The 71,692-nt window shown below is 49.1% G+C and overlaps 1 protein-coding gene across 1 annotated transcript; it reads right to left on the reverse strand.

The window, feature by feature from the left end:
- Positions 1-16,459: 16,459 nt before the first annotated feature.
- CHRDL2 (chordin like 2) lies at positions 16,460-60,107 on the reverse strand. The gene is made up of 10 exons (XM_084841583.1): positions 59,788-60,107; positions 35,898-36,010; positions 33,504-33,597; positions 32,772-32,917; positions 31,736-31,819; positions 29,916-30,081; positions 28,424-28,618; positions 25,360-25,536; positions 20,587-20,679; positions 16,460-16,620 (listed from the first exon to the last, which is right to left on the reverse strand). Exons 1-10 carry the CDS (start codon positions 59,861-59,863, stop codon positions 16,541-16,543), a joined length of 1,224 nt encoding a protein of 407 aa, XP_084697709.1. The 5' UTR covers positions 59,864-60,107; the 3' UTR covers positions 16,460-16,540.
- Positions 60,108-71,692: the final 11,585 nt, after the last annotated feature.

Below are 71,692 nucleotides of genomic sequence, written 5' to 3' on the forward strand. Positions count from 1 at the left end.
TGTTTAATGCACTGGCCATTGGTCTGTAGCGACATTCAGGATTCCTTATTGTCCCCCGTGCTCTTTAACACATACATGAAACCACTGAGGGAAATCATCCAGGGCTTTGAAGCTCAGTGTCACCAATATGCAGATAACACCCAACTTTATAGCCCCATGCAGGCATTCAGCCAGCACACATGAGGGTTAAAAGTGTGATGGGGGGTGATGAGGGAGATGCAAGCTCTGCCTCCAACTGCCCCATGCACCCAGCACTTCCGTAGTAGATGTTTCCACGCTGAGCATGAAAGTTGTAAGCACGTTTGACTGAAAACGCTCCTCTTAAAGACCCTGGTTGGCCATTTGGCTGGACTCCTGGACACCGCTTCTCACTGGCCCCTCCTCATCTCAATGTCCAGGTCACCTCAGAAGTGGTGGGAAACTGCAAAACACTCGGGGCTTCTTTCCTCCAGGACCCAACAACAGTGATCAGTGTGAAGCTGCTGCCCTGCATCTCTGGCAAGGAGATGGGAGAAGCTGTACCAGCTGAATTTCTGCGCACCATCAAACTGCTCAAGCAACAGGAGCCCTGACAGAAAAAGATGACTGTCAGTCCAGCGCAGATGTCATTGGACAGGTGTCAGAGCAGAACCATCAGGAGAGGGCCAGCAAAGACCCAGGCTGACAAAGGAGACTCCCTAGCCTTTTCCGTTGAGGACAGCCATGACATGCCCAGGGGGGTGAAGGCCCCTCAGTACCTGGGAACTCCCTCAAGCAGCCTTCCCAGAGATTTGCTGGACTGCAACTCCCATCATTCCCAGCCAGCATGGCGAAAGGCTGGAACAATGGGAGCTGCACTAGTGCAACACGTCTGGAGACAGTTTCGGGAAAGCTGCCTGGATGCATAGATGCTCTGACCCAGCCTTACCCAGCCGGGTGTGTTGGACTACAACTCCCAGAAATCCCCAGCCAGCACAGAGCCAATGGTAATGTTTTTCTTTTTCTTTTTAAAGTATCATTTCTATTCAGGGAGTTCAGAGCTCAAAGAGGGGAGCCCAGAACTAAAGGCTCTGTGGGCCGGGCTCAGCCTGTGCCCCACGTCCGTGATGGGAAGAGTGCTGTGTCAAATAAGGCCAGGCCAGGCCCATAGCTAACGGGGCGCTCAGTCTCCGTGGTAACATTTATAGGAAGGGAACTACTGAGGGGGACACGCAAAGATGAATTCCTGGAAGCTCACAAAGGTCAAAAAGATCTCTTATAGTGAAAGCAAAACTGGGAGGTGTGGAAAAGCAAAGAGACTCTTGGCGCGATGGCTGTCCCATAAATTAAACTCTAGAATAGGGATAAAGGAGCGGGAGGGTTCATTCATAATTGAGACTAAGAAGATCTGTGATGCTTTTGCAAATTATTATTCTAAACTGTGTATTTCCGAGAAACACAGTACTGGGAGTATATACAACTTCTAAAAATCCCTTATCTGTCCAAATCCCCGTCGGAAGAGCATGCGTGCAATCTTGATATGAAGGGGAGGGGAGGGAAGTTCTAGGTGTAATTACATTTAGAAAGGGGTGACTTTTCTGCTGAGTTTTACAACAGGTTTCAGGATATTCTGGCACAACCACTAACCAACTTAGTGATGGTTCGAAACATATTGTGTTACACTTTCAACAGAAGGACATCAAAAGAGCCCTGCTGGATCAGACCAAGGGTCCACCCCATTTAGCATTCCATTCACACAGTGGCCAAGCAGATGCCCACAGGAAAACCACAAGCAGGACATGAGTGCAACGGCACCCTCCCACCCATATTCCCCAGCAACTGACGTGCATGGACATACTGCCTCCGATGCTGGAGGTAGCGTATAACCACCTGTCGTAATACTCTCTGGTAACTTTGAAAAGAGAGCATGTCTGTGAAAATCGGTGCTCATGTTCGAAATGCGTGGTTCATGAAACGTCCGTTAAAATATCACTCTTTTGTAATGGGAAGACCTTTAAATCAGTGGCGGCTGGAGGCTTTGATGCCAGTGGGGCAGTGAATCCGCTCCAGGTTTCAGTCGGAACCAGTCAGAACTCTAACGGAGCGTCACACCTTGGATAGCTCCTTTAGAGTTCTGACTGAAACACAGGGCGAATCCGCTGACGTCGGAGCCACCAGCCTCTACTGCCTCAGATAAAGGCCACTTAACAAGATCAGCCTCGGATGGCCTTCTCTCTCTCCCATCAGCCAGGATAGCTAGACTGGTGGGGACGAGGGAGAGGGCCTTCTCTGTGGTGGCCCCCACTCTGTGGAACTCCTCCCTAGGGAACTCCGCCATGCCCCCTCTTTAATGAGCTTCTGCCATGCATTAAAAGAAGTGGTTGTTCAGGCAGGCATTTGGGGTGGGTTAGGGTATTTTTAGAAATATGATGTTTTTACTGTAGAATTTTATTGTTTTAAACTGTTCTATTATACACTCTCTACATCACCCAGAGTGGCTGGGTGACCACTCATGGGAAGCAACCTCGCTCGGGGGCCATGCGTGGCGTACCTGTTCAGGCACCTTCCAGCATCTGAAGCATCGGGAACTTAAATGGCGTGAAAATCCCACAACAAGATGAGCTTGTTGACGAAGCGGATTGCGGGAGGGTGGGCCGCATTAGCTGCAGTAGCAGCAGTGCCAGGGAAGGTGCATTGCCCTGGGGAAGGTGCCTGGGGCAGGAGGCGGAAAAGCAAGACTGGCCTTTCAAAGGGCATGTGGGGAAACGGGCTCACTCCCACTCTTGTTTGCAACCTGTTGGGAAAAAATGCACGTTTCAAACAGGAAAAGTGCACGTTTCTGTGTGCGTTTTCCAAAAGCGCAAAAATCCCTCCATTGACCAAAGTGTGACAATGCAACATTTCTGGAATGCAAATGCAAGCTCGGGAATCTGTGAACCGTTTTGGAGGACATGCACTCCCGTTTGGGGTTGCAAACAGGGCGTTTTTGAGAGATTTGTGAAAAGAAATGAAATTCTCGTATGTCCGCGGCCCGCTGAGGGCACAAGGTGGCTGACTCTAGAAGCATTTACAGAGCATTGCTGTTGGTTAACAAGCAGTCAAGTGCACCAGATCCAGGAAGTTCTTCACTGAGCTCAGGACAATAGGGGGACGTTCCGCTGGCGCTTCGGCACGGTGGCGTTTCAGCGCCCCTGCAGACGTGCCACCAACCTTTCTCATCTCTTCCCATTGCCCCCCTCCAGGCTCCACCCCCTTCTTCTCCAGCCTCCGCTGCCACCCTCCTCCTCCTCCTCCTCTTCCTCTCCCCACCACCTGCCTCCCCCTCTTTGCCTCACTTCGAGGCAGTGGAGGCTGGCGAATCCAATGTCAGTGGGACGGTGAATTCACTCTGGGTTTCAGTCAGAACTCTAAAGGGGCAGTTTGGGGCCTCCTGCTGTTTCCTGTAGGCTGCTTAAAAACATTCCCATGGCCATTCCAAAGGACACCTTAATACTGAGGCCATGTGGAAGGAGGGGTCATTCTGGCAGTGCGTGCATCAAATAGGGGTACCCCTTGTGGCCACTGTGAGTGGTTTGGGGGCTCCCTCTTTCCCTGTGGGTCTGCTCGTCTCAGTCCAATGCATTTTTATGGCCATTCCGAAGGACACCTGAATATTCCAGCCATGCCGAAGTTGGTGCCCTTCTTGCGGAGCATGCATCACATCGGGAGTATTCAGATGTTTCGGGGGCACTACCTCCTCTACTCACGAGCAGTCTGGGGGCTCCCTCTGTTCCTGTGGGTCTTCTGGTGTCATTCTAATGTATTCCTATGGCCATTTGGAAATCCAGGCCAGTTGTAAAGGGAGGTTGATGGGGTGGGGTGGGGTGGGGTCATGTTTAAGCATGGAAATAATCCTAGGCAGTTTTTGGATACTGCCCCCCCCCCCAATACAAACATTTAGGCCTTTTGGAACTGGTGCTTGTAGCAAATTATGTAAGACTGCAGTCTCCTTCTATGTATTGCATTCCAATTTCTTTTTGGATTTGGGGTCATAGGAGTTGTTCCCAAAAACCACTCAATTAGTAAGTATTTTGATTCAAGAGTTGTTTTCTCTGAAAAATAAATGCTTGTCTCTTTTAGATATTTTGATTTGAAGATGGTCCCTAAAATCGGAATGAACCAATGCATTTCAATGGCAATTCAGCATCCTTCTTTTTAGTACATCCCCCCTTCTCTGCTTTTTGTGGAAGTGCAATTCGCTGTCCCAAAACTTACTGGCAAAATTGTCAGATGAAGCCTGAGATATACTTGCAGGTGCAAACAGATCAATAGGAATTTCACGGCTGATTTTTTTTTATTGCAATCTATCATGCCTCCCCCTGCCCAACAGAGAGAGAATGAATTATGACTGCAGAATTGGAAGCTGATCCAAAGGTTCAAGTGCCTTCCGTAACCCTTCCCAGAAAAATACAAGCAAGCCGTCGTCTCATCAGCAAAGCTGGCAAAGTCTACTGGCTTTAATTGTTTTAGTAGCAAAGTAGGTCATAGGAAAGATATGGAGAACATCTCTCAGTTGTTAAACCTGGCCTGGTGGATTCCCACTAAGGGAAGGCCAGTTCTATGGCCCTTGGGATAGCATCCCAGGGGCCACTGGATAGTTTCGAAATCCCCCTCCAAGGTCAGAGAAGGAATTCTGATCTCAGAGGAGGAGATCTGATCTCAGATCCCGCTCCCCTGACCCTGTGGAAAGATCTGCACCCCTCACCTCCCCGATGGCAGGGGAGACATTGGATCTGACTGGTCCACAGCCCTTCTAGTCCCCAACATATGGAAACGTTTAGACTAGCCTTGGAGCTGGTCTAAATGATTTCCCTCCCATTGCTCACAATGGATGGAAAATCATGAAAAAACCCAACATCGAGCGGAAGAGCAGCAAACACCACTCCTAGCCTCATTTCTGCCCTGTCGGCAGGAGCCCGTCAGGGATTTGCAAATGTTGGAGCACTCTGACCTTGGAACACTCTGACACAGAGATAAGTTTGTGCCTTGGGAGCAGAATCTCTTTCAACGACTTGTATCCAATGTTAATCTTAGTTAGGGTGTTAATCCTACTTAACTTTGACGGTCCCAGGTTGAATTTGCGGCACTTCCCGGTAGGGCTGGGAAAGATTCCTGGTCTACAACCCTGGACAGTTTCTGCTAGCTGATGTAGACTATAGTGAGGGTCTGAACAGCTGATATAAGTCTACTGTGCTGTGGTCACACTCCAGTGTGACCAAGAAGTGGGTGGAGCTATGCAGATGAGCAAGGCCTGGGGATCCTTCAAACCAGCTGCTGGGCCCAGAAAGCTGTTGCCACACCTCGTCCCTCTCAGGGGAAGGCAGTTCTGCCTGAAAGCTCCTGCCATGGTTAAGGGAGGAAAGCCAGCCCCCCTCCTTTAGGCAGCCCCATAGCCGAAGAGTTGGCCATGGGGAGGAGAGGGACCCCATATGTGGAGAGGGCCAGGGCCTCTGTCCCTATCCCCATTGGCGATAAAAGAAGAAGCTGAGCTCCGCAAATGTGGCACAGGGATGGGCCATAGGTAACTTGAGCAAAGCAGCAGAAGTGCCTGCCCTGCACGCAGTCTGGCCAGAGCACTAGCATGGACCTATAAGTTTGCGGAACATGATATCGTGCAATGTGAAACAGTCATGATCAAAGGCGATGGCACAAAGCAATAAATAATTATTTGTTTCCCGCTCCTTGTAGGTCACAACGCATTACAGTTACAAGCCAGAGTCGTGCCAGCTCCAACCAGCTGCGCCGCGATATGTGCCAGCCAGTGGGCGCTCTCTGAGAAGCCCTCCAGAGCAGAGTCAAGAGGCATGCCAGGGCTCCGAGTATGCTTATGCCTCGCAGGCTTCGCTCTCCACCCCAGCAAGAACATAAAAGCATGAAAGTGGAAGAACATAAAAGCGTGAAAGTGGAAATATTGATCTCGGGAGGAGGAATGTGACCGTAAATGCCATCCCCATCAGTGGACCCTGAGGGCATGGAGGCAAAAAAGCCTTGCTGCTTTTCCTGCTCCACCCAGTTTCCTCCGAAAGAAATAAAAATGAAAGGTAAACCAATAGCTCATGGTGGGGAAGAATTACCCTGACCGACTTTGCATTTCTCTCACACAGGCTCTCTGAGCCTGAAGAACAGCTGGGACCCGTCCCCCTTTTTCAAAACCTGATGCTGTTTTAATCCTTTCGGCAGGGCAGGGCCTGATCTAAGCGCATGTCAGCCTGCCAAGCGAGACGGAGCTCGGCAGCACTTTTACGAGAGTGTGCAGCAGGCAGGTCCGTGATGAATGTGCGCGCATCGGTGTGTCCCTCACCGGCCCCATCTCAGAGTCCTCTGCCAAAGGGACACCTGCCAAAGAGAAGCGGTTTTACTGTTGGCGTTAAAATGTGCAGGGTGCTCTCTACGTCCACGCTGTAAGATAGTAGCGGCTCTGACAGGAAACATGAAAAGGAGACCACGGGCACTGACTGTGTGGCACCAAAGACTCGGCAGTGGAGACACCGGAGCATCAGCAAGGACGGCTCAGTTTGGAGGTAGATAGAACAAATGGAGGGTGGTGGTAGCATAGAGATGAAGATCTGGGAGATAAGAAGAATTGTTCCCTTATATGGGAAAGACACAGTAGCCATGTCAGCGAGAAATGGGAGCTGATGGTGCTTCGGGGCTCAACATCCAACTATTTGCTGACTTGGCCCATTTGTGCAAAATTTCATTTCAAACACCTTTGTTCTGCTGTGGGACTAAGGCAGGGTGCAGAACCTCAGGAGGGCCCAAATGACAGCCACAAAGGATGATCCCATCTCCCTCAACTGCTCCAGCGAAGAGAGATCCACAACAACTTGGCCTGCACTGCAAAGAGATAACAATTTGTCACTGACCCACTTTGGGGGGCGGGGGGAGAGGTACAAATTCTGGCAAAATAAATGGTTGTTGACAGCAAGGCACATGAAAGAAAGAAAAAAACAGGAGTATACTGCTAAAAACATTAACTAGCAACAAAACTTTCTTTACAAACATCAGAAGCAGGAAATCATCCCGGGAAGCAGTTAGAGCACTGGACATTGGACAACAAGGGAGTGAAAAGATTTTTGAAGGAAGAGAGCAAGATTGCAGAGATGCTGAAAGGATTGCTTGCAGTGGTCTTCACTGCAGAAGGTGTTGGATACGTAGTCACACCAGAACCTGGGGGCGGGGGGTGGGGACGATGACAGGGCATTTAAAGAACTGAGTAAAATAAAGGTAATGAGAAATGATGTTCTAGGACTAATCAGTGAAGTAAACACGATCAAATAACCAGGTCCAGATTACCCACAGCGAAGAGTTTTTAAAATAATAATACAAAAATGTTAAGTTGCTGATCCCATGACAAAGAATGTGCAACTTGTCTCTTCATCAGAGACTGGAGCAAATGTAACATTTATTTTTTAAAAGGTAGCCAAGGGGGAATCAGGAAATTACAGGTTAGGTAACTTCTGTTCTGGGTGAATTGGAGGAAAACATTATTAAAGATGATTATGATTATCATAAACGTGGAGGCAGTGACAGACTTTGTCTTTCTAGGCGCAAAGATTACTGCAGACGCTGACTGCAGCCAGGAAATCAGAAGATCTTTACTTCTTGGGAGGACAGCAATGACAAATCTTGATAAAATAGTTAAGAGCAGAGACATCACACTGACAACAAAGGTCCGCATAGTATTCCCCGTAGTAACCTATGGCTGCGAGAGCTGGACCATAAGGAAGGCTGAGCGAAGGAAGATAGATGCTTTTGAACTGTGGTGCTGGAGGAAAATTCTGAGAGTGCCTTGGACTGCAAGAAGATCAACCCAGTCCATACTCCAGGAAATAAAGCCAGACTGCTCACTTGAGGGAAGGATATTAAAGGCAAAACTGAAGTACTTTGGCCACGTCATGAGAAGACAGGACACCCTGGAGAAGATGCTGATGCTAGGGAAAGTGGAAGGCCAAAGGAAGAGGGGCCGACCAAGGGCAAGATGGATGGATGATATTCTGGAGGTGATGGACTCAACCTTGGGGGAGCTGAGGGTGGCGACGGCCGACAGGAAGCTCTGGCGTGGGCTGGTCCATGAAGTCACGAAGAGTCGGAAGCGACTGACCGAATAAACAACAAACAACAATGATTATCATCATCATCATCATCATCATCAAAATTCACATGGAAGGACAAGCTACACTGAGGAAGAATCAGCATGGCTTCTGCAAAGGAAAGTCCTGCTTCACAAACCTTTTGGAGTTAACTGAAATTGCCAGCAAGTGTGTGAGTAGGGGTGAGCTGGTAAATATTGTATACTTGAACTTCCAAAGAACTTTTGACAAAATCCCTCCCCAAAGACTCATGTCCTGAGGGACAGGTCCACATATGATTAATAATTGGTTAAAGCACAGGAAGCAGAGAGCATGAGTAAGTGGACTGTTCTCACAATGAAGGGAAATAAATATTGGGGCCCCTTAGTGTTATGTACTGGGACTGGTACTTTTTATAAATGATACAGAGTTATAGGTGAGAAGTGAGATGGCCAAGTTTCCAAATGACATTAAAGACTTCCAGATAGTGAACTCCAAAGCAGATTGCAAAGAGCTCCAAATGGATATCTCCAATTAACTTAGTGCGCCGTGGCAGTGAAAAAGGCACATAATGCGCTAGGGATTAACAAGAAAGGGCTCGCAAATTAACCAGCCAGTGTTGTGGTGCCTTAATAGAAATAAGAACACAATTAGAGCTCTGATGATCTGGCCAAAGGCCTTATCTAGTCCACATTCAGTTCACACAGTGGTCAACAAGCTGCCTCTGAGGAGCCCACAAGCACGTCATGAGCACGATGGGACCCTGCGGCTTGTGTCCCTCAGCACCTAGCATACAGAAGTGCGCTACCTCTGAGACTGGAGGGAATATATAGTCATCAGGACTAGAATCATAGAATCATAGACTAGTAGGATTGGAAGGGGCCTATAAGACCCTCGAATTCAACCCCCTGCACAGTGCAGGAATCCAAGTCAGAGCATCCCTGACAGATGGCTGTCCAGCCTCGTCCTGAATGCCTCCAGTGTAGGAGAGCCCGCCAACTACCCAGGTAATTGGTTCCACTGTCGTATTGCTCTAACAGTCAGGAAGTTTCTCCTGATGTTCAGCCGGAATCTGGCTTCCTGTCACTTGGGCCCATTATTCCGTGTCCAGCACTCTGGGATGATGGAGAAGAGGTCCTGGCCTTCCTCTCTGTGGCAACCATTCAAGTACTTGAAGAGCGCTATCCTGTCTCCCCTCAGTCTTCTCTTCTCAAGGCTAAACATGCCCAGTCCTTTCTGGGCATGCTTAGTAGCTAGTAGCCATTGATATAGCTTTATCCTCCATGAATCTGACGAATTCCCTGACAAAGCTGTCCAAGTTGATGGTAGCCATCACTACATCTTGTGGTAGCAATTTCCATAGTTTAACTTGCTGCAGCCCCTTTATCGTTTTGGTAAAGCCTCTTTATCTTTTTCTGCACCTTCTACCTTCTACAATATCCTTTCTGAGGTGCAGCAACCAGAACTGAACACAGCATTCCAAGTGTGTTCGCACACCAGAGATTTCTGCATAGGCGTTATCATACTGGCAACTGTATTTTTTTATTCCTTCTGTAATGATAAAAAAAGGTAAAGGTGTCCCCAACCAGTCGTGTCCGACTCTAGGGTGCGGTGCTCATCCCCGTTTCTAAGCCGAAGAGCCAGCGCTGTCCGAAGACGCTTCCGTGGTCATGTGGCCGGCATGACTGAACACCGAGGTGCACGGAACGCTGCTACCTTTCCCGCCGGCGGTACCTATTTATCTACTTGCAATTTCTTGCTTTCGAACTGCTAGGTTGGCAGAAGCTGGGACCGAAGACGGGACCGCACTCCGTCACGCAGCACTCGGGTCTCGAACTGCTGACCTGCCGACCTTCCAGTCTGCAGTTCAGCGTCTTAACCACAAATTCCCTTTTTCACATCAGCCACACGCTGGGCCGATGCTTTCATTGAGCTGTTCACCACAACCCCAAGATCACTTTCCGAGTCAGTCACTGCCAGCTCAGACCCCATTAGCATATATGTGAAGTTAGGATTTTTCTGTCCTGATGTGCATAACTTTACACTTGCATACACTGAAGCACATTTGCTATTTCAGTGCCTATTCCTCAGTTTGGCATGACGCTGTAATGCAGGTGTGTGGAACCTCAGGCCTGTGGGCCAAACCCGCCTGCCCAAGATCCTAATCCCTGGGGTTCCACAGCTGGCCATGGTCCTTCCACTACCCCCCACCTCTGCCTTTCCCCTAACTGCTGACTGTTTGGTGGCTTCCCCGCATTTGCACAGGTTTCTCTCCATTCTAAAAGGCTGAAATGCCTCATCAGTGGCTGTAAGAGCTTTACGTGAAAAGATGCTGGTATTTGGGCCTCACCCCCTTTTCTCCTCCCCCCCCCAGAATGCACCCCCTGAGAGCTTCTCCGAAATTGAGTCCAGCCCCCCGACTGAAAGAGGTTCAACACCGTTGTTGTAATGCATCCAACCTCCCTGCACCTTCTTTCTGGAAAGGCCTCTGCACAAAGACCACAGCCAAACTGTGATAAGCCCCCAAATGTAGCTCCCTGCACATTCCTGGCTGACCCAGTGTAATGCTCAGAGGTGCTGGAGGTCCCACCTGAAGGATGCATGACCAGGTCCTCCCTGGCTATAGATTGGTCAATTTGAATCTCTCTCCCAGCCCCATAGAAATAACTTTGGGTCTCTGGGATTTCCCTTTGTTTCTAGCCAACTGGCAAACAATGTGGACAAGGACAAGCCAAGATCAGAGCCCAGGAGGCATGGGGGGCACATCCCTTCCCTTGCCTGAAGGTTGCTTTGAGCAACTTACTCTTAGGGTCCTGATCAGGAAGGGTTAGTGAGCTTGTCTGATGTTTTGTTTCATTTTCATGTTATTTATTTCATTTTATTTTTAAAGCAACTGTACTTCTCTCTGCTTAGTTCTTTAATAAATATATTCATAGACTCATAGAATCATAGAATAGTAGGGTTGGAAGGGGCCTACAAGACCATCAAGTCCAACCCCCTGCTCAATGCAGGTATCCAAGTCAAAGCATCCCTGGCAGATGGCTGTCCAACCTCGTCGTGAATGCCTCCAGTGTGGGAGAGCCCACCGCCTCCCTAGGGAATTGGTTCCATTGTTGTATTGCTCTAACAGTCAGGAAGTTTCTCCTGATGTTCAGCCGGAATCTGGCTTCCTGTCACTTGAGCCCATTATTCCGTGTCCTGCATTCTGGGATGATCGAGAAGAGATCCTGGCCTTCCCCTCTGTGACAACCATTCAAGTACTTGAAGAGCGCTATTGAATTGGAAACTGCCTAAAAAAAACACCCAGAGGGCACCCGAGTTAATCTATTGCAGCAAAAACAACAGAAGATTAACGCATTTACTGTGGCATAAGCTTTCGTGGATTATAGTCCACTTCATCAGAGACGTCAGAGTATTTAGGAGAGTTTCCAGTTTATATACAATACATATGGTGGTGGCAGGGCAGAGATTGGATAGAGCAACATCCTTGAGTCCCCAATGAAATGGATTGGCAGTGGACATTTCAGAGAAGCAAGTTTCGGCTAAACCTTAGCGGACACATCCTAACAGTAAGCGCTGCTTAGCAGAACAGACTCTGCCGTGGGAGGTGGTGGGCTCTCCTGCACTGGAGGGGTTGAAGCAGAGGCTGGACGGCCATCAGTTAGGGATGCTGCAGCTGCAATGCAGAGCCTGCATTGAGCAGGAGCTCCCTCCTGTTTTTGACTACAACTCCCAGCATGCCTAACCATTGGCCATGCTGGCTAGGGCTGATGGGAATGGAAGTCCAAAATATCTGGAGGGCACCAGGTCAGGCAAGCCTGGTCTAGTTGATGGGTCCCTTCCAGTGCTAGGATCCTGTGACAAAAGAAAGGTGGTGAGAGCAATTGGCTTAGACAGCTTTCCAAGGGGATTAGAAAGCCCATCGATCTATCAATGGCAATTAGCTTCCATGTTCAGAGCGAATATATCTCCAAACACATTGCTGGAGGGGAGCCAACACTGGGGGCAAGCGAACCTGTCGCACTGACACACGGCTTGTGGGCATCCCCCAAAGTTGGCTGACCACTGCTGGAATCAGGCTGATCTGATTACCTGATCCAGCGGGGCTCTCCTTATGTCCTTGTGTTGCAGTGGACAGGGTGAGATACGTGGGTCAGGGATACCTGGGTTTAAATCCCCACTTAGCCAGGAAACTCTCTCCCTCTCAGCCTGACCCATCTCCCAGGGTTGTTATGCAGGGGGAAATTGGACAGACCCATGTATGGCGCTCTGGACTGCTCCAGAGAAGAAGGGGGACATCAACATGTGATGAGTGGAGGCTGGTGGCTCTGATGTCAGTGGGGCAGTGAATCTGCTCTGGGTTTCAGTCAGAACCAGTCAGAACTCCAAAGGAGTTTTCCAAGGTCCAGAAGATTAACAATTATTTTTTTTAAAGAACTGGAGAAAGAACTTTGGTGTAAGAAACCAGTTTAATCCAATCTATCCAACAGAGATATGCATCCCCAAATAAATACATTTATCCAGAAACGCCCCCAATTTAAACAGGCATAAATACATATATCAATCTTTTAATCCCTCGAAGCTACTTTCTGGTGGGTGTGAATTGCAGACACTGTTAGCACACCCTCCATCCTCTTGTGACGACGGACAAAATGGTTCTTGGAAGATGCATCCCTCATGTGAGTATAGTACAGTAGATAATGATGTGCGATACATAGATATGCCATAACAATGCTCTAAACCACTACTGTAGTGCACAGAGAGTTTAGACTCTCAGGTCCATGCAACCCCATGAACACTGGATGCCCCATCATTGCAGGTACAGGTTGGTGAGAGATGTTTTCCAATCAAAGTGTAGGAAGGACTAACCCACCCTCATGACCTAGAGTCCCAAGAGCCTGTCACTTGTTCCCTGCACCTCCTATGCACCTCCTATGCAGCGAACCAGTCCTAGCTGCTATGTCATTTTATACTGCCCATGTGCACATATTTGCACATGGGAAGGGTAATTACCAAAGAATGTGGCCAGGACTGGGATGCTGACAAGCAACATAAGCAATGGATGAGAACATAAGGACAAAAGCTGTGTGAAACACGAGCAGTTTTTCACATGAAGGGAAATGGATGCCGATGACGTGGGGATTGCCCCACGGAGCAATGTGCCTGCAGCTTGGATAGTCTCTCCAACATGGAAGCGCTACCTGGGCTCCATGGAAGCCCTGTCACAACCGCAGCAGCCCTGGGAGGTAGAGGCTAGGAACAGGGTAAAGCAGATGTGTTTGGTGAGGTGGCTACTGAGGCACACGGGCTTACGAGCCGCACGCCACCCAAACGTGTGCACTGAAATGGGGGGGTTCATTATGACCAAGAGCCAAAGAGCCTCACCTGGCTGCCGTGGGGTGCAACGGTCTGCCGAGGGGAGTAGAAGCCCTTAAAGCCCTAGTGCAGGTGCTGAAGCCCCCTTATTGGTCTTTGGGTCCCCCCCCTGCCCCTCTCTTTTATCAGTGTTTAACCACCATGATTGCAAGGATGACAGGTCAAAAGATGCTATCCTGAGAGTCGGGATGGGGGAGAAATGTGTGCAATTCACATTTTTAATGCGAACTTGCCTAATTTTGCACTTTTGAACTACTGTGTGACCAAAATGCTGCAGTCCTATGAAATTCACATCGCTCAGAGTTTTGCAATGGAGTTTCCAGTAAAACAAATGTGTACAAACATGTGTATATTAGGGAAAATAACGTTCAAAAATGCATTATTTTAGGAAGTTTGCTTGCAAAAAAAAAAAGTATGTTAGACTAAAATGCATGCAAAAACGCATGTATTAGGAGAAATGTGAACAAAAAGGCTTATGAATTTTCATGCAAGCATTAAAAAAAAAACCAGACTTCAGGATGAACTCAAAATTAAGACTGGAGAAATTCACAAAGTTCAAGACAAACCAATCTTAAGACTGGAAACCATGAGAAAAATTGGCATTCATCCATCCCGAGTCAAGAGAGACATCATGCACGTGCAGTTCCAAGTGTGCTTAGGATCAAGTGTAAGAGTGCAATAGAAATGATTAAAGACTCTTCCTCCATTTGGGCTTGACTGACAGAAATGTCAGAGTGCTTCTTCCCAAAGGGATGCAAGCCAGGCTTTTTTCTTTCTTTTTTTAGGTTACTAGTGAATTTGGGGCGGTGGCAAAAGAACATGCTAGCCCAACTTTCCCCAACCGGGAGCTTTCCAGATGTTTTGACTACAACTCCATCATCCTCAGCCTACATGACCCATTGACCAATACAGCTGGAGGGTACCAGGTTGGGAAAGGCTGTTCTAGCTAAGTTTTACATTCAAATTAGAGACACAAAGAAATACAAAACATCATTTTGTATGCTCGTCAAAGCAGTTATGTCAAAACCCAACAGCCACGTTCCAATCAATCTGTGAATTCAGAAGTCCGATTCTGATGTCAGATGGCAAGAATGACAATTTGAAACTTGATCAAATTTCGAAAAAGAAATAACTTCAGCTCTCTTTGTAACGTATGATGAGACATCCAACTGAAGTCTGAACCGATTCTCCATTCATACTTACATACCTGGACATGCTGAGGAAATCCAAGTTCCGTGTTGAGAGAACAATACTGCTTACTCCTCAAAGGACTAATCCAGTGTTAACAGAGAAACCCAGACCTGTTCTTCCCAATGTTGTATTTCCAGGGAGGGTGTGTGTGTGGCTACCCAAGAAACCCAACAGTCACGTGGAGTGGCTGTATTATGGGATGCATCAATGAATGCATGAAGCTGACTTACAATGACTCAGAACATAGATCCCTCTAATGACTGGCAGTGACTAATTTTAATTCCCATCACCTGAGATCCTTGTTAACTGAGGTTGCCAAAGATCGAAGGTGGGACTACTTTGTTGCAAAACATGCAGTCTACCGCTGAGCTTTGGTTCCCAGCCCACCCAAACACATTTGTGTAACACCCAATCCAAGAGGGGCTCTGGAGGAACCCTTGCAATATTCCAAAGGGAGCTGGAGCTCAACTCATCCATCGCAAACAGCCACACACGATCCCAGAATCCTCCGAGTCCCAGAATTGGGGGAGGGACCATAGCTCAACACTAGGGGGGCAAACTCTACAATAGCCTTCCTTCCCCAACCTGGTGTTCTCCAGATGTGTTGGACTACAACTCCCACAATCCTGGGAGCTGGCTATGGATGGAAGCTGTACTCCAGCACATCTGGAGGGCACCAGGTTGGGGTGGGCTGCTCTACAATGGAGCAGGGTTGCCACTGCTCAACATTTAGGGGCTATTTTCATATGTTTTCACACTGAGAGGCAGCGTGGTGTAGTGGCTAGAGTGCTGGACTGGGAGTCGGGAGATCTGGGTTCTAGTTCCCGCTCAGCCATGGAAGCTCACTGGGTGACTTTGGGCCAGTCACAAACTCTCAGCCCAACCCACCTCATAGGGTTGTTGTTGTGAGGATAAAATGGAGGAGGAGAATTATGTATACTGCTTTGAGTTCCTTGGAGGAAAAAAAGCAGGATATAAATGTAATAAATAAAATAAATGTCTGGAGGTCTGTCCATCATAGACAGCTTACTGCAGGCTGGCTTGGTCTATGTTTTCTTGCGTGTCATGCTGTGCTCCTTTTCGCCTGCTGGTGCAGTGAATGACTGGGCTGTCTATAATTTATCAGGTCAAAAGGTGGCAACCCTACCAGGAAGTCCTTCTGCACAAGCCCCACTGAAATGAAGGGCAGCAACCCAAGAGGTGGGAAGTGAGTAAAGACTTTACCGCCAACGGATTGTGCCCACAGCCTTGTGTGACAGAGACTGGCAATGCAGTGATGCATGTTTCAGACTAGAATCCCTCCTCCCATTTCAGCTTGCCCCTAGAACAGTTGGAGGAAGAGCAGGATCAAAGTCTGCTTTGAGTCCTGACTGTTAGAGCAATACGACAATGGAACCCATTCCCATGGGAGGCGGTGGGCTCTCCCACACTGGAAGCATTCAGGACGAGGCTGGGCAGCCATCTGTCAGGGATGCTCTGACCTGGATTCCTGCATTGAGCAGGGGGTTGGACTCGATGGCCTTGTAGGCCCCTCCCAACCCTACTATTCTGTGATTCTATGAGTCATCCCTGTTTTGAGTCATTCCTCCATAGGAAATCAAAGACCCATCCCCCAACCCTTAAGGAAATAAAGCATCTCTCTTGTCGCCCCTCTCTTTACAAGAAGCAGATGGAAGAGGAATCCATTCACTCTTGCGGCATCTGGAAAGGCTGGTTGCCTCGGTGAGCGTTTGAGCTGTGAATTCAAGCAGCCATATTGTTGTCGTCATCGGCGTGGATGGGTTTACGAGCGTTTTCATAAAGCTGGCTGTGGATTGTCTTTTCCTGCAACTGCTGTGATAGTTTATTTAATAATGCATCTTCCCCCACATATATATTAATATCAATATACTTTTCTTTTCTTTTTACAAGTTCTTTGTTTCTTTGTCTGGACTCTCGGTCATCTTCACTTCTGGTCCTTGCACCAGGAACATGTTCCAATAAGCTAAAAGGAAGATGGTAGATGCAAGAATATTCATTACTCACAATTCTCATGAAACCTATACCCTATAAGGGCAACGAACTATTTATAGAATACAATCCCTCCCCCACCTCCCCCCCCACAAAAAATTTCTAGGATCCCATGGCGCTTAAAAAAACCACTAATTTATTGCAGCAAGAACTTTTGTAAGCAAGAGCCTGCTTCTTCAGACAAAGCTCCTTTTGCAAAAAAAACTATTCGTCCCCCCTGTCCCCCCCGCCCTCTGTGAGAAAGACAAGGTGGCGTTGCAAAGTCAGAGCAAAATAGATTCAGACAGACAAAAAAAGAACTTGCAAAATGCACGCTGAACTTATGGGACGCCGCTGCAGTGCGACAAGATGTAGTGATGGCCATCAGTTTGTTTGGCTTTAAAGCGAGACCAGACAGCCTCAGCCTCCCCCCTCCTGGTGCCCTCCAGGGTTGGATTGCAACTCCCATCGTTCCCAGCCAGCATGGCCAACATGTTGTGCCATCGACAGGTTATGCCGAGAAGTCTCCTCTCCCGACAGGCATCCTGGTAGCTTCTGGTCTTTTCAGTTACAGCTGTCCGAGCTCACCCATATGGGGAAATGCACACACCACGATATCTTTTTAGGCATGGGACAGCCAGAACTGTACACAGTATTCCAGATGTGGTCACACTGTAGATTTAATTATTGGACTATGGCACCTTCATGTACGTATGTATTGCACACGATGCATCGCACATGTACAGCGTTACAGGATTTTCATGTGCAGCCCAGTCTCAATGAAGCAAGGCTGGGCAGAGGGCACATTCTGTTGCCCCCTTGCTGAAGCTAAGCAGGTCTGGGTCTGGGTAGTGCCTGGATGGGGGACCAGCAGGGAACCCCCATGTCCTGAGTTCAAATACCCCCCTCTCCCCTTTACGTGTTGCATGCAAGGACAGCTGTGACAATAATGAACCTCTCAAAGGTATTATTAAAGAAGCCCCTGCTGGACTTCCTTTTTTCTCCATTGGGAAAGTAAATCCCGCCTTTCTAATTTCTGGAAACAATGTTTATGCTCTTCCAGGAATGGTACAGTAGCTATTTTTAATATTTGGAGGGGCCGATTACCCCCCCCACACACACACACACACAACTCTGATGCATCACCCTTTCCCCAGAATGCCAGACGGATTGCATAGACAGCAGTGAGCTCTGCAGACGTAGGAAAGACGCAACACGAGTGGCGAGGGGGGGGCGGAGTTTGGGTCGTAATCCTTTGCCCACATTCAGAGAAATGCAGGCAGACATCAGTGTCTCTAAGAGGTCCCTTGCAGTGTCCCACAAGCTGGCAGGAGCGGGGGGTGGGTAATGAAAGGCAGACAGCACGGAGCACATTAAGTCAGCAAAGGACAGTTTGTTTGAAGCACCTGCCATGCCATCCCTTTCTGGTGCCCGTCGATTGGGAAAGCGCTCAGTGAGATGGGTAGGCAGCCAGGGAAGCCAAGCCAGGGGCACCGAGAGAGGCTTCGCAGGATTTTGGAAAGCTTCCCCGTGAACAGTGTTGGGTATTCCTTCAGCCTTCCCCAACCAGGCGCCCTCCAGATGTGTTGGACTACAACCTGGGCCCAGCATCATGGGTCAGCATGCTTGGGCACCTGCCAAGGGCCCACACCCCAGCAGGGGCCCCCCTGACGAGAGCCCCCGGACCTGCTTCTCGTCCTCACCATTGCAGCCTGCTTGTCCACCTGCCGCCCCCCCCGGCCCAGGCAAGGGCAGTTGTGTGATGGTGACAGAGCCGCGGGTGTCCCTTCCTGCTTGCTCACAGCTCTTTGCCTGGCAAGGAAGCAGGCAGTAGCGATGAGGAGGAAGAGGAGGATGAGCTGGTGACAATGTTGGGGAGGAGAGACATTCCGGGGGCCCATGGAGCGTGTCTTGCCCAAAGGCCCTCCAGAACCCAGAGCTAGCACAGGCTACATCTCCCAGAATGTGTCAGGCTGCAGCTTGTAGCTACACTTGCTCAGAATGATGGGAGTTGTAGTCAAATACATCTGGAAGGCAACAGGTTGGGGGAGGCTGTGGCACAGGGTTATTCATGCCTCCTTGTGTCTGCGAGCCAGTCTCCTGATTTCCTCCCTGACCTGCACTACAAACATATTGGTCTGATGTCCCCCAAAGGATCCTGGGAAATGTGGTTGGCGGAAGGTGCCGCGAGTTCAGATTCCCTGTCCTGCTAATCACAAAACTCCGTTTCCTAGGGATGAGGGAGTTACTGTTCAATCCGCTCATGTTTGCAGAGGTTCCCCAACACCAGGCTTCCCAAACCTGGCACCCTCCATATCTGTGGGACAACAGCTCCCATCAGCCCCAGACAGCATCCCTCCTTGGGAGTTGTAGTCCGACACATCTGGAGAATGCCAGGTTGCAGAAGGCTCCTTTTTCAGGACGCAGACAACTGGAAGCCACCTGAAACACACAGAGCAATCCACGGTCAGACTCTTCGCTCAACCAGCCCGAGGCAGTCGCCTGTGGCGGGCCGCGGCTCTCGGGGGCGAGGCGTCATTTTCCCCACCTGCTCCCTGATCCTTGTTCAACTGGGTACATCTCCCAGAGGGGGTGTCCCGAGGCAATGCCCCTCTGGACTTGACAACAGGCAGTCAACCGCCAGTAACATTCTGGTGATGCGAGCTGGGATGGCCCAGGAAGGCATCGGTATGGGCGGGGATGACTCATCTTTCCTCCCCTCACTAGGCAAGAGGAGTGAGCCAGAGAGGTCCCTGTGCTTGTGTGTGCAGCAGCCAGGCAGCCTGTGCTGGAGCTGGGTCTGCAAAGCGGGCAGAACGCTGACTTGGCTCTCTGCAGGAAAGCTGAGGGTGCTCTGTGGTCCCCCAGGAGACTGATGGAGAACAGAGATCTGCTAACCCTGCACCAATGCCTCACCTAAGGCTCTGCCTGTATAGAGGTGTACATAAACCTTAGATCACAGCAATGCTATAAACAACCTCCTTCTAAGTAAACAGGGCCCTGGGTGGGCATGGGACCCCTTGAAACGGCTCACTGCTCAGACATGGGATGTATGCGTCTAATGGTATGCTCCCGCATCCTGCCAAACCAGATGCTCTGCGAAGCCCCCAAGCAAGGCATGAAAGCAGAGGCCTTATCTCGCTGGTGCTTCCCCAGCAGCTGGTATGGAGGGATAAACTGCAGCTGAGCATGGAGGTTCCATCCAGCCATGGTGGCCAGTAGCTCGTGATAGCCCTGTCCCCGCTCCATGCATTTGCTTAATCCCCCTTTAAGGCCACCTGGGCTAGTGGGCACATCCTGTGACAGAGAATGTCATAAACTCATGACATGTTTTTCTCTCTCTCCTCAATCAGTTCCTTCTAGTATTATGAGAAGGAGAAAATCATCTCTCTGTCTCCACGCCGTGCATAATTCTGTGGACTTCTGTCATGTCCTTCCCCTCCAGTCATCTCGCCTGCCTGCACCCCACCCCAAATAACCTCCCCCAACCTTTCCTGATGTGCTAGTTTTCTACATGCCAGGAGTTATTTTACAGTGGGGACCATTCAAACATGTAGTCCCCCACCTGAATCCGTAAACTCCCAACAGGGCTGTGCAGTATGGTTCTTTTTACAAGCAGCCTCCATTGTTAGTTGTTAAGTGTACCAGAAAGTGAAGTGCTGGAGGTGGAACCTCAACAGCTAACAAAGGAAAGTATTTCAGACTGCTGGTCTCCGCATTTTATAACATTCAAAAAGTACAATTTGTTTACACTGGCCCTGCGATCCCAGCTCATCTTTCCTGCTGCAATGGGGCGAAAAGAATTTAAAGATTCTGTGGTACGTTTGGTTGTTTCTTCCCACAGAGCTAGTTCACAACATTTTCACTGAGCCCCCCTCCCTCCCTCGGCGCCTGTCTCCGCAAAGCCTCAAAGGCCCACGGCCCACGCCAGTTTCAAAAGCGCCACTCGGGTTATTTATACCTTCACTTGTCCTGGAGACCAGCCGAAAATGCTGCACTTCTTCCTTGAACTCCTGCTTCTTGACCTTCTTGATCTGAATCAAGTGAAATATGCCTGAAAGCAGACACAGATTACCAGGTGTCGTTTAGAAAATGACCCTTAAAATGGCCGAAAGATGCAAAATTGTTTCAATTTTGAAGGGAAATGAGGCACAGAGAGCACTTAAATTTATTGTGATTGCTCTCTGCCTGGGGTGGCAGAAACAGAAGGTGGGGCCATGCTGGCCGGGGGTTGATGGGAGTTGTAGCTGAAAGGCATCTGAAAGGCACCAGGCTGGGGAAGTCTGCCTTAGGGAATCCTATATTCTCTGGTAATTATTTTGAAGTATAGGACAGAAAGTACCAGTCCCCCACTACTCAGCACTGGCTAGGCCTCATCTGGAGTAGTGTCCAGTTCTGGGCACCGCACTTTAAGAAGGTTGCAGACAAGCTGGAGAGGGTTCAGAGGAGGGCAACAAAGATGATCAGGGGACTGGAAGCAAAGCCCTATGAGGAGAGACTGAAAGAACTGGGCATGTTCAGCCTTGAGAAGAGAAGACTGAGGGGAGATGTGATAGCGCTCTTCAAGGACTTGAAAGGTTGTCCCAGAGAGGAAGGCCAGGATCTCTTCTCTTCCCAGAGTGCAGGACACGGAATCATGGGCTCAAGTGACAGGAAGCCGGATTCCGGCTGAACATCAGGAAAAACGTCCTGACTGTTAGAGCAGTGCGAGAATGGAACACATTCCCTAGGGAAGCGGTGGGCTCTCCCACACTGGAGGCATTCAAGACGAGGCTGGACAGCCATCTGTCAGGGATGCTCTGACTTGGATTCCTGCATCGAGCAGGGGGTTGGACTCGATGGCCTTGTAGTCCCCTTCCAACCCTACTATTCTATGATTCTATGAAACTACAACAAATTATCTTCCAATACACTCCTTTTTAGAATATATCAAAGAATGAGTTTTTGAAATTAGCTATGAATCTCTGCCGAACATCAAAAATCAAACACCTCCCCCTACTACTCAAATCTGAAATAGCAGCCCTGCTGGTGCAGACATGTGTCAATGTTCGTTGGCATGTATCAATGACCAAGTCCTAAATTATCTCTTCTTGTTTGTAGCAAAGTCGGGCCTATATGACTTAGGTCTGTTCTGCACATGCAGCAGGTCAGGAATAGGTGATAGAGTCCTGAGATGGTATGGTAGAATGGGCTGAGCTATGTCAGACTGGGAGGACATCCCTGCAAACAGAAAACCAATAACACAGGAAGGTAAAGGACTGATATGTTAGTTTTCTCTTTGTAGGGAGAGAAGTGTTTAAAAATGGCATCTCACACCTGCAAGCTGATGTGGTACAGTCCATCCAGCCACCTTGGGACTCTGCCTCCTTGTTCTGCTGCATGCGCAGATTAGGAATGGACGGATCTGTCAGTGTCGCTGTTGCTGAGATTGTCCCACGGTCAAGTTTACGCTCATTTCATCCCACTTCCGTATATATTTGTGAGGGGTTTTTTAAAGAAACTCTGCACAGAAATTTGCACTATTGTGCAGACCTCCCCCCTGCCTCAATCTACAGATTTCTGGGTGCATTTTTCAAATATAAGTGTTTTGTTCCAAGTACTTCCCATTGATGTGATGCAGTTTTGTACACACATTTCTCTCATATAAAGGACTAATATGCACATTTTTGTGTGTCACACACACACTGAACTCAATTGCCAAGCAGATGTTCGTCTGCAACTGGGTCTCAGTTCGCTTATTGGCTCGGAAGGTCCAAATTTAGTAAATTGGCATGAAAATATCGATGGAACATAATTTCTTGCCCATCCCTCGTGTAGATCAGGTTGTAGCCTCCCATATATGGCTAGAAATGAATGCAAGACATCACCAAGTGAATAACGCCAGCTCTCACTTTAACACAAAGCATTAAAACGTACAACAGAATCTTTGCCAGTTCACCCCTTTTTCTACCCTGTAACCTTGTCCTAAGAAGCCATTTCTCTGATCCTGCCCACCTCCTTTTCCACAGCCCAGGCCAGCCACTAGACATACTTCCTTTGTCCCAGCAGACACAGCAATAACCAGGTTTTGAGTTTCTTTTAATCTTCCAGCATCTTAAACAGGAAATATAAAAATATCTGTCTGCAGGTTTATGCTCCCTTTGTGCTGGCACCATAATACGTGGGTTGTCTGAATCAATTGTTTAAAACACGGAGAGTGAAAGGACAGATGGAGTGGCAGAGATGACCTTTCCGAGGATTAGGGGCTCATGCAGGGCTGGGCAGAGTGAGGTGGTGACCTTAGGTGGCAGATGCTCAGAGGTGGCAGCAAGGCGTTGGAGGAGAGAGCTGCGTGCCAAGTGGCCTGCCCTGCACCCTCTCAGCTGGCCTGCTGCCTTCAGGGGTGGGGAGGATCTGTCCCATCGCCAGTGTTGATGAAAGATTCAGCTGCCTACACAGTCAGCTTTTATGCACTGAACAGGGAAAAGAATCACAGAATCACAGAGGTGGAGGGGGCCATTTTGGCCATCCAGTTCCATCCCCTTCTCAGTGCAGGGATCCACTTGGAAGGCTCCCTGCCAGGCGGCTGCCCAGTCTCTGCTTGAATACCTCCAGCGACAGAGAGGCACCACCTCCCAAGGCTGCGGCTTCCATTATCTGGCTGCTCTGACACTTAGGAAGTTTTTCCTGATGTTCAACTGAAATCTGCCTCCCTGCAACTGACGCCTGCTATTTTGTGTCCTACCATCTTGGATGACAGAACAGGCTGTGGCCCTCTTCTGTGTGATAGCCCTTGAGGTACTTGAAGAGTGCCCTCACATCCCCCCTCAGTCTTCCCTTCTCAAGGCTAAACATGCCCAGCTCCTTCCATCTTTCCTCGTAGGACTCAGTTTCTCTGGACTCGTTCCAAGGGGCCACCATCTTGTTCGTCACCTCAAGCAGCAAAATGTCTTGGGCTCCCACATCTGTGCAGAGCAACGGAGGTGAATGCTGCCTAGCCCCCTCCCCCCGCAATGCCAGCGCCTCATCCCAGCATGGCCCCTCATTCCATCAAGGGTCCATGCTGGCTGGGAATAATGGGAGCTGTAGTCCAATATATCTAGAGGGCACCAGGTGGAGGAAGCTGTGTTAACTAATGGTGATAAAGATAGCGGCCCTTCTGTGCTCCCAGCCAATTGGTTTCTTGCGCCTCCTCCTGTCAGCCAAGAGAGCTGCCATTCTGCGGAACAACCGGAGTGGCGGTGCGGTTGGCAGCACCAGACAGGCCGCTTAACAAGATCAGCCTTGGATGGCCTCCTCTCTGTCCCATCAGGCAGGACAGCTAGGCTGGTGAGGACAAGGGAGAGGGCCTTCTCTGTGGTGGCCCCCACTCTGTGGAACTCCCTCCCTAGGGAACTCCGCCATGCCCCCTCTTTAATGAGCTTCCGCCATGCATTAAAAACGTGGTTGTTCAGGCAGGTATTTGGGGTGGGTTAGGATATTTTTAGAAATATGATGTTTTGATGTAAAATTTTATTGTTTTAAAACTGTTTGTATTGATGTACATCGCCCAGAGTGGCCGGGTGACAGGCAAGATGGACGATTAAGAAATTAAATAAATAAATAAATAAATAAATAAATAAATAAATAAATATCAGGGAGGCTAATTCAGTTTGATTCCCAGTCAGGCATGAAGCCCACTGGATGGTCTTTGGCCAGCCGCTCTCTCAGTCACCCTCACCTACTACCACACAGGGTTTGGGGGAGCTTAAAACTCAAACCTGAGGGATAAAATGCAATGAATAATTATTCTGCTTGCTCCCCTGCCCAAACACTTCTCTTCTCCCCCGTCCAGCTCTTTCCTTTTGGGTTGCTCACCTCTGCTGGATTCCAGCCCTAGCAAAAATTCTAGAGACCACCCAGCTAAACCATTAAGGAAAAAAAACCCACCCCCCGAAGTAGCAAATCTACCGCTGACGGGTTATAAGAAATATGACTAGTCAAACAAGACAAGGAACTGGGTGACCTGCTCCCTCTGCCCAGAAAGCATTTGTTACTGGAGATATTTATTATCCCTCCCCAGCGGCTCCAAGACGGGATCCCTGCTCTGCTAGGGAGCAAAACCTGGAGAGACAACAGCCCTGGGCTGCCAAACAGAAGAGAGCCAGCAGAGTCTCTGAGGGAGCCTTTGCCTGCCCAGCCTCGGCTGCTGCGGGACCTTGAGGCAGCCCCCTGCGAGGCTGCCTCGGCTCACGCTGGACAGACGAGGAGCCTGCCCCGACCTGAGGGGCATCTCCTGAGAGGTCGGGCCCAGTCTGGCCTGGAGATCTCTTCCCACACGTTTTCGGGGGGGGGCACTTGGCCAAACGTCTCTTCCTCGGGAGCATCAGGAGGATGCTCATAGACGCAACAATTTGGCTGGTGCGCGGACTCATGCGCCAATAACATTTGTTCTTTGCGGAGGGTCGGTGGAGGGGACCTGCTACCATGGCAGGTTCGCGAACGGGGAGCGCAGGGATTTTAGGCCAGGACACTCAGGGTCTGAGCAGAGGGAAGGGGGTTCAGGAGCACCCTGAGGGGGTTGGCAGATGATATCAGCGTCCCTGCTGATGAAAAAATGGCGCTGCTGTGTTCCTGCGCGTCCTGGCTCCACGACACCACTGGAGCTGGGCCCAGGCTCAAAATCAACCCCGGCTATAATATTCATAATTCACCACCACACCCAGGAATGCAAAAAGCTGCATGTGACGAGTGCACTTTCCCGAGAGGGACTCACCTCTCACCAGTTTCCAGAGGTAGATTTCCACGTCTTCGGAGGATTCCCTCTCTATCGCGATCTTCCTCAAGTTCTCTTTGGGCTGCTCAGTGCTGGACGAGGACGGGACAAACACGTAGACGGACACCCTGCATTTGGGGGCATCGATCCCATCATCGGTGGGCGTGACCTTGTCCTCTGAAAGTACACGAAGGCCGTGGTCAGCAACATTAGTGGGACGCGCCGCCAGAGGGGAGCTCTTTGAACGAGGGGAGCGCCCAGGGGCAAGCCGGAGCCCAGTACACCCGGACAGCGTGGAGCAGCAGGCTGAGACTGTGGCAGGAGAGGCCAGGCCTCTGACAGGGGAGGTGCTGATCCTCTTTCAGGCCCAGGGCCAAATTAGTTTCGGAGAAGCTCTCGGGAGCCGCATTCCAGCGGTGGGCGGGGCCAAAGGCAAACAAGGCGGGGCCCCAAAACCGGAAATGCCAACAAGTGCCCTCGTAGAGGCAATTCAACCTTTCAGAGTGGGAAGAAGCTCTGCGTTAGCCAGGAAACTACCAAACGACTGGTGTTTGGGGAGAATTGGTGGGGCCAGGAGAAGGGGGCGGGGCCCTCTGGGGCCCTCCGTGGGGCCAGATGGGGACTCCAGGTGGGCCAGATTTGCCGCAGCCCCGAGACCAACACCCCTGCTGCATGGGATCTCCATGTCCAGAGGTAGGTTGTCCCTGTCGCTGGCAGCAACAGCAGGAGAGGGCTACTGCCTTCACACCCAAGGCCGGCCCTACCATTAGGCAGAGTGTAGCAATTGCCTCAGGCGGCAGATGCTGAGAGGTGGTAGCAAGTTATTGGAGGAGAGACCTGTGTGCCACGTGGCCTGCTCTGCACCCCGTAAATTAACGTGTCCTCTTCAGGTGCACAGGAGGATGCTGCCCCATCCTCACTGTTGAAGACAAATTCATCTGCTGGTCCAGTTGGCTTTTGTGCACAGAATGGGAGTGGTGCCATTTTGTTCTTTGCCCCAGGTAGCAAAATGTCTCAGACCAGCACTGTTCACACCCCACTTATGGACTTCACAGATGCATTTGCTTGGCCGCTGTGGGAAACAGGATACTGGAGCGGATAGGACTTTAATTCCATCCATCAGGGCTGGCTTTCTCTTCTCATGCAGGCTGTCCGTCAAGGGGTGCACAACCTTTTCAGCCACCAGGGCCGCATATGATGCTGGTTCGAGGGTCAGGGGCCACATGTGTGCGCACACACACATCTTCCAGTGATCCTGATGCTGATCACGCTTTTCTCGTTGCCGGCAGCAGCTTCAGGGAAGAGCGATCCACAGGAGGATCTCAGAGGGAGGCGGTGGAGAGATGGTCCTTCACGCCCTCCCCTGGAGATCCTCCTGTGGATCACTCTTTCCCTGCAGCTGCCTCCAGCAACGAGGAAAGAGTGATCTGCATCAGGATCACTGGGAGGAGGGAATTCGGTGTCAGGGCACCCCTGGGGGCCAAAATTACAGCCTTGTGGTGCACAGGTTGTGCACCCCTACTGTAGGTGGAGAAGGGGAACATCGTATTTGTGAATGCTCTCCACCTAAAAGAAGGTCCCTCGTATAGTAAACCAGCACACTGACGTACACTGAACCTGTTTCTCTGATATTCTCGTTTCCCCAATGGAAAAACACACCAGAGCAAAATCAGCCAAGACCTCAGGTAATGATACTGGCCCAGTTCCAGGACGTGAATGAGTTGCACTGCTCCCCCCGGGTTGGTTACGTTCCTGGTTTCTGCCCACTGTGTTTATTCTCCGCCTGCCAAGGGACTAAGAGGGATCTGTATTCTGGCCTGCAGGCTCCGTTTAGCACTCCTGTCCTTCGTGTGGCTATTAATGTTTTATTTTTGCTAGAGGGGTAATTAGGAATTCATTTTTGGACGTGGCTTGATTGCATCTGGCCGAGGTTCCTGGACACAGCAGTGACCCCTCGTGTGTTCCCAAGCTTGTCCCACTAGAGCACAGCTCTCAATAAGTGGTATTTATTTCAGGAGTAATGGGGATGACTGTGACTTGGGCATCACGTACCAGCAATTTGTCCCAAGACTTGTCCACCACCCTTCCCCAACCTGATGCCCTCCAGATGTGTTAGTCTGCCACACTGGCTGGGAATGATGGGAGTTGGAGTCCAACACACCAGGCTGGGGAAGGCTGAAGCACACTGTGACGTTTCTCCTGATTTACAGAGGTGAGCAAGGTCACAAACATGGAAGCAACATTAGCTTCCACTGACCGGTAGACAGCAGATAAATGTGCGTACCACAACTGTACCGAGAAACCTTTCTGGTTTTTGTGGGCTGGGGCGTAACAACCCTGCCAGAAGACACAGGCCTCGCTGGAGCAAGCTTGGGTGAGGTGGGGTGGGTAAATTACTTAAAAATACAGCTACCCCAAATATTATCTCACATTAATGTTCACTTTGAACATCTGGCCAAAGCAAACAAATGCAGTGGAGGCTGGTGGATCCGATGTCAGTGGGGCAGTGAATCCACTCCGGGTTTCAGTCAGAACCACTCAGAACCCTAAAGGAGCTCTCCAAGGTGCGAAGCACCAGCCTCCACTGAACAAACGGCTGCCGTCCGTTTGCATCGTTTTGATGATATTTAGCCCCTTTTTGTTTCCCTGCTGCTGGCCCCTTTCCTTCTTCTGCCTCTTTGCCCTCACTGATCTGGGCTTCATTTGTGCAAACTATGCCTTCGTCTGATTGGGAGAGACCATCCTCAGCATCTGCTTTGTACGCAGAGGGTCATGGATTCAGTCACCAGCATCTCTAGGCAGGGCTAGAAGAGAATCCTGCCTGAAACCCTGGAGAGCTAACAGCACGGATTGCTCCAGCGGGCGGGGCAGGTTATAAAGGGATGGACACTGGTGTAGCTTATGTAGGGACGGGACCCATCCATTCTCGTTCCTTCCTGGTAATTTGGTCCTGTACATCAAAGGGATAAGATCCAACAATGGAACACAATCAACTTTCTTTCTTTCTTTCTTTCTTTCTTTCTTTCTTTCTTTCTTTCTTTCTTTCTTTCCTTTTCTCCTTTACCTGGGCACACCTTGCAGCATTTCCCTTCCACAGCCTCAGGTTCTTCGCAGGGGTATGCTCTTGGACAGGTGATCTTCTGGCAGTCCTGGCTCCCATCTCTGCAGGTGCACAGGATGCAGGGCAGGTGCACCACATAGCGGACTGTGGGGTGCCACACTTCCCCGTGCGAGTAGGTCTTCCCGTTGTACACACACGCTGGAGAGAGGGAGAGAGGGAGGGAAAGGGATTCTGTGCTAGAACAGTAACAATCAAGAATGTGGTGCATATTCAGATGGCCTGAGACTTCTGGCTCTTTACCTTGAAACAGGACGTCCAGATTTAGACTGGGCACCCCTTCAAATAGAGGACAGCTGCCAGAGGACTGTCCTTTGCAAAGGAGGCCACATGGGATCCGTGTATGTGAGAGACCCTCTTCTCTCATACCAGTATGTCTGCATGTTAAGATTGCAATTTGATGCCCTGGTCCGGACACCAACTCTGTCCAGACAAGAGCAAGAGGGCTTTTGGGGACAATGGTCAGCCAGTTGCGGGATGCCTCTCCCTTCCCCAAGAATGCCTCTTGCCAACATTGTCTTTTATTATTTATTCGTAGCCGCCTTGAGCATCATTTTGGATGGAAAAGCAGGATATCAATTTAATGAATAAATAATAAATACATGCTTTAGGCTTCAGGCAAACATTTTTTAAAATCCAATCAGGCCTTTTAAACATCTTGGTCATTTTAAACTCTGACTTTCAGCCACACTTTTTACCTGCTGCTTTTGTTTGTATTATTGTGTTTTAGTTTTAAACAGCCTATTTAAATTTTTGGATATATGGCGGTATAAAAATGCACCAAATAAATGAGCAAGTTGGCCATGGCATCTGCTGCGCCTCCTCCTCACCACCACCATTCTCTAGCCCAGAGCGAGAGGCAGGTGAACAAGCAGGTTGCAACTGGGAAGAGGAGGAGCAACTCCAGGGGGCTCTTGTCAGTGGGCCCCTGCTGGGCTGTGGGCCCTTGGCAGCTGCCCGACCAGGCCTACTTCTGGCACCAGCTCTGACTCCAGATGAGACTTTTGGGCACCATCACCCTGCCTCATTCAGGGAATTCTATGCGGGGTCCAGGTGACGACTTCCAATTGCAACCCGCCCATATTTTCCCAGTGGTTCTTCCATCTTTTTCCTTAGCACAGAAAATCCACTGAGGAGAAAAAGATGGAAGAGCTGCACAACGCCTTCTCATTGCTACCGCTGGAAGCCCGCCATCTGGAAACCCCCCGTTATTTTCAGCCCAAATGTTCTGATCCTGGTACTGATAAAATAAAGCCCACTCTTGTTTTTGAGAAAAGGCCAGGGGAGTGCTGATTTCTGGACTGCAACCGCGTTGGTAGGGTTTGAACCTGCCCCTAACCACCGACACCAACACCAGGACGTATTTCTTTCACAATGGCAACCACTCCGAAGGGCCAGCTGGTCTTTCCCAGGACAGATGCTGCTGGCTGAGCATTACCTTTCTTGTGCTTCTCTTCCAGAATGATTTTGACAGTCGTGCCGCTTCTCCCTTTTGTCCAGATGTTTTTGGGGATCAGTTCCAGCGAAGCACCTGTTGGGGGATCCACCAATCCCAAGGGTCCTCTTCCCCTGGTGTCCCCTGTGCACTGGTGCCGTGCGTGCCTCTGGAAAGCCAGATCACAAGAAGAGACCTCATCAGTTCAGCAGGGCGCCTCTCTGCTACCGTGCAGAACAGTGGAGTTGAGTTCAGCCAGGGATGGGGAACACCTGGCCCTCCAGATGTTGTTGGAATGCAATTCCCAATGGCCTTTACCATTGGCTATGCCAGCTAGGGCTGATGCCAGCTGCGATGCTAGAGTCAGACACACAAGTGGGCAAGCCCCACTTGCCAGCCTGACGTTCACCTGTGCCGTGTGTGCGCCTGCTGTTTTTGGCAGCCGCGGTTGCCCCAGCCCAGGCTTCCATATGTCTTTACGATGCCACACATACATGCTGGGCTTGTCAGATCAGCCGCCAGCTGAGAAAAGCGGGCCAAGAATGCAAAGGATTTTGCCCAGCTAATTTCTCCCACTTTGTGCCATTTGTTATCTGTGTGCCAAGAAGCTACTGCCTCCATCTTTGGAAATGCCTTCCATTAAAGAGGAACCCGTGGACCTAAGCAGCCAGTGAGATTCCAGGTAGCCAATGGAATGTTCCAGAATGTTGTGTAATGTCAGCACACCTCAATAAATAAAAGCTTGTCAGGCACCTAAATATGTTGGCCAGGTTCTGAAGAATGGACACGATGCAGGTGGCAGAAGAGAATCGTGAATGCAGTTGAAGCTTTTGTCTGTCTTTGCTGTAGCAGTTTCCAGGACTAAAGAGACAAGTCACTGTTCCCTCGGAATTGGTTTGTTCCTTCAGCAGTCCGAACCTCCCCAGCAAAAACTGAAGGCAACCTTCTCTTGTGTGCCCACACCTTTATCCCCCTTGTACATCCCTTTTTTGAATCATGGTCAGAATTAAATTCCCCTGGATGGAGCAATTTCTCCATTCATTTGCATGGAGGGAGAAAAAAAAGCCCTGCTGAAAATCAGCGGGAGTGGGGAGGCAAAGTCTATCCTCCACCAAGGACCCTGTTGCCCCAAGGGTCCTTGGTGAGGGATGAACATTGCCCCCCCCAGCCATTTTTTGGCAGGGGGCTTTCTCACTCCTTATAGAGGCCTATGAGGAATTGCTCCATAGGGTGATATAGGGAGCGTGCTAGAGACTCCAGCCATGGCTCACTGGCAGAACTGTATGTCTGCCGCGCAAAATAAAATCAAATGAAATCTTGTGCCCAGGCATTCAAAATGGCCATTCTGGCTGGGGATGATGGGAGTTGCAGAGGAACACCTCTGGAGGACACCAGGTTGGGGAAGGCTGGGTTAGATAATACCGGACTAGATGGGCCAGTGGTCTGGCAGCAGGTCCACAGTCACGCTGCTCTTCGTTTCGATTAAGACTACGCCAAATTGCCCACTTTTCATTTCAGATTAATGTAACATACAGCGGGGAACTTCAGGGCCTGCAGCCCTGTTTACCTGGCTACACCCCGCTTCCCCTGACCCCCAACATATTTAGGAACAGAGCATTAGTTATATCTGCAGACGTTTCAGTCAGGCTTCCCCATCCTTTAGGGATGTGTACTGTGGCATATTTTGTGAACGTATCTGAATATTGTACACACAACTATCTGCTAGTGCAGATGTTGAAGCTCAAAACCAGGTGTTTGTTGTTGTTTTTAAACAAGATACACACACCCCCACGCACACATTTCTAACTATCTATCTATCATACTTGACAACAGGAGTCCGGTATGGTTTCGGGCGAGGCGCACAGCAGCTCTGGGCAGGTCATCAAACCGCAGTATATCTGGCCCTCCTGAGAGACACAAGAAGTCCCAGCACATCATCAAAAGGGGCCCCTCCCAAGCGGCAAGGGAGATTCTCTGCCTAAACAACATCCACCTCCTCCAAAGGCGAAGCAGAGGATATGGGACGGGAGGCACAGAGACGGATGGGCAGACGGACATTTCCAAGCAAATTGCTAGCGCCACCTTCCCCAACCTGGTGGCCTCCAGAGGTGTTGGACTGCAACTCCCATCATCCCCAACCAGCACGGCCCCACCCCTCTGGCCTTTGGCAGGGCCGGCCCTCCCACAAGGGAGGGTGAATCCCCTGCTCAGGGGACGGATGGGGAGGGGCGGCGGATCGCACTCCCCCCACCGGAGGGGGTGCCCTGCTGGCCCTGCTACCACTGCACCAGCCCCGCTCACCCACTGTGGCAAATGCCATGCAGGAGAGGGGCAAGCAGGGCTCCTTGGAGGATCAGCCTCCTCCCGCACCGTCTCCCCCTCTGAGCTCTCTCCCCAACGGCAGATCAGGTGGGCGCATTCTCCGGATAGGCCACCCACTTGGGGAGAGGGCTCGGAGAGAGAGGTGGGTGGGTGGGTGGGCTCTCTGGAGAGGCCGCCAGCCTCCATGCCGGCATGGTCGCCCGATCTCTCGCTCTGGGAGAGTCTTCCAGGTGAGCCATCGGACAGGCAGCTTCTCCAGAGAGGTGCCGGGGCCCAAATGCCCCACTTCGAGGGATCCCTGCTCAACCGTGGAGGCTGGTGGGTCCAACGGCAGCGAGTTCGCGCCCCAGGAAGCTCCGTTAGAGCTCTGACTGAAACATGGAGCGGATTCACCGCCCCACCAACATCGGAGCCACCAGCCTCCATTGCACCTCTGTAACCTCCAGGGTAGCCCGCTGTGCTCTTGTGCAAGGCCTGCTCATTTCCACGTGGCCGCGCAAGAGGATTCCCCAGTGGATCATGTCCTAAGCCACTTACCGAGCAGCTGCACTGGGTGCACTGGTTTGACTGCCGGGAAGGGAAGAGTTCGCTGTTGGTGAAAATGTCTCCGTGTCGGTACGTTGTCCCGTTGTACTGGCAGGAGGAATTGGCAGGCGTCTGAAATCCGGAGGCAGCGTGAAGCTCTGCATAGGGTGAGGAGAGGCAGGCCAGAGGAATGACACGTCTCAGACGGAAAGCATTTCTGCACTGCAGCCTCTCTGCAGCCATTTGCTCAGGAGGGCCCAGACAGTCAGGGATGTGGAGCGCAGCCCAGCTCGGGTTCTCTGGGCCCCTGCCGAGCCACTGTCCTCGCTCGCTCCCCACTTGCGCCCTCCCAGACGCACCGCAATCCCGTCTGGTGAGCGCCTGCCCTTTGCCCGCCTTTCTTGTCTGCACAAAAAGGCAGTTTTGAAAATGCTCATATTTAAATACGTGCAGTTTGGGGGCCAGGAAAGTTTAGTAGGTGCAATATAAGAGGCACCCACTGGATGGGATCACGGTGAGCCCGAGAGGATAAGGGCTTGGCGGGCCAGGGGAAGGGGGCAAGGCTATCTAGGGAACACTGCAGGGCCAATTTAGGACCTCTGGTGGGGTGGATTTGGCATGCAGGCCTGAGGTTCACAGCCCTGATCTAAATGTACCATGAGCTGGGGAACAGGATGCCCCAAATGTGAGTAGAAGAGATGCAGATATACCAAGCAGGTGGGGGAGGCATTGAGATCCACTTACCTGGGCACCTGGGACAGCACTGGTGAGGGTCACTGATGGGATTTGGACACTGAAGAACAGGGCACTGGATTTGGTAGCAGCTTACGCTGGTATCCTGGGCACCAAGAGGAGACGCCTGTGTCAGTAACAGTTAAAACTTCTTGGCAGCTGACTTGACCTGCTTTTCTTTCACCAAAATGAATTCCACCCAATTCGGCTGTCTGGCATGAAACTGGACTTCCTGAGAATTTCAGCTTCCCCCCTCCCACCGCCACAAAAATGTTAATTCCTAGTCCTCATGATTTCAGGAAATAGTCTGGAAAGAACTCTGTGCCTTTTCCCTTGCTCACTCTGTTATGTTGTCCCATATTTGTTTGTTTCTTTAATCAATTTGTATCCTGCTTTAGGTGAAAAAAAGAAAGAAAAAGCAAACATCCAAAGCAGCTTACAAATGAATAAATAACTGCAATCCAGTCGGAATAACAAACACAGACAGCATTGTGCAAAATTAAGCCCATGCATGCAAATATTATTGATTCTGCACAGTTCATTCCCAACTGCATGCCTTTTGTGGTCTCAGACTTTGGAGCAGGGGCAAGAGTGCACGCTTTGCTCGCACTGAACCAACTAGGCATTCTTCTGCTCATTCATTGCCCAAGCCAAGATAGGCGTTGCCAATCCTGGACCCATACAAGTGGAGTGGACCAGCAAGGGAGGAAGCATCACAGTCCAGTCCCACCCACCCCAAGGTGGCTTTTGTTTAATAAGGGCACATGCAAATCCACCCTGCAAGAAGGCAGAGGGAGTCCATGGGAAGGATCCAGCAGTGTCCATGCGCTGTTGACATTCCTGGGAAACTCACTGTGCTAGCAAGCACAATTGATAAGAACATCAGACCAAGGGTCCATCTAGCCCAGCATTCTGTTCACACAGTGGCCAAGCAGCTGTCGACCAGGAAACCACAAGCAGGACATGAGTGCAAGACCACCCTCCTGCCCATGCTCCCCACCAACTGGTGTACCTAGGCATACCACCTCTGATGCTGGAGGTAGCACATAGCCATCAAGCCTAGTAGCCATGGATAGCCTTCTCCTCCAGGAATTTGTCTAACCCCCTTTTAAAGCCATCCAAATTGGTGGACGTCACTACCTCCTGTGGTAGCGAATTCCATAGTTTAACTGTGTGAAGAAGTCCTTCTGTTGCACAAGCGTTGGTCTATGCTAGTGCAACATCACTAGCCCCAACACACAGACACCACTGGATCCTTCCCAGAAACATGCCTATTTTGAAAGGGTGGGTGTGGATTCAGCAATGGAGTAAGGTCCCTGGGAGCACCGCACACAAGAGAACCTTGTTCCTCTGAGATCCTCAAGAAAAGGTGGTAGAACAAGTCTCTGCTAGCAGGACTTCAGATGTAAGCCCCCATCACTCACTGTGCATCTAGCAGTGTGGGTTCCGTCTCCTCACAGTGAAATCTCATCCCAGTGCAGAGGAGCATGTGTGAATAACGTGATCATCAGGCATTATGAACGTGTTACACCCGTTCTTTTTCACTGCCTGTGTTGCCTTTTACTTGTTTTACATGTTGATTTTAGTGTTTAATTGATTTTACGGTTTAATTTTAGTTTTATTGGTTGACTGACTGTCGCTTTGAGAACACCTTTGTTATAGAGCGGCTCATACATATAATACATAACCATGTGAACGAGGCTGATTGCGCGTGGGATTTTCACTTGATCAGCCCCCTCCTGGATGAATGCCGATTGCATGAAAAGACCCATGAAATCAGGCCCATCCAAGCAGATGCATTATTTGCACATGCTCTCCTGCTGTGTGGGATTGCATGCATGTTGGTGCAGCTCCCACTCTTTTGGATGTGTTTGCGTCGCAGACGGGCCTCTTTGGGGGCAGCAGGTTGGGCCAACGACCTTTTGGGTCTTTCCCAATATTACAGTTCTATGTATAGTCTCAGCTTAGTTTTCTTGCTCAAATTGTTATCGCTCATAATACCCCATCTGCAGATACTGATACCGCAGGGGTGTTGAACCTCCGCCCCCACTGGTGTCTCAGTGCAGCCCCTTGGGATTTCCCAGAAGGCCACACACCCCTCCCTGGCCACACGCCCTTACTCCTGCCTGTCAATTGTTTTGGTGGGTTTCTGGCTTCTGCGTGTTTTTTCCCCATTCTAAAAGTTTCAGCTGCCTCTGCTAAGACTTAGTTGCTGGTAGTAAGCGCTTTAAGCTAAAATATGCAGGTATTTTTGGGTTTTGGGCCCCACCCACCACTGGAATGTGGCCCCTAAGAATCTCCCCAAAATTGAATTTGGCCCTTGGGCTGAAAGAGGTTTGACACCCCTGTGATACAAGGACTAGGGAGCATGATTTCCACCAAACAATTAAGCCTTTTAGAAGATACCTGCGAACAGGTGCATCTGAGGCAGTACATCACCCCTTGAGGCTTCAGGTAAGGGTGCCAGCTCTCTCCTGCACTGTACTTCTTGCCATGAAATGTGCAGGAAACATCTGGACCTGGAAATCAAGCATATTTATTATTATCTTACTTAAAATTTTACATACCCCGCTCTCCATTATTAAATTATGTCAAAGCGGCTTACAATCCCCCTCCCCCATAACACACAAGAAAACAGTTCAATTTACAGTAAACAACCGTTCAGATTACAAAAATCAATTCCACGCATGAAAACCAAGAGCAGGATAAAGCAATTCAGCATAAAAACAGGGAGGCAGAATTTTAACTCATGCTGAAAGTTCAGCAAAATCAAAAGGTCTTAGCAGCTTGCCTGAAGCTTAAAAAAAAGCCAGCCAAATCTCTCTAGGAGACGTTATGCACAGAGTTGGGAGAGCAATAAACCAAGATTTCAACATCATAGGGAAGGAAATTGATCCTAAAACAATGGTTCCCTTAATCAGTACAGGAGAGCGGATTGGTCAACTTCCGATAAGAGTCATAAGGGTTAGAAACTTTTTTTAATGAAAGATGAGATTCTCAGAAATTCAAATTTTGCTGCAGAAACTTGATCCACCATGGATAATCACTTCTGCTTTGTGGATTGAGCAGAAACATGGTCATGTCCTCTCCCCTGCCTTCTGAACACATAACATGGGGGTGGGAGAAGGTAGTTTGTAGTGCACCAGTGATCGATCATTCATTCATTCATTCATTCATTCATTTATTATACCGTCCAATAGCTGAAGCTCTCTGGACAGTTCACAAAAAGTAAAGCCAAACAGCACACAATAAAACAATATAAAATATACAGAACATTAAAACCACAATATAACAATACAACCACAATAAAACCTAGCAGCAATGCAGGAATTTAAAATACAAATTTAAAACAGCAAAGCTAAAAGTCTAGAAAGCTAAAATGCTAAAATGCCCAGGAAAATAAAAAGGTCTTCACCTGGCACCGGAAGGAATGCAATAGGTGCCCACTTTGCACTTGCTGGTTGCTGGGATTCCTGCAAAGAATGTTGGCAGGCACTGGGAAACGTATGGCCCTCCATATGTTGTTGGGCTCCAAATTCCATCAGCCCAGCGAGCATGGCCAATGGTCAGGGATGATGGGAGTTGTAGTCCAACAATGACTGGAGGCCCACAGGTTCCCCACCCCTGGACTAGGAGAACCATGTTCTACCAGCAAAACACTTGAAACGTTCTTAAGCAAAGTGTGCATTCGGAAGCACTTCCTATGGTTTAGTTACCCTTTGACTATTGAGAGACCTTGAGATTGAACCCTTGCTTTGTAGCTTTAGTATCTCGATGGCAGTGGTGTAGCGGAGGCCGGGCTCCCAGGGATGCAGCCCTGGCACTTTTTCATGAGCAGGGACTCTGATGTCATCTGCCACCCCCCTCAGAATTCCCAGTTCCCTCTGAGCTTACCTGCGATCCTCATTGTAGCTGTGGGGGGAATGAATTTTCCAAGCAACAGTATATTGTTCCATGTTGGAATGCAAAGTCTTTGGGATGACTTCGTCTGGAATGGGCAATTAAGACCTATCCGCTTTACCAAAGACCTGCTCCTGGTGGAGATGAAAACTCCTAGAACTGGTTTGTGGATATGGATCGACATGGCTGCCTGAAATTTTTGGACTGCCCTTGGAGACTGTCACAGTGAGCTCCTGCATTTCCAAATTTATCACTACCCCAGTGTGTGTGTGTGTGTGTGTGTGTGTGTTTCAATCCAGCTGGGTGTGTGGACATTTCTGTTGGAGGGGGAGGGGGGAGATATAAAAAGGAGCTTAGGGAAGGCTGATGGGTAATGTTGGGGCGCCAAGGGAGTGTGCCAGGGGGCTGTTTTAATGAGAAGGGATCTGTCCATGAGGGCTGAGTTGAGAGGGTGAAGCTTCCCTAGAGTCATCATCATGGCGATCGCTTGTGACAGTAGGATTGTCTTCCAAGGATAGAGTCTTAGCCATGGGTCTGCAGGTGGCTGTGAAGGCCAATTCTGGCTCCACACAGCCTCCCACAGCGAGGACATAGGTTTCCAGGTGGAAGGCGGTCACAGCAAGGGTTTGCTTGACTCGCCTTCCGCTGAGCTCGTTTCTCCCTTTCGCCCCGTTCTTGTGCTTCTTCAAAGTCCATAGCGCCTTTAATACGGCTGACCTCCAGCTGGAGCACTCATGGGTTAGAGCTTCCCAGTTCCCAATGCTTATGTTACATTTTTTTAGACTAGCTTTGAGAACATCTTTAAATCTCTTTTGCTGTCCACCAATATTCCGTTTTCCGTTCATAATTTGGGAATAAAGTTGAGAGGGTGAAGCTTCCACAGAGTATCATATTTTGAAAACCTAAAATGTTTGTGTTTGAGTGGGTGAAAAAGATTGTAACACCCCTGCATTTTTTCTCAGACGTCCAGCTGAAATACCCCGGCCTTACTCTCAGCTGCACTGTTTTTGGATCCCAGGGGAAGGCTGTGCATCTTACAAGGTTGCGCAATCTTAGAAGGGGCGGAGCTGTGAGGGGGCATGGCTGTGGCTGTCGCGAAGGGGCCCTGCACTCCTGAATTGGCCACTATACTACTGCTCCATGGTGGACCGTGGCTATTCTGGTTTTTAGAAAAAAAGAAAAGTAGACCACATAAGGTCTGTTGCTGCTCTGCAATGCCAGGTCTGTTACCCGGAAAACCTCCCTCATCCATGACATGATCCTGGACGAGGGTGCAGACCTGGCATGTATTATGGAGACCTGGCTGGCTGAGGCCGCAGCTCCAACTCTTGCGGCCATGCGTCCAGCCGGATTTTCGTATGCACAGCAGGCGAGGGCTGGGGATCGGGGAGGGGGAGTGGCTGTTATCTACCGAGAGTCCTTGGTCTTCGCCAGACCCCCTCTCCGGGAGACCAAGGTTGCTGAGTGCATGTACTGGAGGTTGGGCCCGAAGGGCAGTCTGGGGATTCTGCTCGTGTACCGTCCACCCCGCTGCACGACTGACTCCCTGGCCGAGGTGCTTGAGGTGGTCTCTGATGTGCGTGTACAGTCCCCTAACTTATTGGTTTTGGGGGGCTTCAACGTACATTCGGAGTCCATCCTCACAGGAGCACCTCGGGACTTCATGGAGACCATGGCCTCCTGGGAGCTGCACCATATTCTAACTGGGCCCACCCATGTAGCTGGTCATGCGCTAGACCTTGTGTTTGTTTCTGGAGAAGCGGGGAGTGATCTGGAAGTTGGGGGTGTATCCACCACCCCCTTGTCATGGTCAGATCACTATCTGGTGATGTTAGACTTCTCGGTTCCACAACCCCTCCGCAGGGTGGAGGACCCATTAAAATGGTCCGCCCCAGGCGTCTTATGGATCCAAATGGATTCCTGAATGCGCTTGGGGATTCTCTGGGGCACGCCAACGGCCACTCGGTCGAGACCCTGGTGGATGACTGGAATGCCGCAATCACTGGGGCATTAGATCGGGTGGCTCCGAAACGCCCTCTCCCCCTGAACAGGGCTCGGACTGCACCATGGTTCAATCTGCAGTTACGAGCTCTGAAACAGGAGGTGAGACGGCTAGAGCACTGGCGGCGGAAGTCTCGCTCCAAAGACGATCAGACACGGGCTAGAGCTGTATCTTCAGCCTATCACATGGCAGTGAAGGCAGCAAAAAAGGAATATTATGCTGCCTCTATCGCATCTGCAGAGTGCTGTCCCAGGAGGCTGTTCCAAGTGTTCCGGATCCTGGTCGGTCCTGTGGCTCCAGAACCACTGGAGCATTCTAAGGCCTCCTGTGAGGCCTTGGCAAGGCAATTTGCAGATAAAATTGATCGGATAAGGAGTGTTACTCCGCACGCTGTGGATACAGTTAGTGAGCAAGAGGCGGATTGTGGCAAACCAGTTTTGTGGGATCGGTTCCAGCTTCTTCCTTCTGATGAAGTGGACAAGGTGCTTTCATCTGTAAGGCTGACCACCTGCTTACTTGATCCTTGCCCATCTTGGCTCATTATGGGCTGCAGAGAGAGACTGGGTGAGGGGATCAGGGCAGTGGTGAACGCCTCCCTTGAGGAGGGAGTGATGCCATCAGCCCTCAAGGAGGCAGTGATAAGACCACTCTTAAAGAAGCCCTCCTTGGATCCCCAAGTTCTGAACAACTTTCACCCAGTCTCAAATCTGCCATTTTTGGGCAAGGTGATTGAACAGGTGGTGGCGATGCAGTTGGAGACAGTGAGTGGCTGGATGGGGAGGAATAAACTGAAGCTGAACCCTGACAAGACCGAGGTACTTTTGGTGGGAGACAAGAGGAGGTTGCGGGATGTTGACCTGGTGTTGAATGGGGTACGGCTACCCTTGAAAGACCAGGTCCGCAGCCTGGGGGTCATTTTGGACTCCCACCTGTCCATGTACCATGTATCCACCTGTATCAACTCCATCTGATACGGCGGCTGCGCCCCTTCCTTCCCAACCATCTGCTCCCATCGATAGTATTGTACATGCCCTGGTCTCCTCTCGTTTAGACTACTGTAATGCGCTCTACGTGGGGTTACCCTTGAAGATGGTTCGGAAGCTGCAGCTGGTACAGAATGCGGCGGCTTGCCTGATTAAAGGCAGCCGCCGGCAAGACCACATCACTCCAGTGCTGAAGGAGTTGCACTGGTTAACAGTTGTTTTCCGGGCCAAATTCAAGGTGTTGGTTTTGACCCTTAAAACCCTATATGGTTCCGGCCCAGCCTATCTCAAGGAGCGCCTCCAGCAACACCAGACAGGCCGCTTAACAAGATCAGCCTCGGATGGCCTTCTCTCTGTCCCATCAGCCAGGACAGCTAGACTGGTGGGGATGAGGGAGAGGGCCTTTTCTGTGGTGGCCCCCACTCTGTGGAACTCCTTCCCTAAGGAACTCCATCATGTGCCCTCTTTAATGAGCTTCCACCGTGCATTAAAAACATGGTTGTTCAGGCAGGCATTTGGGGTGGGTTAGGGTATTTTAGAAAACATTTTTATTGTAGAATTTTATTGTTTTAAACTGTTTTATTATATGTTGTACATCGCCCAGAGTGGCTGAGTGACCAGCCAGATGGGCGATTAATAAATTTAATAAATAAAAATAAATAAATAATGCTGAAATTAGTTTACCCTTGCCTTAACATACTCCACCTTTCCTCTCTGGTGTTAACACAGGTAACTCAGTGAGAGATACCTATCTGCGGTTGTGAATACAAATTGCACACCTGTTTATCATCAACGGAATATGTGTTTCTTCTCAGGCTGTGCCAATGCCCTCCAACGTTTATCAGGTGCATGCTTGATTTACATTCTGTGCACTCCATGATGTAACAGAGAATAAGAGGTGTGAAGAAGCTGCTCCTATGAGGTCTAGCAGCATGCACAGCCCACCAAAGACTATTCAGGACCATAATTTCCAAAACTGCCCATTTATTGCTTTGAAGCATTTTAAGCCATCTTACTGGACAAGGTCCTCTTAGCTCCCTGTTGCTGAGAAAATGCTGTCATTTTTATCAGGCCTCTCTCTACTTTAATCCATTTCACAGTGTAAATTGTGACTGGAGAATATTCAGCCCAGCTCTAGAATGAACTGATACAGCAAGAGGCGCTCACCTCTGTGTAAAGCCCACCTCTGGCTACCCTCTTGCAACGACAGCGAAGAAACAAACGTTCTGTTCCATGATCAAAGGGCACCATTGTTGGCAGCCGCCAAACATTCAGCTAAAACACGCTAGGAGGCGGGGTCAGTGCAAGCATTCGCCTGCAAAGTGAGCTTGGCTGAGGGACGGCATCTGATCTCGGTGAGCCTATGGGGATTGGAGCGCTTAGACTGGAGCACTGGGCAGAAAACAACAGAATGAAATTTAATAGGGATAAATGCCAAGTTCTGCACCTAGGAAAAAGAAACCAACTGCACAGTTACGAGACAGGGGATACGTGGCTCAACAACACTACAAGCGAGAAGGATCTTGGAACTGTGGTAGATCACAAGCTGAAGATGAGCCAACAATGTGATGTGGTTGCAAAAGAGGCAAATGCTGCTTTGGGCTGCATTAAGCTATTAAACATAGCTTCCAAATCCTGGGAAATACTAGTTCCCCTCTACTCAGCACTGGTTAGGCCTCATCTGGAGTACTGTGTCCAGTTCTGGGCACTGCACTTTAAGAAGGATGCAGACAAGCTGGAGAGGGTTCAGAGGAGGGCAACAAAGATGATCAGGGGACTGGAAACAAAGCCCTATGAAGAGAGACTGAAAGAACTGGGCATGTTTAGCCTGGAGAAGAGAAGACTGAGGGGAGATAGGATAGTGCTGTTCAAGTCCTTGAAAGGTTGTTACAGAGAGGAAGGCCAGGATCTCTTCTCGATCATCCCAGAATGCAGGACACGGAATAATGGGCTCAAGTGACAGAAAGCCGGATTCTGGCTGAACATCAGGAGAAACTTCCTGACTGTTAGAGCAATACGACAATGGAACCGATTCCCTAGGGAGGTGATGGGCTCTCCCACACTGGAGGCGTTCAAGACGAGGCTGGACAGCCACCTGTCAGGGATGCTCTGACTTGGATTCCTGCAGTGAGCGGGGGTTGGACTCGATGGCCTTGTAGGCCCCTTCCAACCCTACTATTCTATGATTCTGATTGTTCCACCAAGCAAACAACCCCATCACTCACATCACCCCTGACAGCCCCAAAGGATCGAAAGAGCTCTCTTCACCGGCCTTGTGCTGTACCAATTCCCAGAAGGGTAGCTATGTCAGTCTGTTGCGGCAAAAACAACCAAGAATCCTGCGGCACCTTAAAGACGGACAACTTCATTCTAGCATAACCTTTCATGGACACAGTCCATTGCATCAAATGCTTTTGTTTCCATCTGATGTGGTCGACATTGTCCATAAAAGCTCAGTCCAGAACAGATGTGTTAGTCTTTAAGGAGCCACAGGACTCTGTTCTTCTTGTGTTGTAAGAAACCATTTGAGAACAAGCAACCAGTCATGCATGGGCTGTATTTATCTGTACACAGCTGGAAACCATGGTGGTAATAATTAAAACACCCCCCCCTCCCAATCCCCAGTTTTTCAAATAGACCCGTCTTTGGGGAGTTTCGCGCTGCTTGCAAATCTTTCAATGGATGATGGCAAAAGTGGTGACATAAGTCCCCCTCTGCATGATATAGCTTTGTAAGGGTAACCTCAGTGCCAGTCAGCTGACCTTGACTAATAGTTCATCTGCACTACTTTTGATTTCATTGCTGGGACCCCCATTTGCTTCCAGACCTAGAAAGCAAACTTGATGGAAGTCTGCAAAGCCGCTAGAGGTGAAATTGAACAAATTTGTAATTCTGCACTCCAGTATCTGTCGGAACAAAACAGGGAGGCTTTCTTGACAGTGGTTGGAGGCAATGACCAGTGACCTCTTTCTTGTGAGTAGGTTGCGATCCGTCAGAGTCAACGGCAAACACCAGTCAATGAAGCCATCATTAACTGCCAGGCTAGACAACTGCGATGAACTCTGCTTGGGGTATCCTTGATGTCTGCTTGGAAGCTTCAGCTGATGCAAAACCCGGTGGCTCCCTTGTCCAGATATTGGGCCATTGGCACCCTGGAAAGATGGCAGAGGCAGAAGGCAAGAGACTCCCTAAGTATCCACCTAGGGTGGAGGGGGATTCAGCAGGCAGAAGAGCAAGAGCCAAGGATAAGAGGAAATCAGGCAAGATCACAAACTGGCTGTTCCCTAGGGAAAGCCCAGGCCCAACCTAGAAGATCAGGGGAACCCAATGAGGTGTCTGGGGTTGGGGTGGAGTCACTCCGGTGCTTGGGAGAACATCATAGGTGTGTGAACCTTTCACTCTGATGTCCGGTGTGGCTTCCCTGCTCCATACTGGGGGCTGAGTAGGGCAGAGATTGGAAGGATCCCACCAGGTCCTGATAGGGATGACTTACTGGCAGCATCTCCAGCTGGTGGTTCTAGCATTCTTGCAGTGCTTTCTTGCTTCCTTCTGTGAAGGGCCCTGGGTTGTGGTGTGGGTGCTGGGAGACTTTAGAAAGGGCCTCTTTGAGCAGATTCCATTTTGGAGAAGCTCTCAGGGGCAGCCTTCCAGTGGTGGCTGCAAAAGGGGTGGGGCCAAAGGGGCTGGGCCCAAAATACCAGCCTCTTTTAGCTTAGAGCTCTTCCTGCCAGGAACCAAGCCTTGGGCATTGGCACGTCGACCATTTAGAATGGGGCGGGGGGATGCAAAAGCTGGAGAACCACCAAATGATCAGGGACTGGGGGAGAGGGGGTGGCTATACGGGAAAACACGAGGGTCAGATTTGGCCTGGAGGCCTGAGGTTCAACACCCCTCCATTAAAGTCTCCTGTGCGTACACATAAAAGCTGAAAGTGCTAAAGAGGCACAAAACAGGGACGCTGGCCATGCTGCTGGAGAAGGGATTGAGGGCATTACTTTGCCTCTGCCAGCCACATGAGAGGTACCACTATGTTTTGTTTTTTTAAGCCTCTATGACATTCCATCACTTTACAGATTCCACTTCGTTGCGGAACTTTCTAAAGGAATGGACAGAAGAAGATGCTGAATTGCAGACCGGAAGGTCAGCAGGACAGCAGTTCGAGACCCGAGTGCTGCATGACGGAGTGAGCTCCCGTCTTCAGTCCCAGCTTCTGCCAACCTAGCAGTTCGAAAGCAAGAAATTGCAAGTAGATAAATAGGTACCACTTTGGCGGGAAAGGTAACAGTGTTCCGTGCACCTCAGTGTTCAGTCATGCCGACCACATTACCATGGAAGCGTCTTCGGACAGCGCTGGCTCTTCGGCTTAGAAATGGAGATGAGCACCGCACCCTAGAGTCGGACACGACTGGTTGGGGACACATTTACCTTTTTTTATGACAAAAAAGGGGGTGTGTCCTTATACTTTGACTCAAAACTTGAACCTGATAAAATCCTGGGTTCAGCATTCAGACAACCATTTCTGTCCATGTTAAAGTCAATAAAAGGTGGGTCTTGTGCAGCCCAATCCATCATGTTTACCCAGGAGCAAGTCCCACTGTATTCATTGGAATTTTCTCTCAGATGGAGGTGCACAGGATAGCACCCTTTGTGGATTTCCACATATTCAACTGGCCTTATGGGTGTGAGTAAGTCTTGTGAATGAAAGTCTCGAGGCCTTTATCTGGTGCCATTATCTCCTTTTGAATATCATATTGCAGGAAGAAGGCCAGGGTGATCAGCAAGTGACCAAACCACCTGGCCTGTTTCGTACACTGGGTTTTTACCCTCCACCCCACCCCACCCTACCCTGCCCCTGAAATATAACAGAGACAGTGTGCTGGGTTAGGTGGCCTGTTGGTCCAAACCTGTAATTCTTGTGGATCCTGGGGAAAGGGGTAGGAATCAATCTGTTGGCTAGATCTGCACAGCCATCTTCAATGCTATGTAAGAATTTGTTGTGCTAGAGTCATGAATTCACATGGGTCGGAGACCCCCCAATACTCGCAAAACATGTTTGCTGCCGGGACATCGCGGCTGCCATGCAGCTCTGTGTATCAGAGAGACCCCTACTGGCTAAGAAAGGAACGGCCGCGTTGGCTGCCTTATAAATTCCGCCCTCCAGCAAAGGAGATCGTTACCTCGTCGTGGTGCTGGAGCTTGAGCACCGCAATGGCGCCATGAGCTAAACCGTGAAGGGACACCCAAGACGGGAAGGTCACGGCAGAGAGGTCAGACTAAATACAATCCCTGGGGAAGGAAACGGCAACCCACCCCAGTATTCTTGCCGTGAAAACCAAATGGATCAGTACAACCAGAGATACGTCGGTATACCATCGGAAGATGGGACTCCCAGGTCGGAAGATGGTCAAAATGCGACTGGGGAGGAACAGAGGATAAGTTCAACTAGTCCCAAATGTTATGATGCAGCTAGTTCAAAGCCGAAAGGACGGCTAGCGGCGAACGGTGCTGGTGGTGAACGACGAATCCGATGTTCTAAAGATCAACACACCATAGGAACCTGGAATGTAAGATCTATGAGCCAGGGCAAATTGGATACGGAATCAACCTTGGGGGAGCTGGGGGTGGCGACGGCTGACAGGATGCTCTGGTGTGGGCTGGTCCATGAAGTCACGAAGAGTCGGAAGCGACTGAACGAATAAACAACAACGACATAAATTCCGCCTCGATTGGAAGCGCATGGGCGGGGCGCTTTTCCAGAAGCAATTTAATGAAGCTTAAATTGAGCGTTGCATTTCTCTCACCTGCAGTTTTGCCCATCAGGCTCAGTCAGTGCTCTGTGGACTTAACTGTGCGCCTTAGAACATGCCTCACAATCTTCTGCGTCTCATTGTGTTTTTCTGGCAGATGAGCAAATATGGAAATGTGGCCCTAGAGGCGGAAAGTTTGGATAGCGCGGCCACGCTAAAGGCTGGGTAGGTTCGTTTGGAAAGTCCATGCCTGAGAAACGATGGAAAAGGTTAGCGTTGTGCGCTAACTCGTGTCATCTCAGAAATCCCCTTTCTGCGTCCCAAAGAAAAGAGTTTGGGAAAAGCTGAGCACTCACAGTTAGACCAGCCGGGTGCCGTCCAGCTGTGTTGGACTACAACTCCCATCATCTCCACAGCTGGAGGGCACCAGGTTGGGCTCAGTAAAAGTGATTGCTGAGGGCCATTGTGGTTAGAGGGCAGTGACTCAGCGCAGGTCTGTTTTGAACCTTCAGTTCTGCTATGGGTTTTCTGAATGGCTCAGGGCACATCATCTTCCCTGAGAATCCTGTCTGTAAAACGCAGCACTGGTAATGTACTGTGGAAAGTAGTCAGGGGGACAAAGGCGCTTCTCAAGCACTTTGCAAAGGAAATACTCCATGCAAAGGCCAGAGAATAATAATATCACTGATACACCATTTTGCAGTCTTGATTTTATACCCAGGCTTTCTCAAACAAGGACTCGAGGACAGCTGCAGCCTTTAAAAGCCCCATAAAACAAGGGGGGGGGGTTTGACTCAAGAAGAAGGTAGGTCCTCTACAGAGGATAGAAGAGAATGGATTATCAATTCAGAAATTTAACCCAACACATTACATCCAATATTGCAGGCACCCAGGCTAAGCAGTGAGCCGAACAAACATGCAATTAAAAAATCTCAGGCATTCTGGAGCTTGCTGAAGTCTCTTTAATAGGCTGTATACATCCATATCCTAAAGGAAATCAACCCTGAGTGCTCATTGGAAGGACAGAGACTGAAGCTGAAGCTCAAATATTTTGGCCACCTAATGCGAAGAGAAAACTCCCTGGAAAAGACCCTGATGCTGGGAAAGACTGAAGGCAAAAGGAGAAGGGGACGGCAGAGGATGAGATGGCTAGATAGCATCACGGGTGCAATGAATATGGACTTGAGCACGCTCCGGGAGAGAGCGGAGGACAGGAAGGCCTGGCGTGCCATGGTCCACGGGGCCCCGAAGAGTCGGACACGACTGAACGACTGAGCAACAACAATACATCCATATCTATCTATAATCTTTGGTTAGAATAATATTGAAAAACTGAAATTTAAGTTTCTAAATATTTCTAATGTTTTCTGTTAACCTACCACAAGTAGAAAAGAGTTCTGTTACCGTCACCCTGAATCCCACCCCTGAAAACAATGAGTAAAATGGCATTAAAGATCAGCACAATCAGCAGGAAAAATTAAGACTCTGCACAGTGAAAGTTTGGAACCTGTGTTCCTATGAACTCCGGCATTTTTCAGAACAGCCTTCCCCAACCCGCTGCCCTCCAGATATTTGGGACTACAACCCCCATCTTCACCATCCACTGGCAAGTGCCCGGCTGGGGAAGCCTTCGCCGGAAGTTTATCAGAGGTTCCTCAATGCAAACAATGGGGGACAAGCTTGTTTCCGATTGCAAATCTTCTCTATGCAGTTACGGGGGACGGCTGAGCATCTTCTAGGGTGCATTATTCTCAGCTTGCAGGAGGAAACAAGAGAGCCCAGCAAACTTCACCAGTGCCTCACATGATCTGCGAGGGCCTCAGAGATCAGGCCCCAGGGTTCTCACCGATACACTTGGGGTTACAAGGCAGACCAGCAGAGGTTACTTGGTGGGCAGAGCCAGAAGTGACAAGCGTCCCGAGGCTTGGAGGTCTGAATACTGCAGTACAACACATTCCCTTTATTCTGGGAGTGAAATGATGCTGTGGTCGGTGGAGGCTGAGGGGGGGAGAAATCTCTAGCTCAGCCTTCCCCAACCTGGTGTCTTCCAGATTTGTTGGATTGCAACTCCCAATGGCCATGCTGGCTGGGGATGATGGGAGCTGCGTTCCAAAACATTTGGAAGGCACCAGGTTGGGGAAGAAAAGTCCCAGGGCCTGGTCTGAAGGCACACGAGGCAGACACGTTGCTGAAGCTAAGCAGGTCTGGGTCTGGTCAGTGCTCGGAGGGAAGACCACCTGGGAACCCCATGTAGCCACCACAAAAGAAGAATGTTGGGATATAAATGTAATAAATAAATAAAATGAAAAACAAATTGGGGAGGCCTTCTCTAGCTAATCCTCCAAACATAAGTACGGTAGGATTTTTATCCACATTCCCAGTTATTTGGGTGCCATTTGATAGTTTGAGGGGAAAAAGAGGCGGTGTGGGGTAAAGTAACGGAACTTGGAAGAACAGAAGGCGAGCTGCGCTGGATCAGACAAAAGCCTGTCTAGACCAGTGGAGGCTGGCAGCTCCGATGTCAGTGGGTGAATCCAGGTTTCAGTCAGAACTCTAAAGGAGCTCTCCACGGTACTTCTCCACAGTGGTCCTTGCACCTTGGATAGCTCCTTTAGAGTCCTGATTGGTTCTGACTGAAACCCGGAGTGGATTCACCGTTCCACTGACATCGGAGCCCCCAGCCCCCACTAACCCACATTCTGTTCCCAGATGTCCCAATGGGAAGTTCACAAGCAGGACATGAATGGAATAGCTTTCTCCCACTGTGATTCCCCATTAACTGGTAGTGAGAGGAAAAATAAGTTCTAGTTATTCCACATGCGCCACAACATGCATGAATTTAGGCACCTCTCTCAGGTTCACCGTTCCCCAGCTTAATCATATAGAAATTAACCCCCACCCCAGACACTTTAGCCTTTCCTTGTGTTCCACGCCCCCCCCCCTTTGACATGACTTCCTTAAAATTAATCGGCAAGATTTCTGCCCCAATTCAGCTAGGGGCTATACATGCGCAGGGACTGGCCTGCACAAACATCTGCCTAGTACGCAAATGGCTGGTGCATATTCTTGGTTCCTCACACCAGCCCAACAGCTGGAGCTGAACTTGTTTAGCCCCCCTCCCTTTTAAAAAAAAAGCCGAAACCTCACTGATCGGCAGTACGGGAGAGATGGGGGGGCTGTCTTCAGTCCCCCTCATTCCCCCGTCCCCACCAAACAGCTGATTGGCAGAATCTTTCTGTTTGTTCTCTTGCTCTGTTGGGTTAGAAGCTAGGAACTGAACTTAAGATATATATTTTAAACTCTCCCTCAATGCTGAATTTCAGTGGTGAAATCTGGAAGGAAGAACAAGAAGTCTAATCCAAATTTTAAGGTTTTTTGCCAGATTTAGAATTTGAGAGAAAATTTCTCGTTGGCTCTGTTTAATAGCCTGTCTTTCCCGAGGAAGCAGTTGAGCAAGAAGTCAAGGCTCACCTGTTCTGTTTCGAAGGGTTTCCCCAGGCCTATGAGAGTTCCAAGGTTCATGTTCTGGAAGCGAGGGCTTCCCTAAGCCTCCGGCACTGCTCCATTGACAACTACAGAGCCAATGCTGACGCCAGCTTGATGTTTGGCGCCTCATCCCTGGGGGAAGGGGGAGTGTTTTCTGCCGCCCCACTGCTAGGAAGTACCTAATTTGCGTATGGCGCGCTGACTTCATTCTTCGCTTGTCGATGCCTGGCCTCCCTGTGCATCCACATCTTGCACCATCCAGTGTAGCTCCTGTGAGCCTTTAGGGCAGGGATTTGTTGTTTGTTTGATTCTGTGTGCACTGATGGCGCTAAATAAATAAATAAACAAACAAACAAACAAGGCGGCCTGGTTCACACATAAAACAGAATGAGGTGGTGGGACTGAGGCTGTCGAGATCTGAGGCGGTAGAATGGACCGGTCCAGTTCAGTCTGTGGGTGACGAAACCCCATAGCTAAAAGCTTCTTTGCATATACACAACCTCCTTCCAAGTATTAAACCAGCAGAGCCCGGAGCAGGCTGGGTAGAACATTTCTCCTTGAAGTGCAAAGAGTGGTTTTATACAGGGGAGCATTCTAAAATGGCATCCCTCCCCTGCCTGCGGCCTGAAGAGGCCCTGTCAACTCTGCCACCTCAGGACTCTACCTACCACTTTGCTTTACGGTACATGTCGACCAGGCCCAACACTCCAGGCAACGCCTAGGCACCCAGTACATCGCCTAGCATGTGGTTGGTGTGAATCAGGCCTGTGCGCTTGGGATCCACCAAGGAAACACAACTCACACCAGCCGTATATGGCGGCCCACCGAGAACTCAATAAACCCGCCCGAGACTGCAAATACAGAAGGGTGGCCTAATACCTGCCAACCCACAATATTCGGATGGTTGGCTGCATTCAGCCTGATGGGTCACTGTGGCTGGGCAGGCCCAGGGAACTGCACATGGTTGCAGCAGCAATGTTAAAGGCTTGCTTTGGAAGGCTTTGCTATGATGCCCTACAAAAAAACCCTAGGCTCAGTCCTACCCCAGAGTCCACCAGCAGCCGGCCATCTAGAGTGGCTACTGATGCATTGCTGAAAAAGAGGAAATGCATCCTCAAATAAGAGGGCAAAAGAGGATACCAATTTGCATAATATTTGCATATGCAAATGTATGACTGATAGTTACAATAGAAATACAAGAAATCTCACTATAGTGAGGAAGACTGTGACCAGGTGACCTGTGTGCCTGCTCAGTCTGCTGTCCAGGGGCTAATTCTTGATGGGCAACTTCAAGGCCCTGGCCTGCTCTCCCTCCTTTCGGTTCTTTGACGTTAAACCACACTTGGACTGGACACCTCTTCAAATAGAGGACATTTTTGAACAGAGGACTCTCCTCTGACAGCTCTCCAAAACAGAGGGCTGTCCTTTGTAAAGTAGGATACCTGGCCACCCTATGGAGAAGAAGAGATACAGAGTCCCACTCCACTGGCTGGCTCTGACCCATTTCCAGTTTCAGTAGACCATGGTCCAGCAGTTGATGGGGGAAGTCAAGGTTCAGGCCATGGTTCAGATGCCTGCTCACAGATTGATTGGAGATTAATGGCCACAAACAAACAGTGTATTCTAAGAGCATTTGTGGTTGCTCTTTTAGTTGTTGTTGTTCAGTCGTTCAGTCGTGTCCGACTCTTCGTGACCCTGTGGACCACAGCACGCCAGGCCTTCCTGTCCTGCGCTCTCTCCCGGAGCGTGCTCAAGTCCATATTCATTGCATCGGTGATGCTATCTAGCCATCTCATCCTCTGCCGTCCCCTTCTTCTTTTGCCTTCATCATAAACAGAGGAACCAAAGAAGAAGCACCGGTAGACTGACTGTGAAACATGATGGCAGCCACCATCCCTAAATGGCCCCCGTTAGCTACCTTTGAGGGAGAAAGGAAGGAAGTCTAAACTGCGGAAGGCCCTTCAACAGAATCCAACCCGAGGATGAACCCCAGTTCTGGTGACAACAGGGAGCTTTTTAGCCCTGGTCAATATCTCCAGTATTGGCCAGAGCTTAAATCATACACTGAAGCAAGTAGAAGCTTCAAGGAAGGGGAGGCCAAGAACATGCCACCTGGCTGCTGTGATCCCTCCATGTTTCCTGCAGTCTTTCTTTCTCCTCCTGGAACAAGGAAGACAACATCCCGATTTGGGACTCTCGGTTATAGCTGGCTGTGTGTACAATCAGTGACATGTTGAATGAGGAAGGCCTGCTTAGCCTCTTACCCCTGTGTAGACTGGCTCGACAGCTGATCTACTCACTAGCCACAGACATAACTAGAACCCAGAGCACTTAACTGACAGAATACCTCTTCATGAGAGAGTAGTTGGGAGGGCAAATCCTGTGAGATCATAGAATCATAGAATAGTAGGGTTGGAAGGGGCCTACAAGGCCATCGATTCCAACTCCCTGCTCAACGCAGGAATCCAAGTCAGAGCATCCCTGACAGATGGCTGTCCAGCCTTGTCTAGAATACCTCCAGTGTAGGAGAGCCCACCACCTCCCTAGGTCATTGGTTCCATTGTCGTATCGCTCTAACACTTGGGAAGTTTTTCCTGATGTTCAGCCAGAATCTGGCTTCCTGTAACTTGAGCAAGATGTTCCATGAACTGCACTGGGGTTCATTTTCTCTGGAAATGCACCAGGAGGGAATCATAGAATCATAGAATAGTAGGGTTGGAAGGGACCTACAAGGCCATCGAGTCCAACCCCTGCTCAATGCAGGAAAATAAGTCAGAGCATCCCTGACAGATGGCTGTCCAGCCTCATCTTGAACGACTCCAGTGTGGGAGAGCCCACCACCTCCCTGGGGAATTGGTTCCATTGTCGTATTGCTCTAACAGTCAGGATGTTTCTCCTGATGTTCAGCTGGAATCTGGCGTCCTGTCACTTGAGCCCATTATTCCGTGTCCTGCACTCTGGGATGCTTGAGGAGAGATCCTGGCCTTCCTCTCTGTGACAACCTTTCAAGTCCTTGAAGAGTGCTATCCTATCTCCCCTCAGTCTTCTCTTCTCCAGGCTGAACATGCCCAGTTCTTTCAGTCTCTCCTCATAGGGCTTCGCTTCCAGTCCCCTGATCATCTTTGTTGCCCTCCCTCTGAACCCTCTCCAGCTTGTCTGCATCCATCTTGAACTGCAGTGCTCAGAATTGGACAGTACTCCAGATGAAGCCCAACCAGTGCTGAGCAGAGGGGGACCGGTACTTCAGATGTGCATAGATACCTCATATGGGCAGTCTTGGGGCGACTTGTCCCAGTTTAACAGATGCTCCAGTCATTGGAAGGACAGATACTGAAGCTGAAGCTGAAATATTTTGGCCACCTAATGCGAAGAGAAAACTCTCTGGAAAAGACCCTGATGCTGGGAAAGACTGAAGGCAAAAGGAGAAGGGGACGGCAGAGGATGAGATGGCTAGATAGCATCACCGATGCAATGAATATGGACTTGAGCACGCTCCGGGAGAGAGCACAGGACAGGAAGGCCTGGCGTGCTATGGTCCATGGGGTCACGAAGAGTCGGACACGACTGAACAACTGAACAACAACAACAACCAGCACCTCCAGGAAGGGCCAGGAAGGCACCCTGCCTGAATCCCTGGAGAGCTGCTGCCAGTCACTGTCAACAGTACTGGCCGAGATGGACCAAGGGGGTTCTGACTCAGTATAAGGCAGCTTCTGTTGTTCCTAGGTTCCTAAAGTTGAAGGTGCCTTATCCTCTTATGGAACATAATACCATCTAGCTCATGATATAAGCTAAAACTCAACAAATGGAAGGCATGATGCTGAAACAAGTACTGTAGTAAATGGGGATATATCAGTCAAATTGCATAAAAAGGTAAAGGTGTCCCCAACCAGTCGTGTCCGACTCTAGGGTGTGGTGCTCATCCCTGTTTCTAAGCCGAAGAGCCAGCGCTGTCCGAAGACGCTTCCGTGGTCATGTGGCCGGCATGACTGAACACCGAGGTGCACGGAACGCTGTTACCTTTCCTGCTGAGGCGGTACCTATTTATCTACTTGCAATTTCTTGCTTTCGAACTGCTAGGTTGGCAGGAGCTGGGACTGAAGACGGGAGCTCACTCCGTCACACAGCACTCGGGTCTCGAACTGCTGACCTGCCGACCTTCCAGTCTGCAGTTCAGCGTCTTAACCACTAAGCCACTGCGGTATGCAGTCAAATTGCATACTCTAATCAAAATCATGAGGACCTTCCCCATTCTACCCTATGGGTTTCATTAAAAAAAGCTCCTCTTTATTGCTCTTTTGCATGATAAAGGGCCATGACCATATAATGGAAATCAGTTCCCTGGATCACCCCCGGTGAGTTCTGGCTTCATTTGGGCTCTCAGTACCGTCCATTGAATTTTGGGAGAATCTCAGGGCTGCTTCACTTATCATGTGTTATTGATCCTCATGACTTTTCCCCAGTGGGCATAAAATCTGGGGGTTGGGATATTTTCAGTGGAAACCAGCATGATGTGAAAAGGTTAGGAGACCCCCTGAGCTGGTCTTCCGTTTCAAACTGCAGCCTCAGCAGCCTTGTGAGCGAAGGCTGTGACAATTAAGCCAGGTTAAATGCACCATCTAAATGTGTTGTACTATAACAAGGGAAGTCGGAGAAATCTGCCATCGATTCAAATTAGATTGGATTTCTATGTATCTGACCTACAGTTACATGGACTTGGGGACTGGTTTTTCACTGGTGACGGGGGAATTGTGGTAATTCGCATTAGTGCAAGTGCACATCAGCGTATTAGAGCAAGTACACATTAGTGCTAATGCAGACTTGGGCAAATCTGCATTAGTTAATACACATTAGCACCAATGCACATTAACTAGTGTGGATTAGTGTATTAGTGTTAATGTGAATTAATGCAAGTAGAGCAAAAATCTGTATTAAAAGTCCAATTCTGTCAATGAGCAGCTAATAGAATGAAAGAAGTCTGACAATCCATGAAACACAGACAGAATGGATTTAACAAAATCCGTACAACTTCCATCATCCCCAGCCAGCTTATAGTCCAACACATCTGGTGGGTTCCAGACTGGGGGAGATGGCTGGACTCTAGAGTCTCCTTACACCCCCCTTTGGTTCTCCAGCTGCACCTGCCACCATACAAAAAGTCCTAGACTCTTTCAAAGGCTGTATCTATCTGGTGGAGAATTCCACTGACCAATGGGACATGTTTGTGAAGAGCCCTGGCGTATGTTTCAGTGACTGGCAGAGACTACCTCTTCTGGCTGCAGAGAGGGTAAATGGAAGAAATATCAGTTCAGAAGGTGACCTAGTCTGCCTGTAAATAGGGCATACTATAGTGACCATATTTCCTCTTTTACAAAGAACAGCCCTCTATTTGAAAGGCTGCCAGAGACTCTCCTCTGTTTTGAAAGCATCCTCTGTTTGAAGGTCTGTCCAATCCAAGCCCAGTATAAAGATAAAGAACCATCCGAGAGAAGAGCAAAAGGGCCTTGAAGTTGCCCATCACGAGCCCCTGGACAGCAGACTGAACAAGGCTCACAGCTCACCTGGTCACAGTCTCTTACACTATGGTGAGATGTACTGTATTTTTATTTAAATTATCATAATTATTTCTAAATGTGCATCTATACATATAAATCAGCCTGTGCAAATGTCATGCAAATTGGTGTCCCCTTTTGTACTCTTTTTTGGGGATGCATGTCCTCTTTTTTTTGGTGATTTGCAAGTGGCCACCCTAAGGGCATCACTGTATCTGTACATGCATAGGCATAAGAAGTGCCTAGAGTGCTGGGTCAGACTAATGGGCCAACATCTGGCTCTCCACAAGTTGCCAACCATAGGCCTCCAGGAAAGACTTGAAGATCTGTCAAGATTTATTTCATAAGAAGGATGGGTGTTGGAGTTCAAATCAGGACTCAGACACCCTCTAGATCCGCCTAATCCCAGATCTGCACAGAGTGGCTGTGGTTATTCAGTCGCAAGGGAGGGGCAGCTTGCATGTGATCAGGGGCACCCTTGCCTCTTATGATTCATCACCGTGGCCAAGGTGTGTGTCCTGTCATTGAAATCAAGTGCCTGGAGTGAGCTTGGTCTCGAAATGACACCTAGGGTGTGATTCTCCATGTGGAGGGAACAAACAAGAAAGAAAACATTCAGACTGTGTAAAGACAAGCACCGCTACCAGTGACGTTCCTGGGGAAGTGTGTTCTAAGGAGACGCAAACCTCAAAACACCCCAGAGCGGCTGGGCCAGGCTCTTCCGATCAGTGCTGGCTCCAGGTCTTTGAGGGCCCTTGGGCAAGGCACCCTTGATGTGGCCCCTCCCTCAGTCACTCTACTTAGCACCAGCATTGGCATTAGCTGCTACAGCTTCTCATCTTCATCCTCATCACTGCCACTGCTTGCTTTTTCCTCTGTCTCAGTTGTCTGGGCCAGAGCAAGAGGCAGGTGAACAAGCAGGTTGCGCCTCCAGGAGGCTCTTGGGAGGGGGCCCCTGCCGGGGTGTGGCCCCCCAGCAGGCGCCCAACCTTGCCTGCCCTTGATGCTGGCCCTGCTTCCTATTTAATCTGGCCCCAAGCATTAGCAAGACACATTAGAGCTGCAGTCCTGCGTACGCTGGCTCTGGATTGTAAATGCCATCAGGCCCGCAGGGTAAGCACACCGGCATTTGGCTGCAATCTCACTTCATCTGTGCTTTATAACCACCCAGCTGCACGCAGGATTGGGAAGGTTAAAGGGCAACACAGCCTTACAGGTGAGATGGGAAATCGGACCAAGTTTAGTGACCGATGGTGAGTAAAGAACTTGGGGTGGCTGTTATTCTGAGTTGGTTAAGATGAGTGAGAAATTGTGATGTGATTGAAATAGACCCAGTGTGGTCCCATGCAGAGTTGGATGGACCATGGGATTGTGTGACTCGGGGCCCATTTCTGCTATCAGCTCTTAAATGAGAATAATTACAATCTCATTCTACCGCAGAAGAGCATCAAGTCCTTTGCCCTCATTTTAACAGCGCCACATTTAACAAAATGCCAGTTTTAGGTATTCCTGTGAAGCAGCCTTCCCCAATGGGTCCTCCAGATGTTTTAAACTGGAACTCCCAGCATTCCAGGCCATTGGACATGCTGGCCGGGCTGATAGGAGTCAAAGTCCAAAACATCTGTAGCATACCAAGTTGGAGAAGGTGACTGCAGAGATGGTTAAAGTCACTGATTTCTGTACAATTTGCAAAATGCATGACTGGGCAGGAGTAAGGACAGGTTGTTCTTTTTCAAGAGAAGCATATCCCTTGACACATGCTTCAGTTTCTCAACAGACTGTGTGAGTGAGCCCCAGAAGCCTAGTTAGCAGCACAGCCCTGGTGGTTTCCTCAGAGCTGAACGCGTTTACCTGACCCTAGTAGGGAACACACCTAGATGCTTTTAATCAGCATAGTCCCTCTTCTCCTGAGCTCAGCTATTCATCTCAGGTTCTTTTCTAAGTTGTACCAGAGTAACTCACAGGAATCCATCCATTTTTATGGGTACAGGTAAGAACTGGATCTGATGTCTAACTGCCCTGGTTTGATAGATGCCAGGGTCGTAGCACCTGGGGGCTATCATGATCTAAATAGTGAAATCTATAGGAATAAAAGGGAGCAGGAAACCATCAACATGCACACACATGCAGCAATACATGGCTGGGGGATGCTGGAAGTTGTAGTCCAACATATCTGGAGGGCACCAGGTTGGGAAACGCTGACCTAATCACTCAAGCAAGTGAACCAAGCTGCATGCTACCAAGGAAAGAAGGACAACCTGAGGAAGCCAAGTGCTGACAAGAAATATTGCTTCCCAGTTTTGAAACATGATTTTCATTACATTTTCATTTCCTTCTCCCAGAAACAAGACTGATTATAGATAACCGTTTCACCATACTTTTAATCACACATCTATGCTTTTTTTATATAATGCATCTCGTCACCCAGCAGGGTGAGACAAACAGCCCACCTACTCCAGGGTGTAAGAAATGTACAATATCTTGTTGATGCAGGACAGATTTCTCAAGCAAATGAGCCAAATTACATTGCTACAAGGAAGAAGTGAGGGGACCCCAGAAAGTCCCAATCCTCAGTCATGCCAGCAACTCTTCATCTGACAGCTCTTTCCTGGTCCCATCCACTGAACCTTTCTCCAAGGCCATTTTTATTGGAACATACAGGGCTGGATCACACAGCATCCTGCCTTGAAGTCTCCACTCCTATGCATATTTATGGGAGTAAATCCCAACAGACTTGGTAGGACAGAGAAGGGAATGTTTAGCCTACAGAAGAGACAATTAAGATGAGACACGATCGCTATCTTCAATTATCTGAAAGGCTGTCGTGCAGAAGAAGGAGCAGACTTGTTCTCTGTGGCTCCAGAGGGCAGGATTAGAACCAGTGGCTGGAAATTGCAGCAAGCAGGTTTCGCCTAAACCTTAGGAGAAGCATCCTAACAGGTGGGGGCTGTTTGGCAGCAGAACACGCTGCCTCCGGAGATGGCGAGCTGTCCGTTGTGGAGGTATTTAAGCAGAGGCTGGACAGCCATCTGTCAGGGATGTGGCAGTTGCCTGTTGCATTGTCAATTTTGCGCTGAGCGAGAGGTTGGACAAGATGAGCTCAAGGGCCCTTCCAACTCTAAGCTTCTACAATTCTTTTATTTACTTTGAGGTTAAGATGCATAGGACTGGCTTGGACATCCAATTGCTCCAAAGGAAGGGAGACTATACCTCTTGATAGGGGAGGGAGGCACACTTTCCTTATAGCAGTGAGCGTGAGTGCTAAACTCACAACCAACCCATAAAGACCTCCCCCACTCAGCTGTTCCAGGTAGTCTATGGGTGGGGACAGCCTTACAGACTGGTGGCTTCAATGTCAGTGGGGTGGTGCATCCGCTCCAGGTTTCAGTCAGAACCAGTCAGTACTCTAAAAGACCTATACAAGGTAGCTCCTTTAGAGTTCTGACTGGATCTGACTGAAACCTGGAGTGAATTTACCACCCCACTGACATCGGAGCCACCAGCCTCCACTGGTTCCAGATGTTCATTTTACCACATGTTTTACTGCCCATCTGCATTAGATGTGTGGCAAATTCTCCTTACTACTTATTAGATGTTCGACATATCGAGGTTCTCTGGGGTGAGAGTGTTTACTCCGGGGTGGTTTGGTGATCTGTCTGTGTGCCGAAATCTACTACGCCTCTAATTTGGAGTGTGGGAGCCGGAAGCCCTGGGCTAATTTTGACCAAGACAAAATCAGCCTTCATTCCTGCCCCCGCCTGAGCCGGTAAAAACACGACAGCGATTTCTATGAACTGAACATATAAACCATCCTACCTTGCAGAAGTGCTTTAGAGCACATTCCTCATCCATCCTCACAGCGGGATTGCCTCTTTGAGATAAAGGTAGAGAGTCGTGATCAAGGGGGAAAGCGTAATTTGACCCAGGCTCTTCACAAGGCATTGCACTAATGCCGCTGTCTTCCTGGCAGGGTTGTTGCAAGGGCGAGTCAAAGGCTGCCACACATGTTGCTCAGGCAGGGCAGCATCCAGCAAGACGATCTCCCGCACAGCCCCCCATGAAAATGAATGAGAACGGAGCCAGGGCATTCATTTAAATGGGTCTCCTGTTGGAGATGTTCCTGCTGGCTCATACCCGACGGCCAGTTCCCAGCGGCCATGCTGGCTGGGAATGATGGGCATTGCAGTCCAGCGCATGTGGAGGGCACCGGGTTGCGGAAGGCTGACCTAGGAGCATTCTAGAAATAAGACTGGACATCTCCGAAGAGGTGTCCCTTGCTGACTCATCCGTCAAGATAATACTCGCCCTACATACGTCTGCTAAAATTTCGGCCACTTAGGGCGCAATCCTGTGCATGTTTAGACAGAGAAAAGACCTACAGCTCCCAGCATTCCCCAGCCAGCATGCTGGCTGGGGAATGCTGGGAGTTGTAGGCCTTTTCTCTGCCTAAACATGCATAGGATTGCGCCCTTAACCCTCTTCACAGCAACAACACCGCTTGGGAAGCCCAAATTGCCACTTACGACAGATACAAAGCGCCCAGGTTTCCCTCCTCCCGCGGGCGGCATCGTTTCCATTCATTCGCCTCCACCTTTCCAGCGCTCTTTCCCTTCTGGGTTTACTTACTGGCCTCGTTCTCCGAAGGGAAATAAAGGAGCAGGCATCCCAGGCCGACAAGGATCTCTCGGAGTTCTGTGATCATTCTCCCGCTCGAGATGCGATAACAGGAGAGAGGCAGAGGCCGAGGCCGAGGCCGAGAAGGAGCGGGGGGGGGGGGGGATGTGCCGCTATATCCGAATACGTTTTTCTCGGGAGGGTTTCCAAGCGCCAGGACCGGAGTCCGCGACCAGGGTGCGAATCGCGGCGGCCGGCTGCCGAGGGCCGCTCGTGCGGCCAGCTGGCAGAGCGCAGCGGCGCTGCAGAGACGCCTCCTGCAGCGACAGCGACGGACTAGCGTGCGAGTTTTGAAAATCCGCCTTTTAAAATCGCTCTCTCCCCCCAACACCCCCCCCCCGCCTTCCTAAGTTTTCTTAAGCAAAACAGCAGGAGGGGCTGGAAGGTGGAAAACTTTAACCCCTCCTTCTCTGGGACTCCCTTCCTTCCTTCCTTCCTAAAAGGTGTTGTATCCATTAACCATTCAACGCCAGCATTTCTTTAGATCATCTTTATGTCTTACGTTCCATCCTATCCTTCTTCCAGAGAGCTCAAAGCTGTAGTGGCCTTATAAGAAAGCGTCCTGGCACATCAGAGTAAAGGTCCGTGAAACCCAGCGTCCTGTTTCCAACGGTGATCAGCCAGAGGTGTTGTGGAAGTGCAGAAGCTAGGAATGGAGGCGACCGTCCAGTGACTCCCCCACCCCCCCGCCGCCCCAGACTACTGGTATTCAGAGAAGTGGAGGCTGGTGGCTCCGATTTCCGGGGGGCTGTGAATCTGGATTTTAGTCAGAAACAGCCAGAACTCTGAAGGAGCTATCCAAGGTGCTGAACACCCCCCCCCCAAAAAAAATAGGTCCGGCACCTTGGATAGCTCCTTTAGCATTCTGACTGGTTCTGACTGAAACCCAGAATGGATGCACAGCACCACCGAAATCGGAGCCCCAGCCTCCACTGATTCAGAGGACTGCCAGCTTTGAACCTGGAAGGTCCATTTAGCTCTCATGGATAAATGGATCCATTGATCAGCTTCACTCAAACCCTGCAAGGTAGGGTGGGCCAACCTTCCCCAACCTGGTGCCCTCCAGATATTTTGGGCTACAACTCCCAGGATTCCTAACCTTTGGCCCTGCTGGCTGTGGCTGATGGGATTAGAAGTCCAAAACAATAGGAGGGCCTTTGGTTAGGCTGAGAGATGGCAGGTTCTCTAACGTCACCCCAGTGAGCTGCAGGGGTCATGGAGCTGAGCCTGGCCTTCCCCACACGGTCCAAACCCAACTCTCTAGCTCAGTTTTCCCCGACTTGGTGCCCTCCAGATGTGTCAAACTGCAACTCCCATCATTCCCAGACAGCATGGCCAATGGTCAGGGATTATGGGGGTTGTAGTGCAAAACATCTGGCCATGCTAGTTGGGAATGATGTGAGTTGTCCCATCCTCCTCCACCCCCCTGGCCTGCCTTGATGAGCCTTTGCCCTAATGATGATGATTATATAGCAGTGATGTGTCTCAGAGAGACACCTCCCAGCATGTTCCCTGGAGAAGCGTGGATCTTGGGAACGGAAAGGGAAGAGGGAGCAAGTCTTGGGGACCCAGTGAAATCCCATCCATCTTTTTAAAAGGGTTAGGTGGACTTAGGGAGAACAGCTCTAACAATGGCCATGACAGCGCCAGTTCAGAAGCAGGATACAAGATGCTGGCGATGGGCCGTGGGGCGGGGCGGGGGAATTGCCGCTATGCCCTTTTTGGGTGCACCCCACTCACCTGGTTGGCCTCTGTTGAAAACAGAATGTTGGGCTAGATCAGTTGCCCCACAACCTGGGTCCCTCCAGATGTGTTCAACTGCATCAGCCTAAGCCAGCATGACCAGTAGTCACGGACAGTGGAGGCTGGTGGCGCCGATGTCAGTGGGGCAGTCAATCCACTCTGGGTTTCAGTCAGAACCAGCCAGAACTCTAGAGGTGCTATCCAAGGTGCTATCCAGAATAGTTCTGACTGATTCTGACTGAAACCTGGAGCAGATTCACCACTCCACTGACATCAGAGCCACTAGCCTCCACTGGTCAGGGATGATGGATGCTGTAGTCCAAAACATCTATAGGGAGACAGGCTGGAGATAGCTGGACTGGATGGAGCCTCGGTCTGATCCAGCAGGGCTTTTCTTATTCCCTTATGTTCTGAAGAGATTCTCCTTGATGGCAGGACCATGCAGTGCGCTGGATCCCAGACCATCCTACAATAAAAAGCTTGTTTTGAATGACTAGCAATTATCCTTGATTTAGTGTGGCCACTTATAAATCACCAATAAAAAAGAGAGGACATCCATCGCCAAAAAAGAGCGCACCAATCCGCATAACATTTGCATGTGCTAATTAATATGAATAGATGCAAATTTAGAAACAATTATGATAACTTGAAGAGAGAAACAGAACATCTCATCATAGTGTGGAAGACTCTGACCAGGTGACCTGTGTGCCTTGATCAATCCGCTGTCCAAGCACCTTGTGAAGCACCCTGGAGAGCTCCTTTAGAAGTCTGACTGGTTCTGACTGAAACCTGGAGCAGATTTACCACCCCACTGACATTAGAGCTACCAGCCTCCACTGATGGTTCTTTATCTTCAAAATGGGCTTGGCCTTGGAGGACGCCTTCAAACTAGAGGAGAGTCCTCTGCCATCCCTTCAAATAGAGGACTGTCCTCTGTAAAAAAAAAGAAAGAAAAAAGGACACATGGCCACCCTATGTTTGATTAGGTTTCTGGCAGTTAAGATAGCAGCATGGATTGCTTGCCTCTCATTCTTCTTACGAAGGGGGAAAATGGCATGAATCATAACCGGCCTCATTTTTCCACTCTTTGAAGTTGCTAAATGGCAGCTTAGGCCAACAGCAGCCCACAAGGCTCATTCAAGCTTGCCTCGGTACCCTGGGTGTGCAGTGGCCCCGCTCCTTTGACAGGGAACCTGCTTGCTTCGAGAAGATCTCAATCAATCTTGAGCCAAGTGGTGATTCTGGCAGCCTTTCTTACTCCTCCTTAGGTAGTACTTCTTGCTGTAACGGTGATGGATTTCTGGTGTCCGCCTGGGGTACTTGGCCCGCTCTGGACTCCCTTAAAGGATGTGAGAGGCCCTTAGTGTGACTAATTCCACTGTGCTGAGCTGCTGCCCCAGGGGCCATCACTTGCCCCAAGCACCTGCCATTCATGGTGGTTGCTTCCCAGCGCTCCAATCTCAGCCAGTATTCTTTTTTGTTAATGGTGCATGCACATCATAATAGCAGGAACCTAGGAAGCTGCCTTATGCTGAGCCAGACCATCTAGTTCAGTATTGTCAACGCTGACTGGCAGTAACTCTCCAGGGTTTCAGACAGGAGTCTTTCCCGGCCCTACCTGGAGATGCTGGGAATTAAACCTGGGATCTTCTTCATGCAAAACATGCGCTCTACCACTGACCTATGGCCCTTGGGCATGATGACAATATTGTGCCAAATGTTTTCTAGGTGCTGCATGCAAAGATGAAAAAGCAACACTGCCCACAATTTTATCATCTAATAGATATAATGCAAAAGGGAAAAAGGGATGAGGAGGAACAAGCATATACAGGCACTAATTCTACATAATATAAGGAACAGGGCTGCAAGCTTAGTTCAGAACATAAGCAGGACAGGAGTGCAACAGCGCTCTCCCGCCCAGGTTCCCCAGCAACTGGTGTACATAGGCATATCGCCTCTGGTACTGGTGTACATTGGCATACTGCCTCTGATAGTGGAGTTAGCATATAGTCATCAGGACTAGTAGCCATCGATAGCCTTATGGTGCAATCCTATGCATGTTTAGACAGAAAAAAGCCCTACAACTCCCAGCATGCCCCAGCCAACATGCTGGAAGTTATAGGACTTTAGGCCTAGTTGTAGGCCCTTAGTTTATTTAATTACTAGATTAATCAACTAAAGCTTTAGTTGACCAACCTTATAGGCACTGATTTGAATTAGTAACAGCTAATTTTAATCAGGGACAGCCAGTTTTAATTAGTAATGGGTATTTGGGCACTTTCCGTTCTGACATGAAACTGCAATAAGGAATGAGGGGAAAATAAAATATTTAAAGGTGGCTTTTAATCTATTAACAAGTGGAAATTTTAATTTGTTAAATTGTAAGTTATCTCACATTTCCTTCAGTATTTCAAAATGCCCCCCAACTGAGATTTTGATAATATGCAAGCATATTTAATTGCTTAATCAATCAGTTAAAAGGCAGATGGTTAATTTAACAAATCTTTCATTGGCTGAGTGACAGCCATACTAAGAAAATATTGCAGCTGGCATTCAGGTCAGCAAAATAAGTGCAGATGCAACAGGAAACCTGACACGTGGCACATAGACTCAAGTAAAGACGTCGAGGTGCCTTATGCTGAGTCAGAGGGTGACCCATCTTGATCAGCATTGTTTACTACTTCCCAAGGTCTCATAAAAAGGTCTTTCCTGGCCCTGCTGCGTAAGATTCATTCAGCGGAGGCATGAGGGATCGAGCCTGAAACCTTCTGAGCTGCAGTCCATGAGACTGAACTCAAGCCATTCCCTTGAATGTATAACGCCGTCTTATAGTGAGTCAGATCATTGGTTCATTGAGCCCAGTATTGTCTGGTTCAGACTTCCCCAACCTGTTGCCCACAGCTGTGATGGACTACAATTCCCATCATGCCCAGCCAGCTTTGCAGCCACTTCTCCCATAGAATCTGCATTGCAACCCATACTATAAAAATAAGTTGATGCACAGAAGGGTATTTACCCATCACCCTTTTGCAAGTGAAATGAATCTGAAGCTGTAAGAAGTACATGTCAACAAGACACGACAAACCTTGATTTGGTTAAGAAGTTTCTAACATGTAATTCTGGCCTAAGTACATTAGATTTGCCTAGATGATCTATTGTTTGGAGGTAGTTTCACCCCTAGAGGGATGGTGACGTCACCTCACCATCAAAGGAATTCTTCCCCTGATGAGGAAAGAGTCATGTCTGAACCATGGTCACTTTTATTACTAATCAAGCTTGGAACCTGCCTTGCGCCTAATGTCATGTGAGGCTGGGTGGCAGGCTTGCTATACTTCTAGAACAACCTGCCCCAACCTGATGCCCTCCAGATGTGTTGAACTGCAACTGCCATAATTCCCAGCCACCATGGCCAATCCCTTACTCAAAACCCACCTTTTTCCGTGAAGCTCTTGGCACATAAACTTAGTCCCCCTGTGCTACTGTAATGAAGGCCAAGTACTGAAAGAACAGCCTGTTCTTCCCCTCTCTACTTCTGCCTCCATCTCCATCCCTTTCGTTTGTTTTCTCCACGTGGTGTGGAAAATGTGGATAGGGAGACAAGTTTCTCCACCTCTCAGAATATTAGAACGTGGTCCCATGAAGCTGATTGGTGGAAGCCCTTCTTCACACAGCACATCGTTAAACTATGGAATTTGCTACCACAGGATGTAGTGATGGCCACCAATTTGGATGGCTTTAAAAGAGGGCTGGACAAATTCCTGGAGGAGAAGGCTAGCAATGGCTACTGGTCTCGACGGCTATGTGCTACCTCCAGTACCAGAGGCAGTGAGCCCGTGTACACTAGTTGCTGGGGAACATGGATGGGAGGATGCTATTGTGCTCATGCCCGGCTTGTGGGTTCCCAGTCGACAGCTGTTTGGCCACTGTGTGAGCAGAATGCTGGACTAGATGGACCCTTGGTCTGATCCAGCATGGCTCTTCTTATATTCTTATGTTCCCCTTCCTCAGTTTTTTGACTGGAAGCTCTTTGGAGCAGAGACCTATCGGCTTCTAGTTTGCAAAGTGCCATGCTATATTGATGCTGCTATATAAATATTAAATAATAATGTTTTCCAGTAGTTTATTCCAGGCAGGTTTTCTGAATGTAAAGAACCCCAGTGAAATATCTATTGCAGATTCCTTAAAATATGGATTCTGACTGCTGGAAATTTCCAGTGCCTTTCCAGCCCTGCATGTCTTGTTCCTTAGCTCTGTTCTGAGCACTCTGGATTGGATCCAGACAAAGTTAGTCACACTTTAGTCCCAATGAAATCAAAGGGGCAAGTTAGTCATGGGGCAAGTTAGCACAAAACCAAAATCTACCAGTTCATAGAGGCCAGCAGTACACATCCATGTTTCACACGTTGGGTGAATCATGCTTAACTTGGGTCAGCCTCATCTCTTACTGCTGCCTGCAGTTTTCACAGTCTTCCTTTTTGTTCCTCTGACAGGTTCATCTCATTAAGGAATTGTTGGGGGGGGCGGGTGGTCAAGCAAAGGAAGAAGACCCTCCATTGTGTTGCTTTCAAGCACATGGTTAGAGGGTCAGACTAGGACTGGGGAGACCCAGGTTCACATCCCCACTCAGCCATACTGGGCTGGGGTCAGTAGAGGGCCCAGAAATACAATGCATATTTAAACCAGATTGCACCGGACAGCTCTTCAAAGAGGATGCCTTCAAACAGAGGACTGTCCTCTGTAAAGTAGGACACCTGGCCACCCTGCGTGAATCACAGGTGAAATGAGTTGAAGGAAAACTATCAGCTGCTGGCAGGATCAGTGGCTCTCAACTTACCCCTCTTTCTTTCTTCCCAGGGCATAGTGATTATGTAAAAGTAGCAGGGTTACTACCTCTGGTGAGAAGAATTCGTAGTTCCATAAAGAACCAAGGTAGTCAGCAAGGGAATAGGTCTGATTTTTTTTAAAAAAATCCTTCTTCCCATAGACATATGGGACTCCCCTAGGGAGGTGGTGGGCTCTCCCACACTGGAGGCATTCAAGACGAGGCTGGACAGCCATCTGTCAGGGATGCTTTGACTTGGATTCTGCATTGAGCAGGGGGTTGGACTCGATGGCCTTGTAGGCCTCTTCCAACCCTACTTGTCAGGTTTCCCTTTTTGCCCCTGCTGTAAACTTCAGAACCCAAATCAAAACACAGACAAGAGGCTTCTATCCATGGCTCTTTAATCCTTTTACTTCATACAGATGCAAATTGTCAGTAACTCACAGTCTACAAAGGAAATGCCTTCAGGGAGTTCAAAGGGAAGCTACGAAGGTTGAAAGTTGCCCACTGTTTGAGAAAAGGCGGGCACGCTTTCCTAACTTAAGTGGGGGGGATCTCCCTCTATCTCGTGAGGTCTCTACGCATAGCTGTTCCTACCGGGCCAATCGGGTAGATGGCCTAAGCTCCACCCCTGCCATCTCTCTCTTGGCTCTGTGTCTGCATCTGGCGTCTAAGAATTCAGGCTCTCCAAGACCCACCTCTCCCTGTTCGCTATCTCTCACAGGGGTGTGTGAAGAGAAGCCCTCTCCATCCAGCTGGACTATTGAAACCTCAGAAGTCTGTCTCTCCCTGTCTGGAAGAGTCTGGGAAAGTTCCTCCCCCACGTTTTGTGGTTCCTCTTCAGTATCTGAGCTACTCTGCCACTGCCTATGCTCGGAGGCACCCCTGACACGACTATTCTATGATTGTATGACATAAGTCAGGGTAACAATCCTGGGATAACTTTAACACATACTTATATCAAATAACGTTTTGCTACTATGTATCATGCAAATATGGGCTTTTCTACATGAGGTATTTATCATGTGTTTGTCATCCCCTACTCATGATTGTTTACAGGTTCTGTAGACGACAACATGACCCTCCAGTTTTGCTTCTATGTCTAACCAGCACTTTTAATTGTGAAAGCTAAAGAAAGCGTGATTTCCTCTTGTGTATTTGCACTATCCCACTATACCACAGTGCCACCTAGAGGTTATGTAGCAGAAAAGCAGGAAAGGAAACACTCCTCATGTAGTGCTCATATCTCCATTCTGCGACGAAACCGAGATACAGTGAATTAACAGCCGATTAACAGCCTCATGTAGAAAAGCTCTATATCTCGTCCATCCCCAACTTCCCTGTCCTGTATCTGTCCCTTTTGTTTTTACATCTTTCCCACAATTCCTACCACCTTCCATTCAAACCTCCCCACACTGAAATTTCTCAATCATTTTCTGTCAGACTTCCAAACTATTCACCTGAATAGTGCGAATAGCTACTCATACATTGATTCAGAAAACAATAGAACATCCATTCACCTGGCTGCAGGTGATGGGAGTTTTAGTGCAACACATCTGCTGGACACCAGGTCAAGGAAAGCTGCAATCAAAAACGAAGGAAACAGGAAAAGCATAAAGAGGTTTCTCTGAATCTTGATTGTGTAAACAAGCCCTCTGTTCCTGCACTTTATCTTTCTTTTGAGCTCGTATTGCTTTTCCAAAACATGTCACTTTTACTATAACAATTAATAAATAACACAATTAGCAAGTGAACATAAACCTATAAACCTTCCTTAGCCTATAAATTCCACCCTTCAAGTAACTCCTCTAATTCAAAAATCGAGGAAGTGAACAGATAAATACGATGTGTGAGGGTAAGAATAGGGGATCAGAAGAGATTTACAATTTTGTTTTTAACTTATACTTAAACCCAAAATATTTAGATTAATTGATTACGTTTATATCCTGCCTTCCCTTACAGGAGCTCAAGGTGGCATCCGTGTATTCTATTTATCCTCACAACAACCCACTGAGGTAAGTTAGGCTGAGAGTTAGTGATATAGCCCAAGCTGCTTTAGAGTTTTGACTGGTTCTGACCGAGACCCAGAGCAGATTCACAACCCCACTGACATTGGAGCCACAAGCCTCCACTGCCTTATCCCTAACATCTAGTTCTGGATGTTTGAATGGAGGAGCATTCATCGGCCCCCAACTGCAATACGAAGTGATACAGCTCAAATACAGGTTGACCATTCACTGCAAACTAGGTCACAATCATAAACATGGATTAGAATCGCTACTCCTTCACTCACGATAAGCAAGGAATGGATGGGGGAGGGAGGAGCCCTCCTTTTTAACACCCCGTCATGCTTTTTTTTTTTGCTTTTAATAAAAACATGACATTGTGCCTGAAACATAGATGTTAATGGACGACTAATCCTCCTTATCCGATCTCCAGTAACCTGCATCTAGTTGTTCATCATCGATTTACACCAGCCACACTCACCAGGAACACTTTATCTCTGTACAACAGAGACATCTGCTGGAGAGCAATGCTGAAACGCATGCGGTCTAGCATGAATTTTCCTTCCCAGCTTTGCTGCACTTCCATAAATTCACATACTGATTTCGCTGTTTGAGAAAGTCAAATGAGCCATTCTTTTCAGCAGGTACATTTAACTCTTTGGGGGTCCAGTTTTGAAGGGGAACCCAGATGAGAAAGGTGGTGAAGGTGAGGCAGAGAGAAGACTGCTCAATACTGATCATTTATCAATTCATAGAATCATAGAATAGTAGGGTTGGAAGGGGCCTACAAGGCCATCGAGTCCAACCCCCTGCTCAATGCAGGAATCTAAGTCAAAGCATCCCTTGAATGCCTCCAGTGTGGGAGAGCCCACCACCTCCCATGGGAATTGGTTCCATTGTCGTATGGCTCTAGCAGGTGGGACGTTTTTCCTGATGTTCAGCTTCCTGTCACTTGAGCCCATTGTTCCGTGTCCTGCACTCTGGGATGATCAAGAAGAGATCCTGGCCTTCCTCTCTGTGACAACCTCCCAAGTACTTGAAGAGCGCTGTCATATCTCCCCTCATTCTCCTCTTCTCCAGGCTAAACATGCTCAGTTCTTTCAGTCTCTCCTCATAGGGCTTTGTTTCCAGTCCCCTGATCATCTTTGTTGCCCTCCTCTGAACCCTCTCCAGCTTGTCTGCAACCTTCTGAAAGTGTGGTGCCCAGAACTGGACACAGTACTCCAGATGAGGCCTAACCAGTACTGAGTAGAGGGGAACTAGTACTTCCCAGGATTTGGAAGCTATACTTGTATTAATGCACCCAAAATAGCATTTGCCTTTTTTGCAGCCACATCACATTGTTGGCTCATCTTCAGCTTGTGATCTACCACAATTCTAAGATACTTCTCGCTTGTAGTATTGTTGAGCGAAGTATCCCCCATCTTGTAATTGTGCATTTGGTTTCTTTTTCCTAGGTGCAGAACTTGGCATTTATCCTTATTAAATTTCATTCTGTTGTTTTTTGCCCAGCACTCCAGTCTATCAAGATCACTTTGAATTTTGTTTCTGTCTTCCGGGGTATTAGCTATCCTGCCCAATTTTGTGTCATCTGCAAATTTGATCAGCATTCCCTGTATCTCCTCCTCCAAGTCATTAATAAAAATGTGGAAGAGCACTGGGCCCAGGACCGAGCCCTGCGGTACCCCACCCGTTACCTCTCCCCAGTTTGAGAAGGTCCCATTGATAAGCACTCTTTGAGTCCGATTCTGTAGCCAGCTGTGGATCCACTTGATTGTTGTTTCATCTAGACCACTTTGAGCTAGTTTGCTCATCAGGATATCATGGGGCACTTTGTCGAAAGCTTTGCTGAAGTCAAGGTATATTATGTCCACAGTATTCCCACAGTCCACAAGGGAGGCTACCTGATCCAAAAATGAGATCGGATTAGTCTGGCAGGATTTGTTCTTGACAAATCCATGTTGGTTTCAAGTAATCATTGAATTGTTTTCAAGGTGCTTACAGATGGATTGCTTTATATCTGCTCCAGAATTTTCCCAGGGATTGATGTCAGATTGACTGGTCTGTAGTTCCCAGGTTCCTCCTTTTTGCCCTTTATGAAGATAGGGACAACATTAGCCCTCCTCCAGTCATCTGGCACTTCAGCCATCCGCCGTGATTTCCCAAAGATAATAGACAGTAGTTCTGAGAGTTCTTCTGCCAGTTCCTTTATTACTATAGGATGCAGTTTGCCTGGCCCTGGAGATTTGAACTCATTTAAAGTAATGAGGTGTTCCTTGACCATATGCCTATCGATCTCAAGCTGCAATCCTGCCCCTTCAGCCTGTACTTCACCTTTGCTAGGGGAGTCATAGACCCTTTTTTGGGAGAAGACTGAGATGGAGTAGAAACTGAGCACTTCTTTTTCTTTGTCATCTGTTATCATTTTGCCATCCTCATTGAATAGTTCAACCACCATTTCTTTCCTCTGCCTTTTACTATGCACGTATCTGAAGAAAGCCTTTTTGTTGCTTTTAGCATCCCTCACTAACCTCAGCTCATTCTCAGCTTTAGCCTTCCTGATGCCATCCCTGCAGTTCTGTGCTACCTGCCTGTACTCTTCCTTTGTAGCTTGGCCTTCCGTCCACTTCCTGCTGTTCTTTGTTTTCAGGTCCTCTCTAAGCTTTTTGTGAAGCCACTTTGGCTTCTTCTGTTGTCTTCCATCTTTTTTTCTTGTTGGAATTGTTTGTAATTGTGCCTTTAGAATTTCCTTTTTTAAAAACTCTCACCCCTCTTGGACTCTCATTAGAGTTGCTTGCCATGGGACCTTACTTATCATTGTTCTGAGTTTATTGAAACTGGCTTTCCTAAAATCCAGGGTATAGCTTCTGCTTCCTTTAGAACCAAGAACTCAAGTATAACATGGTCACTTTCCCCCAGAGTTCGCATAACTGCTACTTTACCCACTAAGTCATCTCTGTTGGTTAGGATCAAGTCAAGGATAGCGGATCCTCTAGTTCCTTCCTCCACTTTCTGAAGGAGGAAGTCATCAGCAACACAAGTCAAGAATGCGGGGGGGGGGTATGTTTTGCAGAATTCCCCCCCCCCCAACAAATGTTGGGGAAATTGAATTCCGTCATTACTACTACACCATGCTTCCTTGCTTGGATAAAATTGCATCTTATGTTTTTCTTGTTCTTCTTCCGAAATTAATGGGATTTTCATGGGAGTGTCTAGGCCCCACAACTACCTAGCTTTCTTTCAGGCCCTGTTTACTTAGGAGAACAGAACTAAGCATCTAATATTT

The sequence above is a fragment of the Heloderma suspectum genome, chromosome 3 (genome assembly GCF_057233095.1).
Source record: "Heloderma suspectum isolate Gila_16-S chromosome 3, 16-S_ref, whole genome shotgun sequence".
Lineage (NCBI taxonomy): Eukaryota > Metazoa > Chordata > Lepidosauria > Squamata > Helodermatidae > Heloderma > Heloderma suspectum.

Excerpts from the sequence above, each read along its gene's own strand:
- CHRDL2 (XM_084841583.1), bottom strand. The coding sequence starts at position 59,863 with ATGATCACAGAACTCCGAGAGATCCTTGTCGGCCTGGGATGCCTGCTC. Across the intron at positions 31,820-32,771 it reads GCACCCAGTGCAGCTGCTCG|GAGGGCCAGATATACTGCGG; the intron begins GTAAGTGGCTTA and ends TGTGTCTCTCAG. Across the intron at positions 16,621-20,586 it reads GGTCTCCAGGACAAGTGAAG|CTTATTGGAACATGTTCCTG; the intron begins GTATAAATAACC and ends TCTTCCTTTTAG.